Below are 70,779 nucleotides of genomic sequence, written 5' to 3' on the forward strand. Positions count from 1 at the left end.
GTCTAGTCTGGTTCTTATCTGCTCTGCCGGCTCTTTTCCCAGTCCAGCCCCGATAACCCAGGTCGACAAGCAAAATACAGGATATGACCCAGTAACCTTGAATGGCAGCAGGGGAGTAATAGTGTTTTATTAGGGAAGGTCTTTTCTGTAAACCTTTCTAAAAGGCCGAACGTCTTCAGGAGCTTGACGTTTGTGCTTCCCTACAGTATTAGAAACAAAAAAAGGTACTCGAAATAACTAAACCAAAAACAATCAGTAATTTTTGTTGTAAAACAAGACAGATGACAGATTTATTTTTGCACTTTTATTTATTTTTTATTCACAAATTACTGCACTCAGCATGTGTGAACTTCACTTAGCTAAGCTTACAACAGAGCCACACTCTTCCGTACCAGATAGAGCTTTCTGTGCGAGTCCAGACGGGGAACGGGCGCAGATGTTAAACGGTTCGGGGTTTGTCGGCCACTCTTGCAGGGGAAACTCGTCACCCTCCTGTTGTTTTGCTGTTGCTTTGCTCCAGTGTGTATTTGCTGCTTCAAAATCCCACTAGAAAATAAGAACATGTCAAAGTAATCGTACAAAGAATTATAGCAAAGTCATATAAACAGCTAATATTCTGAGACTAATGTGTCTGCTATGCTATAAAAGCATTTGGCGATAATCACATGGCACATATGATATATTAATGCACCCTAATGTTGATTTAAAATACAAACAAAGTATGTATTGATGAATTGGGAGGCAGCTCAGAAGTGTACCATACACTAAGTTAGGGCTGGGCCATATTATACCGTTCACGATAATACCGGTATAATGTTAGGCAACGATAGGAAAATGAAATATCGCGATAGAATGGGAGTAAAACGCGCATGTGCAGTGCCTTTGTTTTCATACGCACATGGCCGGTCGTTGAGTGAAACAGATGAACCAGAATTGGTTTGTAAAAATGGTGCAACTTCAGTGATGTGGAACTGGTTTGGTGTTTGTCCGTCAGATACACAACAAAGCACTTTTTTTTTTTTTGCAGAACATGCAAGCGGCCATCGTTATTGTCGTATTTGTCGGACTAAGATGCTCTTAAATCTGGGAGTAATCTGGGTCCTAAGCTCCGTAATCTTCAGGTCAAACAAACACTGCAGCATCACTTAAAAACTGTCTAAATTCTTTCATCTTTAATAAAACGATCAGCATTGCTGCTTTACCAGGTGTAACTATAAAGTTTAACTTCCAGGCATCCATGAAAACAAAAGTTATTACATTTAACGGAGTTAGAAGTTAGCAGGAAGCTAGCGGAAGTTAGCTCGCTAGTTTCGCTAGTTACCTAAGCATGATATAGCATGTTCTGACTGAGAGATTTCTGAAAAAAAATCAAACGTACAGCTCTGCTGTCACTTCCAGCATAAATGAAGACAGGAAACTAAACAGCAGTGACGTTTGTAGGGTTACTGAAGTTGGGCTAGCTGGTATATAATGATGTGCTACGTGATCGCTAGCGACACAGCTATGTTAGCATAACATAAGCAGTGAAGCTGGAGGACGAACACTAACACTTTTCCACTTATAAAAGTTAATGTGAAGGTTCTTCATGGTTAGAGACAAATGCAATCGCATGGCAGGATGCTGTAAACGGACCAAACTTCAGTCAGGAGAACAACAGATAATCCATCCACAATACGAGGTTAGTTATTAATATACTGCAACAACATGGGAATAGAGCAGCTGCAGAGAATTCAACACTAATGAATCAATGGTACAGAAGTGGAGGAAGCAAGAAGAATGAGTTTAATAAAGTTTGATTTATCTGACTGCTTTGTTTCGCTTAATGTGCCTTATAATCCTGTGCACCTTATGGTCCGAAAAATGTGTACTGCACACTGCAGTTTAATGTTGCAAAGCACCTCTTTTTAACTTCAGTGGATATTATACATGGTTATGCTCAGGATATGTCAGCCCATTTCTACTGGAAATGCCTTTTGGTTAAACTTTCAGCAAGGAATTTGCATTTGCACTGTTACATTTTTATAAAGCTTTAATGTACATAAAAACCAGCTTCTTGTTTAAGTGAAAATAAATGGAAGGTTGTCTTTTTGCACTAGTAATGTTGTGGAGTTGTATTTTGTCTCGCATCAATTATATCGTCGGTTATATCATTATCGCAAATTTTCAAATATATATCGTGATAAATATTTTTGGCCATATCGCCCTGCTCTACACTAAGTGTTCCTTAGTTTTCTAGGGGGGCTCATCAATGGTGGTCGTGTTGGATCATGCCCCATGAGAGCGTCAACTCGACACCTACAACACAGGTCTTGTATTGTTCACACAGTGACATTCCTGGCCAGCGAGAGTCAAACAACAGACTATAAACATCTCCCAAAATAGCAGAGGGTACTGGCCCCCTATAGACAAGGCAACCATTTTGCACCACTTCCTAGGCAGACAGACCCAGCCCACTGTTGGTCTTTAATCAAAGATCCTTTACAGCAGAACAATTGGACCACATGGCAAATCTCAAACAATTCCACCCATCACTGTAGCCCTAAGCCTCAGCTCAGCCAAGAACCAGAACTCAGCAGTAATGTGCGTGAAACACAGCACAATGGAGGTTTCAAGCTGCCGGCTGAGGCGACTGTCCAATTATCAGGATCACATGTAAAGTAGGAAAAGCCACTCATTTAAATACTTCAAAAAATGCTCTGTAATCTTTGTTTTAGTTCCCAGTTTGCTTTAAGGCTGTTAGGAAGTTAGGTAACCAAATAAAAAGTAAAAGATTCACTGATAGACCTGAACTCCTCTGGAGCTCTTTGTAATCAGGATTAAACATTAGACACAAAGTCATCTTGGAAAGAATCATTCTTTGTAAGATCGAGTAAAGAGCATCAGTAAATTCCAAGTGCATCAGACAGAAACGGCCCAGCTAAACTTTAAATTGCCTCCTGTTGTCTTTGTGAAGATTAAGCTGAGTGTTCACAGCCAAACAAAGTTATACTTTGTCACATTCAGCATAAACTTACACTTTTCCAACTCGCCTTTACTTCTCGAACAAACCAACTGTGCTAAAAGGGCATTCATGTCTTTTGTTTTTTCCTGTTTGGTGAACAGTATCAACCTGCGATTGTTTGTGCTTGCACCATTTGCCTTTGTTTCTGATTAAATGACATCCTCCATAGCCTGGCTTTCTAGTAAGGGAGTTTTTATGAGCATAAAGGCCTGACAAAGAAAAAAAAACACTTGGAATTTGAATCCTCTTGCAAACTCAGACTGTGTTTTTCAAAAAAGAGAAAACTATATAAATATGAACTGTTCTCTAAAATAAGACTAGTGAAGATTTGATACTGGCTCAGCTATACACTGCAGAAAACTAAAATACAAAACACTGAGCTTGCACTCAGAAAACCACATGCACATCTCTCCATAGACTTCAACTTGTCTGTCCAATAAGAACATGCTGACTATTGTCTCCTTATAAGAACGTCTGAGGGCTGTCTTCTGACTTACTTCCCCCAAAGTCACATGTGCAAAGCACTAAGCATAGTTGCACTATTACGTCTACTTATGAATTCTTCTTACTGCATTTTCATACGCAGACAGTCAATACCATTCCTTTATAATAAAGGATCTCAATCCTAAAGTGGCACTAAAACATAGGCAGTTTTGTCAGTGCCATTCTTATTCACCATTTCCACAAGCTGACTCCAGACCCCCTGTCTTATGATAATGAGTCATGAAGTCATTACCTCTTTAGGAACTTCACCACTGCTGTTGTGCAAATGACTCAATAGCTTAAACTCATAAAAAGACTCATACTAACAGAATCAGGTCATCACAGCATTTCATGTAAGGTGGCGTTACACAAAGGGTTATGTTCATTCATATTTTTATAACAGCCATGCACACTATCCAGCATACAAACATGCTGTCACCACCTAGTGGCACTTTGGAATAACTACATATTATAGCTATCCTTTACACCAGGGGTGGGCAATTCCAGGCCCCGAGGGTTGGTGTCCTGCAGGTTTTAGATCTCACCTTGGGTCAACACACCTGAATCACATGATTAGTTCATTACCAGGCCTCTGAAGAACTGCAGGAGCTAATTTAGCCATTTAAATCAGCAGTGTTGGTTCAAGGACACATCTAAAACCTGCAGGGACACCAGCCCTCAAGGCCCGGAGTTGCCCACCCCTGCTTTACACGGTGAGAACTGACATTTGATGTATTAAGATTACCAGCTTTTTGAAAATATATCATAGCTTTAGAGAGAGGGGGAGAAATGTTTATTTAGTGATAAATTTGATTCATTTCTTAATTTAAGTGATTGTATCCAAGTAGTCCAAGTCACCTCCAGATCCGAGCTGACCGGCGAGGAGTCACAGGATGTGTCTGTGGAGCAGAAGCCGTCGGCTCTGATCGCCCCAACCCTCCTGCTGGGAGGCTCGCTTCCCACGTCTCCCCTGGGTGACGTCACCTTCTCGAGGGGCATTTTCAAAAATGAAAGCACATCTAGTATTTGAAGAATAACGGTGTGCAGTGAAGAGTTCCTATCAAACAAACTGCTGTTGTAAAAATGTAGTGTCACAACAGATTCTTTGCTTACTTTTCTCGCAGGTTGACTGTTGACATCCATGTATTGGCCCACCTCTCTCATCTTCTGGAGATTTTTTATCTTTGAAGAAAAAGAATACTATTATAGTCACACCAAGGCTTTAGTAAACAAACACTATTAGAAGAACAATGCTAATAGTGTTTGTTGCAGAACGATGCCTGCATAGTGCTACTTCCAAATAACTTAATCCACACAAGAAAGCAGTAAGTAAAAATCCAATATTATCAGTATTACAGTAAAAAGCATGTTTATTATGGAAGTCTGATTGAAAACAAGCTATTAAATTCACTCTGAGAAATCCGAGAAGCAGCCTTGCACACACAATAACAAAAAAGTGGTATGATTAAACAAAACAAGCTTACTTTTGTTTGTGCTGATGAAGGAATTTGCTCTTTTGTCTGTCTCTTCATGGCAGTGTTATTCTTTGCAGGGCGCCGTGAACCACCTAAAAGGCGCTCTGTATCTGCAAAAAGTCTCATAGCCTTCTTGCTGGAGCCTCTCTTGCACCAATGAGTAATTACAATCTGACATGACAGGTTAAAGGTCAACAAACCACACCACAGCATGACTGGCACAGACTCAAGCAAATCACCTAGATCTAGATGTAATGGACAGTAGCCCCGGTTTTAGTGAGAATCCACACTCACCATCAATTTTGTTAGGTACACATGTTCAGCCACTTGTTATTGGAAGTATCTAATCAACCAATCACAGCAGCAACTTCATGCATTTACACATGGTCAAAATGACCTGCTGAAGTTCAGACTGAGCATCAGGATGGGAAAGGAAGGCGATTTAAGTCACTTTGAATGTGGCATGGTTGGTGCCAGATGGGGTGGTCTGAGTATTTCAGAAACTGCTGATCTACCAGGAGTTTCCCAAACATTCTGGTTTACAGAGAATGGTCAGAGAAATAAACAGTGACTCAAATAACAGTCAGTTGTCACAGTCTAGGCAAGCAGAAGAGGATCTCTGAATGCACAGTAGCTTTGGAATGTGGTGGAACAAAAGCTTCACATCATGGATGTAGGGCTGACAACTCTGCAGTAACTGTGTGATGCAATCACATCAATATGGACTCAAACGTCTGAGGAATGTTTCCAGCACCTTGTCGAATCTATGACACAAAGCTCTGAAGGCAAAATGAGGCCCGACCCCATACTAGCAAAGTGAGTTGTGAATCTCTACACAGTTTGAGTGATGCGTGGTCACACTTACTGTGTAAGGATACAAGAAGGTCTAGAGTCACACAGCCTGCTGATGACAGAAGCCATGGCATCGCTCTCATAAGAAATCTAAACTGAGTGTCACAGAGGAGTATGGCTGCAGTGTAGAGGGCACCAGCCAGTGAGCACAACAGTCCAGAGAAAATGGCAGTGTGGGTCACTTTATGTCCATTGCACTAAAAGGAAGAATACAAATAACACTAGGAACTTTATTAGAACAGTAACATGATTTTAAGTGAATGGTTTGTCACTTACTACTCTGCAGAGTTTGGGGATCCTGGAGGTACAGGCTATGACAAAAGACAGCAGCCCCAGTAGGTAACCCACGATTTCAGTGTTGTCCTACAGACAGACGGTTTTACGATGCAGCAGAAGGACATTTAGAGTAGCTGCAAAATGGCAATTCAAAAACAACAAAACAACCCAGGTGACAGCACTCATACACATGTGTCTGTTTGTGTAACCACACCATTGAAGAACTCCAGCTGGAGACTTGAAGGACAACATGCAGCAGCGTCCTCCCTTTGACGGGCTGCAGTGCTGAAGTATGGGAGACCCTGGACTTCAGAAAACCTCCTGCAACTACCATCAAGACACACACTGCTAGGAGATGCTGTCTCCTCCTCCTCTTCATCATCCTCAGCCTTTTTTCTGAGAGAGAACACCAGAGAGGACGGTTACAGTTAGAAAGCATTTCAATAGGTCCCCTGTTCATTTGTATGGTTATCTGTAGCGCCTCTCTGATAATTGTACCTACTGTTTTGCCAAAAGGGTTTGGTCGGCTGGATGACAATATTTAAACACCTGTGCTACCTTGCTGCTGCACTTTGAATAATGCACAATTGCTAAATTGTTTGGGAATGATAAGGTTTGCATTATTAAGATAAGGAATTTTCTTAATCATACCTGCTTTCGAATTCCAACACAGGAACACTGGAAAGCACCACAAAATACAGTTCACAAAATCCACAGCGGCAGCAAAAGCACCCATTAAAATCTGCAGAGAGGGCAGCGATAAGGAGTTACGGTATTTTAATGCATAAATAGAGTGAAAATACTTGGTTACACGTAGAACTGTGTTACCTGTATATGCAGCTGCCTGGACAGGATGGCTCCAGTTGTACTGCACAGGTTACCGATGAAGCAGTAGAAGAAAACCGCGGTTTCTCCCGGATTTTCTCCCCGAATTTTGCACCTCTGATACACGAACCTTCACAGTTACCACAGGTCAATGTTAGATATGTATTAAATGAATGGGGCCGGTGGGTGATTAATGATAATCTACTTACAGGAGACATGATAGCAGCAAAAGCAGCGCAGAAAGAAAGGTGAGACCAACAGGGACGCAAAGTGTGTCTGCGTCACGGGACAAACAGGTGTTAACTGAATCCACGCAAAAATCAACCAAACTAGTCAGGAAATAGTCTGATCGTTCCCCGACTTGACCATCCGCGATGTGCGCACTTTTCTTCATTTTAAGCGCAAATGCTCAGCGACAATCCGCAGAACCGATCAGAAACTGAGCCATGCTCCTAGTGCACATTTGACTTCTTGCTCATCAAAAGCACAGCGGCAGCTCTCCAAACGGCCCGCACGCGGCAGGGAGGGGCTTACCTGTGCCACCTGTCATTATGGAAATACGTTCAAAGGCACAAGTGAAAATGTGGATTTTACGCTCTTTCTGTGTTTAGAGATGCCAAAAAATAAATCATCATCCATTTATTTAAAGAGGCGCGTTCATTTGTAGCTACGATCAGGAGCATTGCGTGTACCTTAGTCCGTTTCAGGAATCTTACGCTTGATCACAGTGACCGCTTGCCAAAAAACGACTACAAATTGTTGTCAATGAGTTGTTGGGCTATGACCTGTCAAGCATATCTCTCATGAATGATAACAAGTGATTTTGAGCCACAAAGCACGTTCCTGTCACAAATGTAGAAGCTGCAGTCAGTTTTTGGCAAATTGACTTTTATATATATCCTTTATTTATCCAAGTCTCAGCAGAAATCTCAACAAATATCACATACAGCTGTTCTTTCAATACATTTAAAGTGGTCAAAAAGGATTGGATCGATTATAATTTAGAACACAGATTAGCTACAATAACAGAGTCATAAAAATACTCGAAAAACAGCTAATGTCTTTGCTTTAGACATAAACCCTTCATAAATCAGGCTGGTTTCAGTCTATCTACCAATATAAGCAAAGACATTAGACATAAAAAAACAGAAGCATCAGAAATCACTGCCACAGGTCAGGGGTGTTTGCGATTATTTATTGTATATTATTAATTTGACACTCATGGGAGTTCCCACTTGTTCCCAGGTTTACAACATTTTGTAGCTTGTAGCTATTCTGTGATGGTAAGAAAATCAACTCCAAATTTATTATCTGGTTGATAAATACTCAGTAAGAATTAGAAATGCTCTCAGATTCTTAGACACCTACAACCCTCATGTACTTCTTTAACCTCCTAGGACCTGGCGTCCACATATGTGGACATCACATTATATATATTATAGGGGTGGCTATAGCTCAGGCAGCTGGCTCCCCCAGTTTGCATGCCAAATATCCTTGGGCAAGATACTAACCCCTACTTGCTCTACGATGCATCCATCGGAGTATGAATGTGTATGAATGATAGTTACAAAGCACTCCCTGTATAGATAATAGTGCTCGTGTGAATGGGTGTATGGGGTTAATGTGGCGTGTTGTAGAGTGCTTTGAGTACTCCAGGAGAAAAGCGCTATATAAGAACCAGTCCATTTTACATTTTGGGTTGTCTAGACCAAAATACCAAATTTTGCTCTACAAGGGCCTGATATCCACTTACGAGGATGTTATACTGCCTCTGTTTCATTGAAATTTAAAGCCAATGTCCTCATGAGTGGATCTCATTTTTCTCAGAAACAAAAATCTGACACAAAAAAATAAAAATCACATCATTCTTTGTTTTTACATTCATCAGGTCCCAATCAGCCCAAAGTGCAAGGAGAAATTAAAAATGCATCCCATGAAGGAGTTCGGGTAGTTTAACTTATTCAGATTACAAAACTTGCTATTTCATAGTCTTCTATTACAAATACAAAATATTGTATTTACACTGAAGCATTAAGTAATATATTGTTATGGAAATATGACAAAAAAGTGTCACACCAACATGAAAGCACGTGTTTATTCTACGTAACCCGGTTAAGTTACAAAGAGCATTGCTTTAAATGTATAAAAGTCAACATACAGTATTTTAACTGATTCATAGAGACTTTATGTGTCCTCCTTCAATACAATTTTGGCTGTTGAATCGATTGGTTGCTCTTTAACTGGTGATCAGCCTGACGGAGTGCACTGCACCATTTTGTTAAAACCAGAGCCGACAGATTATGCACCTCATTAGTTAATGTCATGACGGCCTGACTTTTCCACACTCACAGGATTAAAGGGGGCCTTCATCTTTACAAAGCACTCAGAATTGATTCCCTTGGAATCACACATGAACCGTGCTTCAGGGTTTTTCCTAAAGTACAGTTCACAGATCTAAGTTGCTCAAATTAACTTAGATTTTCTGATCATAATCAGGCATCCAGATGCTTAGTAATCCGCCGTACTTTCTCCTTCTTGTTCCTGTTGCCGTGTTTTTTCCAGGGTTTGCCCACTGCCATCTCTGATTCAGCTTTGCCTGGACCCACAGGTCCACTGCCTGGTTTGTAGCCCATCACAGACTGAATTCCTTTGGAGAGTGCCCGCACGTTCTCCTAAACAGAGGTTCATCATCAACAAAAAGAAAAAATCATTTAACTTCATAATAAACTGCTCCTCTGCTGCAGACACACTTTATATTACCAAAAGTGTTCACTCGTCTGCCTTCACACTCATGTGAACTTGACTGACATCCCATTTTTAATCCATAGAGTTTGATATGATGTCCATCCAACCCTTGCAGCTATAACGGCTTCAAGTCTTGTGGGAAGATTTTCCAAAAAGGTTTAGGTGTGTTTATGGGAATTTTTGACCATTCTTCCAGAAGTGGATTTGTGAGATTACCACTGAGCTGCTGTCATTCCCAGTGGCTTCCACATTGTTATAATACCACTAAGGCTACGTTCACACTACAGGCGAAAGCGCATCAAATCCGATTTTTTTGACCCTATGCAACCCATATCTGATCATGGTGTGACAGTGTGAAAGGCTCAAATCCGATATTTTCAAATCCGATCTGGGTCATTTTCATATGTGGTACTGAATCCGATACATATCCGATGTTTTAGAAAGCGACTGCTGTTTGAACGGTCATGTCGCATTAAATCCGTCTTTTACGTCACTGACACAAGACAGACGCCAAATATCAGCGCCGGAGAAGCGCCGGAGAAGACATCGCGAACGCTTCCTGGCCATCCAGCGTAGATGTCAGTGAAACTGTTGGGAAGACAACGTTGGAGAAACGTGAACATTTTATTTGTACTGTATAATCTGCAGATTCTGACAGAAATCTGCAGCTATCCTTTGAAGCACCGCTCCTCTAAAACAGCAATAAGCATAATTATTCGGTTATTTACATTATTATGTAAATAACAAAATAACTTAAAGCAAAAATTGGGAAACGTGAAGTCTGAAGTCTTTATATTAAGGGCCATCAGTCAAACAATATTGTTTGCTCTGGGTCTAAACAGAGCGCCTTGTGTGTGACGTCTTCTTTTGCACATGCGGCCGCTTTGGTTCACACTAGAGCGCATTTGCTGTCGCATTTTATTTGTAGTGTGAACAAGCAGACAAAAAAATCGGCTTTGATCAAAAAAAATCGGAATTGAGCAATAAGACCTGCAGTGTGAATGTAGCCTAAGAGTTAAGTGTGGAATATTTATTAGTGAGGAAATTTCACAACTAGCATTCGATCCCTGGAATTCACTGAGCTCCTGAGAGCATCCCATTCTTCCACAAATGTTTGTTGATGCAGTCCGCGTGACTAGGCGCTTGATTTTACACACCTGTGGGCCTGGAAGTGATTGAAACACCTGAATTCAACGATTGGGATGGGTGACAGAACACGTCTGGTAATATAGCTTATATTACAACATCTACTGACCAAAAATAAGAGATCAGCAGGAATAATTTACCTGATGGAAAAAGTTCTTGTCAACCACGTTTTCGATTCTCTTAATTTTGTGTTGTCTGTTCATTACTGTGGAGAGGTCACTGCTGTCTGAGTCTCTCTTCTCAAACTTTTTGTGCTGCGGCTGGAAGTCTTCAGGTTTTATATGTGGAGGGGGATGGCAGTGCAGAAGCTTGCCCTGTAAGGAAAAGAGCTATCTTAGGCAAAGGACGTTGTAAACATGATGCATAACGTTACAAGAGAACAGCTACACCTTACAAAAGACTGAAGACCTCCACAGTCTGCTTAAACACATAGCCGAACCACAGATGTGCTACAGCTACACTGTTTAACGCTGCAGGTGACAGAGCTGAGCCAAGATGAAAATAACTTATTTATCTCTCCTAGAATTTTCATCTGTTTTTTCCTCCCACTTTGTTAGGCTAAACATTTCATTAATGACCCACACTCACTCAACCACAGTCCAAAATTAAAACGTAAACACAAGCAACATAACTGTGTGTTTTTTCCAACCCACAACAGTTTGCAGTTGTGAACTTACGCTCACATAATCCTTCAGGACGTAACGGGCCGATCTGGACTGATCGGGCTGGCCGTGCGACGTCATGAAACCTCTCATATCTGAAACAGACAAAAAAGAAAAGGCTATGTTATAAAACAAAGAAATTACATCAAGGGGAAAGACAGCTAGCAGCATCTAAGGGTGCCACAGTGAGGTGACAGTATCACAATTTGAGCTAGGGACCTCTGATCAAGGAGGAACACAATACATAAAATTAAATCTATAAAATAGTTTTTTTTAAAGAATCTAAGATGGTTTACTCTCTCGAGTTGTACATATTTCACCTATTGTTAATCTATTCTATCCAGACTCATGATAAATGTCTATTAGCCTCACATCCATACGCCATCAGCAGCTCTTCCGCAGTGGGCGGTCTGTCAGGGTCTTCATCTTCCCGCGGTCTGATAATATTGATGCCATAGGTGCCTTCTAACACGTGCCGAGGGATCGTCTGACATATGTGACCAATCTGTTAAGAACTACGTGTCGTAAGCATCAGAATCAATTATAAAGCAGAACAGGCAGAGTCTAGCTTTCTGTCATGTAAAGGATATGAGTGAGATCGCAGGTACGTGGTCTCTCATCTGGTCTATGGGCAGAATCCCAGAGCAGATCATCTCAGCTTTGGTAGAAACGAAGGAGGGCATGACCAGTCCTGGGCAGTCACAGAGACACAGGCCTGGCTCCACATATAACGTCTGTCATAAATGTCAAAAACAAAAACACACAAAAAACACCATCATAATCATCCATCCATCCTTTTTCAGGGGCGCGGGGGGGGGGGGGGGGGGGGGGGGGCTGGAGCCTATCCCAGCTGTGTTAGGGCGAGAGGCAGGGTACACCCTGGACAGGTCGCCAGTCTGTCGCAGGTCTAACATCATTATTATAATAATTATCATTATTATTATTAAGCTTCTTGCTGGTGGAATCCCTAACCTGCATTTGAGCAGTAAGTACCTACCTGAAAGTGTTTAGTGTGTCCAGGAGTGGCTGAGACAGAAACCTTCTTGTTCCTCAGAATAGTGTTGATGGTTGAACTCTTTCCCACATTAGGATACCCGACCTGTTGGTTCCACCACATAATGAACATTTAATTGCTTTAAAATAACTCATACTGAGGAAAGTGTGGAGCTTCTTCCCCGACTATGAATCCAATTAAAATGTTTCCTGTTCCTACGATTCTAGTAAAGCATTAAAAAGCACTCCTGGTGAATTCTGCAAAGTGGTTCAAATGCTCATACTAAATATAAATATACAACTCGATCCCAAAATTCAAAGGCGGTGTGGCTACAGCATGCAATTTACGCTAGACTGACAGATAGATGGTCCTTTTACTCACCAGTCCCACTGTCAGCTGCCCTTCTTTAACCCTGGAGCTGTTGTGAACAGCCTTGAACATTTCCAGCAGCTCATCCTTGCGCAGCAGACGGCTGGAGTTGTGGAAAGATGCATCAGATGAACCAGCAGTCTCTCCCTCTGCTTCTTCCTCGCCTTCTGAACAGGTCTTCCAGTCCTCCTCATCTACGCTTACCTCTTCCTGCTCTTCCTCTATGTCACTCTGTTCTCCCCCGTTGTCCTCATCCTCCTTATTCTTTACCTCTTCCTCTCCATCTGCACCTTTCTGACTCACATCTTCTTTAATTTTCCATCCTCCTTCTTCTGGATCACTCTCTTCACACTCTGGATCGGCCACCTCCATGCCCTGTGAGGGGACAAGTTTCTGCACTATTTTTCACTGGGATTAAAGACGGCAGGATGACGCCAAAAGGTGACTTTTTCTTCAGTACAATAAATTATCTGTTCCCTAAAAAAAAATGCAAATGCATCACAGTTCAGAGAAGAGAGAAAAGTTCATCAAGCCTCCGCGCTCTCACCTTTTCCTCTGCATCCAGCCTGTTGCCTTCAGCCAGAGCAGACCAGAAAACTGCCCTCAGCCCCTCTTTCTCAAAGTATTTGGCCCAGACTCGCCTCTGCTCCCTGGTCAGTAGATCAGCTTTGTTCACCAGAAGCATGTTCACCTTATGCTCTGTAACTTCTTTAACATAGGACTCCTGGTGCCACACAACCAGAGAATTATTACAATCACTGGAGTACAGTTTAAACGTACGTAATGATGGATACAAGCAAATGTTGACAGATGAAATATGCAAAATGATTAAACAAAGTGCAATTATTTTCATATATGAAACCAGATTTCTATCATCTGTCCACTATTGAAACAAAGCACTTACAAGGTCCAGACATCTGAACAGCAAAGGATTTCTGGCATCAACAATTTGAACAACGACGTCACTAAAATAAGAAAAAATAAATATTTGTTTTTTTTTTCCCCCTCAGCATCACATAATGAGAACAGATTCCTCAGGAAATGTGATATGCTGTTGATTTGGGTTCTACCTCCTCTCAATCACTCTCCACAGCTGTCTCCAAAATTCAAGGTTTCTCTCAAACGGGGTGAGAATTAACTTCTGCTCCTCTTCCAGCCTTTGAAGAGAACACTTGTAATTAGATTACAGGCAACAATAATCCAGCACAAATGTATCATAAGTCATTAATTAGAAAATTTTGAATGGTTATCCCTGCATTTCACTACTGATTCTTAACACCAAAAGTGACTCAGAGTACAGAAAAGCTGCATACTGTGCAAGTGCTCGTCTCCACTCCAAGAAGCTGTCTTTCTCTGTCTGTTGAAGCTCGTCTGGACTGGTGCTTTCATCCCAGTGGGGTCTTATAACAAGGAAATACACAACAGATCTTATCAATGCAACATATTATTTATACGTTAGACAAATTAACCTGTAAAAACATGTCGACTCAAATCACCGTCTCGGAATTCTGAGGAAATGTTTGTTGTCTTCGTGCAGCTTCATCAGTTCGCTTTTCTCCTCAGCTGTTAATAAGCCCGCTCGAGCTTCTGCCGGCACAAACTTGATATTGAGCTTCTCTAAGAAAACACAGAAATGAATGAAAGTGATTAGATTAACAAACAGAATCAAAAAGGCAGATCTACAGTGGAGATCACATAATATTTAAGACAAAAAATACTTAAAAACACAGGAAGAATTACTTCTGTTAGGTTTATACACGTAAATATTGTGGACTAAAATTCGATGTGGAAGGCTCATTCCCAGTTATCGCAAACACTCGATTGCAGTTGTTGCTACCCAAGGACAACCAGTTGCTAGGTTTATGGGGACAATTACTTTTCCACATAGAACCAGGCAGCTTTGATTTGTCTTTTTCCCTTAGTAAATGATGTAATCATTGAACAATTATCTTTGTCTAATTTATCATTTAATTTGTTGATGTCCTGAAATGTGCAAGTGTGACAATTATTCAAAAAAATAAGAATTCAGAAATGGGACAAATACTTTTTCAGAGCACTGTAGTTTCCCATGTTTAATAAGTAAAAAAAAGAAACATACCTACAATTCACCTGAAAACTAAACATGAGTGAATCAAATTGTTATTTACCTGCAACAAACTCTGTTCCTGCCAGTTCAGCTGTGGCCAGAAAGTCATCCATGGAACTTTGTTCTGTCACTGACTGCAGGTTCAGCCGCCCCCAGTCGTAGCCATCATTCAGTTCACTGGTGTGGAGCTGAAAATATAAAGAAAAAACAATGACAACAAACTTTAATTAGCTTGACCAGCAGTAAGTGCATGTGAAAAAGCGTCGAGATTAAACAAAGCAGCTGTGACTGGAACATCATCGCCAAATAGCGGATCATTTTCACATCCTTGCATCCAAACCACCCTTTGACTTGTTCTAAAAATAGTTGAGATTTTGTTAAAACAATTTCCCAGAAAAGTTTATCCCCATTACAAACGTACCCCAGTCATTCATTTATTTACGTAATAGTCCTTGCGCATTAGTTCGTTTGCTCTAAAACAACAGCATCAGTAAATTTACATCTTGGTAAGCCCGTGTGGGGTAATCGTAACACTAATACTAACAGCTAAGTGGAATTAAAAAAGTTGAGTGGCATTTAAAAACGGGGTCACAACTGCTTAGGGGATGATACTATATCACGAAAGGTCTCATATCTATATCTGTGATTATCTGAATACGTTTAACACAAGCTTAAAAAAAAAAAAAAACCTGTGTCATACCCAAGAGTCGCCCCTTTTGTTTCCCCGGCCTGCCTGGAGCCTCTCCTTGATCAGAGCTCTGCCCAGCACGGCTCCTCCGCCCGCCTTCTTCTTGCCCATAATATCCTCCGATGCTGTCACTTCACAAAACACAGGAGGAATACAAAACTGAAGAATACTGCGGCCAGCCACTCGCTTCAGAGACCCATGTGCACTACCTACAGCCTTGTTGTCGTAAAAACCGGAGATGGAACAAACCAAACGATTAACATATCCGGACAATTAAATTGGTGTTGGACTTTAGAAGTCATGTTATTTTATAAAAAGCTACCCTTTATATTCTTTATACTGTTAATAAAATAAACTCTAAAACAGTAACATACATTATCTTATAATTTATCTTATCTGATAAATACAGGCGGGAGAGTAGCTGTGGTACATTCCGGTTACACGCTCAGCGGTTAAATGTGCCCTGAAGAAACACCGACAGAAACAACATGAGTTCCTCGTGTGTCACACTTGGGAGTGATCGGGATGTTAGAATTAGATCAGAAAAGAGTATATCTGTACTGTGCGATACTTCTAAAGGCAAATTGCTTTCCATACTTTGGTATCGTTCCAATACAACGTAAATGCAGTACTACACATAGTTTTACCCTATAAAGACAGCTTAAATGGGAGAAAGCAGTGTGATTTATGAGATAATTCATCATTCTGAACACATTTTAATGACCACCTTTTAATGTCAACAATAATTAGTTAATGCAAGAAAAAAAACATAACTTTCAGACTATCCTGTATTTTGAAATTGGGTGTTTTGGAGACATGGAATGTAAATGTGCATGTCTCTAAAGGACTTTGCGTCAGCATCTGTTGTTTAGATGTGTTATGGGCTATAAATAAAATGACAGTCAATACAAAAAGGTTCAGTCATTTTTCATAGTGCATGTTTGAGATATATTTTTTCATTAACAAAACCACCAACACAACACAGTTAACACAGTTCAGTGGGCTACATACTGAACTTAGAGGAGAGAAACAAAGTAACAATCATATCTCCCTAGTATTGATTAGATACCAATATCAGTGTTGGTATTGACAGTATCAATATCTGGACTGATCCTCCCACCCCTGGGGTATATGGCCCTCTCAATCTGAGCTGTCCCTCAGATCGGGGTATAGTTAGAAGGGCAAGAGTGAGATGTTTTGGACACCTCCTAAAACGGAGGGAGGATGCCAGGCACCAGCAGCAGCAGCAGCTCATAGGGGAACAAACCATCCCCTTGGTGCCTCTCAGGAAGCTGCTGAACAGACAGTGCTACTACAAACCCCTGGTGGAGCGCAGCCGGAGTGCACCAAAATTGGGCTCTATCACGGAGGACTTGGTGGGGGAGGAAGAGGAGGAGAAAGCAATGCACTTTGAGTGTGAGGACATTCTGGACACGGACAATGATTGTGGTGCCAATGGCAAACAAGAGTTGACTCAAATTATTAATGACTTGGGAGAGATGAGCATAGGAAACGACGATGTTTTCAGGGTTTTTTTTTCTGCGCTGCAGAAAATTGTAAAACTACTGTGAACTTGGTGGATCTGTCCAGATCTTTGACTGGAAACTACTTCTATGAATGAGTGGTTCAAAAATGTGTAAGTGAAAAGCTGCCACATTTCAGGTCCCAAAGTCAAACGAACACTGAGGGATCACTGAGAGCTAAAAACGGTCCAACTTCTTTCATCTTTAATAAAATAATCAGCGTTGCTGCTTTACCAGGTTTAACAATTAAGTTTAACATCCAGGCATCCATGAAAACAGAGTTTATTCTATTTAGCTGAGTTAGAGGTTAGCGGGAAGTTAGCTCGCTAGTTTCCACCTAAACATGATCATCATAATCAGTGTTACTAATTCATACACTGGTTTATCATCTAGACTTTTTGTCTCATCCAGCACCATGATCAGGTCCAGTTTTTATTTCATCTTTGATTTTTCAGCTGCTGTGCCTGAGCAGCCTCCAAGAGACCCTTTGTTGCAGTTAGTCTTTCTCCAGAAGCCATCTGGCTGCTTGATCCAGCTCTGGCTGCTGCACCGGGAAAGAGCAGTGAGGAGGTGGATTGATGAATGAAATTCATAACAAAAATTCATAATGGACTTTTTCCATTTAGAAATGATAAAAATCAGCTTTCTTTTTAATTGCTATTAACTGACAGTCAGATAACCAGCTTTTAAAAACATATTCATAAACACTTTGCAGTCAACAAAATTTGCACAGAGGTTAGATGAAATAAAAGTATCACGTGTGTTCTAGGTGTGTTTATAACTCTGTTATTGTACATATTCTGTGTTATACATCATAATCATTCCAGTCATTTTTTTTACTGTTTTAATCTTTATAAAACTGTTATTTATTTATTTATTTTTGTGATTTCTGCTGCCCTATTGGTCTGGTCTCTCTTGAAAATCTGAGAATGTGATATTCATAATAAAAGGATTTAAGTTTACTGCCAAAAAATGATTGCACTTCATAACAGAAATGTGCTAACTGGCTTGAAATAGATTGAAACTGTTATGAGATTGCTTCAGGGAGCAGACATGACACCGTCTTTTAGGTTTCGCCATCACTTTGTATTATGCGCACAACACCACCCTCCTCTGGCTTCCACATGAACTGCACCTTAAACATCAACTGTTTACAAATGTCATGACACAAACAAACGTTTCAATACCGTAAATCACTTTTTGGACTGCGATCACTTTTTGGCACAACATCGGCTCTGATAACATTTAAAGCGCACTGAAAAACTATTCTTTAATGCTAAAAACCCATTATCAATTGTAATTATTTATTTATTAATTTAAATTTCAGATATCGATCTTCATTTTTGTAAACTGGTGAATTAATGATTTTTTAAAGAATTAAAACGACAAAGTTTGGCAATATATTTTTTTTAAAAAGGATGAATAAAACAGTAAAATAAAATGAGAAATATATATATATTTTAAAAACTATGATAATTAGACGAACTTTATTTTAAATAAATAAAATTGATTTTCGGTGACACTGGGTGTCATGGTGATGATGACGTGTTTGAGTGCAGGTATAAAAGCAGGAGGAAAAAGTGGAATTCGGGTTTCACGTTTGAGCGCAAACAGGAGCTTTTTCCCACTAGTGCTGTGAAAACTCGGATTTTTCAAACTACAGCTAACGTTTGAAAATCTTCAAGAAGGATTTGCAAAATGACTTCTTCAAACTTGAGTCGCGAGATGCACCTGCTCTCCCTTTTCATTGAGGAGGTGTTAGATCAACGCTATGGTGAGTACAGCAGGCTAATATGTCAGAGTGCTAGCAAACAAATACAACTTAGATTTTTGTCTTTTATTGTTTGGAAGTAGGACTTCATGAGTGTTAACATTTAGGATGAGATGTTTCATACTTGAGTAACATCAATTTTAACATGTGCCAGTACGCTATAAAGATGGCGCCATGTTCTTTTTTAATTGCTAACGACTTAAGGCGTTGGAGGACGCTGACGTCAGCGCGCGGCCGTTTTTGCATGTAGAGGGTTTGAGTTGACATGTTTGGGCCGCTGGCGCTGAGTTATACGTGAACGTTTCATAGATTGTGAATGTGTAAAGCTGGAGAAGCTGGAGTTTTAAAAGTTCACAGAGTCGCAGGATGAGTTTGAGATTGAAACAGTGTGTGCCTGCAATAAGGAGGTGGGAGGTTTCTCACCTAAATGTAGCTGCTTTATCCTCAAAATATCGATGCTCAACTAATATGAAGATATTACTCCTTAATGTGAATGCGTATTAAAACCTCAGTGAAAATCCACGCAGCCTTACACACATGAAAACTTTTACCAGGTGAAAAATGTGAAGGCTTTCATAAACAATGAGTTCTGCTGGGCGCTTCTTACTGTTTGTGTGTGGAAGAGCTTATGATGATGTAAAGCCATGTCTGGACAATTTAAATCCAGGCTTTAATTTGTGTGATCACATGATTAACGTAGACGCACGCTTTGCTTTCTCGTAGCTGATCTGGTGAGTCCAGTCACTGCACCTCAGATGGTCGTCACTAACTTGAGGAACCGTGAACTGAGCAGGAGGCATCTGAACTCCATGCCTCACCTGGTCCTCACTCTTTACCATAACCTGGTGACTGGGTCCAAGGACTTTCCTTGCATACCTTTTAAAGGATGGTTCCACCGGGACCTGGTGACGACACCATTTGTCAATGTGAGGCAGAGCCAGAGAGAGAACACCACTCCTTCTCCTCCTACGGACTCACCAGCTGGCATGATGCTGCCGCCTGCGGGCTCCAGCTCTCATCCACGCTTCCTGACTCCAGTTCTTCCAGAGAAAGCAGATCTTGCTGTGCTGAAGGCAGATCGGAGGAACTGTGTCCGCACCCTGACTGTCGACGGCCTCCCCGTCACCAGAGTCATCTCCACTGTTTACCAAACAGAGGACACTGAGATGAAGAACCGCTGGAGAGTAACAGACTACAGCGCGGACGGCAGAGTTCTCACTTCGGTGCTCTGCCGTTTTCTAAATATGTCGGCAAAGCGTGCTAAGAGGAAGGCGGAGGAAGAGAGCAGCATCCGGAGCCCGACTCAAGCAAGGAAGCGCTTGAGATTATAATATACAGTGAAGCATGTCGAACGTCAGCAAGCCTGAACAAAGTGGTAAGTAGTAAATAGTGCTTAAGGTTGTTTCTAAAAGAATGTCCTAAAATATTTGAAAATCGTCGAGGTTTTAACTTTTATTCTTTCTTTTCTGCCTCTTGTTTCTAAAAGTCAGGCAAAAGAGTCACGCTGCAAAGAAACACCACACAGAAGATTTTCCCTCAGTAAAATGGTGAATATATTCATCTTGTTATGACGTTTGCTCACAATAACCAGGAGTGTTTCTGAAGTGATTCACTCTCATTTGGTGTTATTTGATCCAAAGACAACTGAGGGTCTTCAGAGCAGCGTGAACGGGCGTCATCTGAGAGCAAGACAGTCCTGGCGCCTTTGTGGTTCCCTCCAGGTACTCCAGCTTCATCCCACAGTCCAGAGAGATGCAGTTAGGTTGAATGTGAGTGTGAATGGTTGTCTGTTTCTCTGTGTTAGACTGACCTGTCCAGGTTATACCCCCGCCTCTGGCCCCATAACAGCTGGGATGGCTCCAATGGTTAAGCAGAAGAAATGGATGGAAGGATGATCCAAAGAGAAACATTGAAGGCCCTCTCACAAAAAAAGATAAGAACTCATTTTACACATTGTTGAAACATCCTGAAAGTTATTTGTTGTGTTTAGAAACTGGTTGAACTGTCATTAGAGTTTGTTTCGACTTGTTGTTCATTTCTTATTCGGTTCAGCTGTGTTTCTATGTGTCCTTAGTTCCCATAATCAGCCTCCTGTGTGTAAATATTGTGTCAGTCTCCCTTTGTCCCTTGTCAGAGTGTTAGTCTCCGTCCCCTCGTGTTTCCTTGCCTCAGTAGTTCTGTTTCCTACAGTTTTCCCCCAGTATAGGTTTTGGTTAGACTTTTTCAGTTCCCTTTGTCAGTCTTTGTATTTGGTATTTCCTCATCAGTCTCATCACTTTCCTCTCCAGAAAGAAAACAATAAAAAGACCTGAAGAGACGTCTATGCAAACGCTCTCATTGTGAAAGATAAGTATACATCCAACTAATCTGTGACTCTGTCACAGCTCTGATCAGCAATTCTTTCAGGTTTGTCTGTTTTGATGATGTTATTAATTGTTATTATCCTTTATCCAGTTAACTTTCAGAGAGGAGCGGAGGGAGGAGCGAAGCCAGCGTGCTCTGTAAACTGTCATTAAAAAAAAGATAAGTATATATTGATTTTATATTATTATGACAGCTCCTCCTCAGTGAACACTTCCTCTAGTTGCTGAAATCATTTACTAATTTTTTTCTTCCCATTTGTCTTTTGTTTTTCAGAGAAAACAGAGGAGCCAAGGTGACATTAAGACCTAAGACAGGACGGATTGAACCCTTTCTCGTAAAAAGATAAGTATTCACTCTGCTTTTAATCAGAATATTGATAAATATCTAAAATTCTGCTCACCTGGTTGATAAAGTTACTAAAATGATTCCCTCTTTTCTGTCATTTGTCCTTTAGAGAGAAGATGAGGAGAGTGAACGTCAGCAAGAATGAACAAAGTGGTAAGTAGTAAATAGTGTTTAAGGTTGTTTCTAAAACATCCCAAACATTAAAAAAATTGTTGAGGTTTTAACTTTTATTCTTTCTTTTCTGCCTCTTGTTTCTAAAAGTCAGGAAAAAGAGCCAAGATGAGAAGAAACTCCACACAGAAGATTTTCCCTCAGTAAAATGGTAAATACATTCATCATGTTATGACGTTTGCTCACAATAACCAGGAGTGTTTCTGAAGTGATTCACTCTCATTTGGTGTTATTTGGTGTTTGTCTTTGAAAGGAGAGGAGCAGTAACGACACTGGGAGACAAACAACAGGATGATCCAAAGAGAAACATCAAAGGCCCTCTCACCAGCTTTCATTTATTAAATTTGTCTTTACTGAACGATTTCTGGTGTGTACTTGTGTTGATACTCAGACAACAGCTCGTCTTTCTGTTTGTGCTGGAAGATTCAGGCAAACACATATTACATATATATGATTGTTATATGACACAGTCTCACATTTAGTGCTATATGATAATGATAAGGTCCAGTTTAATGGTATTGCTAGTGTCTAATGAAATGAACACGTGATTTTCAGATCCAGCAAAGTGAATATTTTTCACTGTGGATAAATTACATGGAAACGTTTAATGAGTCATCAGCTATTTCACTACAAAGATGATGTGATTAAAGGTTCTCATACATGCAGGTCAGAAGTTTTGCTCCATCCTGGATGTTAAATGCTGATCAATGTTTACACATATCTGCACATTTCTAACAGCTCATTTCACAGGTCATCAGTCTCCTGACTGCATATGCAGAGTTTTATCATCACGTGTTCATGGCAGACAAACATAATTATGAATTCTTGTTTTAGTTCCATTCAGTCACTCAACATCAGGTGTCTGCTTGTCCTGAGCTGTGAGAACTACAGTGAGTTGCTTTCCTCTTTAGCTTAGTATTAATAAACCAGGTCGTAGGTGGGCACCTGCATCAAGGAGTCAAGAAGCATATTTTATTGTTTAATGGTGAAAACAATGGATTGTTGGTCATTTGTTTAATGGAAAGACTGAAAGTGCGGCCTGGTGTTGACTTACACTTATTCAAAGTGATGAAGTACCAACAGATACTAAAAGTCACAGCCTGAAACACGTCAACTGCTTTATTATTTCTAGTTATAAATAAACTATCAGTTTATGGCCCCTGTGGCTCGATCAGGCCCTTCCGGGATGTGGAGATATTTATTATTTACTATAACTTGTGCTTATGTTGGTTTTTGCTGTGGTTTCGCTACTGTGTTTTTCTCTTTTTGCTTGTTTTTATTTTTCCAGCAGGTGATCAAACAGATTTTTAGTGTCTTCTCTCTCTGTGTCTCTCTTCTCCTATCTTTTTGCTTTCCATCTCCTTCTGTTGAGCATCTTCCCAACTTCTCTTCATCTTTCTCTTTCCCATCCCCAGTCCTGTCCGTTCTGATTGTAATAATTTCAAGGTAAAGAAAAGAAAGAAATAATAAAGAGCTAATACACTTTGACAATCAAGTGGACCAGTGTGGCAAAAGCTGAAATGATCCATTTGGGAAAATAAATCTGTTGGACTGGTAAACTAATATACTATAGTAATACGGTATGAAAAATGGCAAACATGAGAATTCTGCGTGTTTTCCTTCTTATCTGCAGATTAACAGTCCACAGGTTTGGTGCTCAGACTCTGATTTGTTCCCTGGAGATGGAGGAGAGAGAGCACAGAGGACAGCAAGGTGGAGGAGTAAAGGAGAAGGTGGTGCAGCTCAGTGTCCAATCAGGAGTGAGCATCTCTATATATGTATATAGAATATATATATTTCAAGTTTTTGTTTTGAGTTTTTGTTGTTTTTTGTTATTTAAAGCAAACACTAAAACTGTCACCCAGACCTCTGAAGATAAAGATAACTAATCATAAATAAAGGGAATGTTATGATGATGAGGACACTATCAGAGGTAGTTCAGGGAACTGTTATACTTCAGATACCAGAAAAATCGTTTTTCTTTTCTTGTTTTTTTGGCTTAACTTCATGGTAGTCAAAATGAAGAAGAGTGCTAAGTAAGTAAAAGCTGCATGGCAAAACACACACCTTCACTGCAGATGCATGCACAGAAACCAGTATTTTTTGTATCTTAAATATTAAGTAGTGTGTGTACAGTAGTCAATATAATGGGATGTGTCCTAAAGCAGCGAAAGAAGAGTTCTTACAGCATTTTGCAATATTTAGGATTTTATTGAACACTTTTACCTTTCAACATTTGTAACATTAGTGAGTAATGAAGCATTGCACAATAATCCTGTGTTTTTGATTATTTATTGTACACTACAAGTAAACAACAATAAGTTAAACATCTGTCACATCTGTCAGAAGCTTGGATACATTTACTCCTACAAGGATTTTACTCTTATGAAATGTAAAAAGAACACTGAAATTATATTTTACAGAACACTGAAATTATATTTTACAGTTTTTCACACAAACAGTTTTGCTTTGCTTACAGAAACTATAACTTTAATCTCAGCCAAACCGATTTACTCAGGAACAAATAAAATACTAAAAAAAAGCCAAACGATAACATTTTTAAGTTATCTAAGTGACCTATATATGTTTAACCTGAGTAGCGAAAGACTGCGGTGGGTTTGAAAACGATTTGCCAGGAGTCCGGTGTTCTCACAGCTCTAGTGAGCCTTGCCCCCGGCTCGCTATCGAGCTAGTGGGTAACAGACATCTCTGAAAACGTCGGAGCGCTTTTGAAAATATGTGGTGTCTTGATAAACTGAGCAGATATTTGAGGTTTACACAGTTACAGTCTCGCCTGAAAATATGTGAAACGTTTATTTTGTGACCCATAAAGAATAATAAGAGTAATATTAAAACTAACTAGCTGCCGCCATTGTTGGAAACTGAGCTGGGCTGCGCTATGAATTCTGGGACACAGCTACTTCTTCTTCTTCGGGGTTTAACGGCAGCTGGCATCCTTGTACATGCAGTGCTGCCATCTTCTGTTTCAGTCCGTTATTACACTCTTAAATCCTGCTACTTATTCCTTATGGAACGCCAGGACTGCCATAATGAATTAATTAAATACACCATTAAATAATTAATTAAATGTGTCAATAATTAATTAAAATTGGAATTAATTAATTAAATAAATAGTTATGACACATGTAATTAATTAATTATTGACACATTTAATTAATTATTTATGTATTTCACATTTTAATTAATTATTGACACATTTAATTAATTAATTATTGACACATTTAATTAATTATTTATGTATTTCACATTTTAATTAATTATTGACACATTTAATTAATTATTGACACATTTAATTAATTATTTAATGATATATTTATTTATTTCATTTTGGCAGTCCTGGCGCCTGGCTCTCGTCATGAAATAATTTTATCTGTCAGCCTCACCCATCAAACTCAGGGGGCGGGGTTAACGCTGCCATGCAGCTTCTCTAACATTTGATTGGTTGCTGTGCAAAGTAAGTCAAAACAGGTCGATCCTAGATAATCGATTGCTTGTGTAGACTTGGGGTAGCCAGGTATCCCAGAATGCAGATCAAATCACAGGCAGCAATGGTGGTGGTGTAGTTTTTCTGTCACCAGCTACACTTTTAACAGTGTTTTAGCCGCGAATGTCGCGCCGTATGTCTGGTCAGGTTGTCAACATAGAACATGTTTGCAAAAGTGCTCAGATGTTTTCAGAGATTTCACTAGCTCTGCTAACAGTTAGCATGCAGAGTGCACCGAGGGGGTTACGTTAACCGGTTTGTTTACATATTCCACTCTCCGTGTTCCACATGTTGCATTCGCAGATTCTCATTTTCACCGAACGATCGTCTCTTTCCGCCTGGTCTTGTGTCTCTGTGCTTCTGTAACATAAAGAACGAGCTGACATTTTTCTCACGAAACCAGCGATCAGCTCAACAGACCCTCAGTTTACCTGCATGCTGCATCCTCCTCATCTGTCAGCTGTTTAACACCTGCTGCTAATTCAAGAAACACGCCTACGTTTCCTGGTGATAGTCACAGTTTAACTGGGCAGCCGGTGCTCGATATAAAGCAATGTCAGCGCATTTTTCTGCACAAGATAAGTAAATATAGTGTTTTCCCCGAGCGCAGAGCTGCTGGAGCTTGTTTCCTTACAGAGCACTTTCTAGGCGAACAGCTTCATCAGCGGCTGATGTCCAATCACCGGCACACAGCTTTGAAACCTCAGCTGAGTTTTAACTCTCAGTGGTTAAAACCTGGACTTCATTCACTCAGGTTCTGTCTGTCGGGTCACGTTTACTTCGCTGTTTTATTTACAACTGAGCAAATCGGTTTGGCTGAGGTTAAAGTTACGTTTCATAACTGCATAGTTTCACAGACGTTTAATGGTTCACTGGCACATGTGTTAGACTGAACTATCATCTAAATATCATCTGTTTTTTAATAGTTATTCAACTGTATTCTAAGCACCAGCTGTCTGTTAGAATGTGATTTTTTTCTCTCTCTCTGTTGGCAGAGGTATAAAAATGCGCAGAAAAATCTGACGTGCATGGCAAACTTCACCGACGATATTTAGGGAGGAATAAACACACATCAAACATAAATGAACCATTTGCCTGTCTCCATAATTGAGAGTATTTTCTCTTCTTATTGTTACGCCCCCTAGTCTAGGCGTGTAGGGACGCACATAAGGTTGGAGGAGAGAGAGAGACAAATCCCCGCCCTGGTTCCCAAGCCAAACATCCAAACCAGTTGTGAGTAAAAAGGTGATTTTATTTAAGGAAAAGAAGCATAGCTCCAGGGTGAGCCCAGGCCAAAATAATAAACAAAACCAACTAAGTCCCACCAGAGAAAAACTAACTAAACCCTAGGAAAGAAACAGAACAAACAAATGACAGAGCTATCCCTCGCTCCCTACCCGGAAAACAGGAGAAAACGGTTCCAAAAGAAAAGGCGGCTCACCCCTTCCGCTTCAGCCCAAGAGTGCCTACGCTCTCAGCTAATGCACTAGGAGCAGCTTTCACAATTCACGCTCACACAAATACACAATAAAAATACAGGCTGGGAAAGTCAGGGTCAGGGCCGCGTCGGCTGTCAAGCTACTCGCTCGCTCGCTCCACTCTCTCTCCCTCTCCCTGTAGATCTGTCAGAGCGGCTTTTTGAAGGTAGTCACCCGCTCCATGGTCCAATCAGCCGCTCACTACTCTTCATTAGGGGAGGGACCTGGAAAGAGTCTTAAGCACAGTACAGAAACACAGAAAGAAAACAGCCCACACAGGGTCCTCATGGCCACAGCCGTAACATTATGTCAACACTCTCTCTCTCTCTTTTTTTCTTTCTTTTTTTTTTTTTTTTTTTTTGCTTTTTCGGTCATGTGATGTTTACCTATCAAAGGCTTGTTACAAACACATGAAACAACATGAAACACATGGTGCAGACTTCTGGATGTTAGAAGAAAACTAATACTGCTCATGAATGAGACTAAAGGCAGGAAGGTGTCCTTTAAAACTAAACATGTTAATAGGACCTCCCTATTTATATCATAGCTTATGATATAGCACGTGTATTTCAGTAATAGCCTGCTGATTTCAGTGTAGTGGTGAACAGTCGCACAGCTCACGTAGGCGTTATCTGTGATACTCCTTAACTATAATTTATCCAAGTTAACTTCAGTTAACCATTCAGACAGTTCTTTTGCAGTGAAAAACATAAACACCCATATGCTGCCGGGAGGTTTCCTCAGTGCCAGCTGTTTACATTATAGCTGCTTATGCAGTAACCATGGTAACCACGGACTCTGAGCGGCTGGATTGACGGAGGTCAGACAACAATTTTACATGTATGATCTTAAAACAGGACACAGCCACTATACGTGCTGGCCTCATATCAAATGTGAAGGCAGACTGAGTCTATGTTTGACGTTTTTTATATCTAATCTTCCTTTTCAAACATTTAAACAGCAGCGAGTCTGCAGCTGAGGGAATACAAACTCAAATTGTCGGAACAGGTTTGCTCGTTTCTTGGATTCATTTGGTGATTTATTAAATGTATAACTGTTATTCTAATCTGCTGCTGAGTCTCTTACACTTTTCTTTATGCTGTATATTTTCACGTCTCTGGAATAGTTGGCAGTTAGATAGTCAGCTGGGAAACTTTGTGTTAACTCATGGAGCTGAGGATATCGTGGATATGCTGACCTCGCTGCGTGGTGTACAGAGCGAGGTCAGCATGATTAATATTCACAATAAAAATATTAGCCGAACATCATGAAGTCTGTATGTGTTTCATAGTGTCGAACAACCTTTGTACAGTTAAAGCCAGCAGTTACTACATGACGGAAACACCAACGTTATCTCTTTTATGTGTTTATACACAGGTCACGCTGATTACTGAACAAAAACCCAAAGATCAGATGTTAAACAGATTTATTTGCACTTTCTCCTCCTTAAACATGTTTTTAATGTTAGTTATAATTCAGAATTGGCGACTGAAACACGTAGGACACATAAGAACATCAGGAAATAAAACACCGATAAATATAACCTCAGTGAAAGAAGTCAGCGGGGGTTACTACAGCTGTGTACCGGGGCCTGCGCTTTGTCGGTGGGATTGCTTGCGAGGCGAGCGGGTCTATCCCACGCTTTGCCGTGAGACTGGGCTGGGCAGACATCTCCGAAATCATCGAAGCACTTTTGCAAAGAGGCTGTATCTTGACAAACCGACCAGACACATGAAGATTAAACCACTACATTCTCGGCTAAAAAAATATTAAAACGCTATTTGGTGACACACAAACAGGGTTTTTCAAAGTTCAGTTCTGTTAGCTTCCACATGCAGGTTGTTGTGTGCTAGAAACAATGGCCACCAGGCCAAAGCAATGGTTTTGACTCGATCAGCGTTAACCCCGCCCCCTGAGTTTGATGGGTGAGGCTGACAGATAAAATTATTTCATGATGAGAGCCAGGCGCCAGGACTGCCAAAATTAAATAAATAAATATATCATTAAATAATTAATTAAATGTGTCAATAATTAATTAAAATGTGAAATACATAAATAATTAATTAAATGTGTCAATAATTAATTAATTAAATGTGTCAATAATTAATTAAAATGTGAAATACATAAATAATTAATTAAATGTGTCAATAATTAATTAATTACATGTGTCATAACTATTTATTTAATTAATTAATTCCAATTTTAATTAATTATTGCCTCATTTAATTAATTATTTAATGGTGTATTTAATTAATTCATTATGGCAGTCCTGGCGTTCCATACCTTTGAGGCAGAAATGTTGTGTTTACAGGTGTTCCACAGACTTTTTTTGCACTTTTCTAATTGCACTAAATGTGCACTGTTACAAGAATGTTTTTCTTTCTATTGTTTTCTATTAATTTATATAATTTTAGGTTAAGCAGGACAGAGTTCCTTGTGTTAATTTTGTCATTTTGCACAAAAAGTGAAGCGTACCAGTCTTTCGTTTAGGAAAGAGACCTATTTTATTGTGTTAATGTTGTCATTTTGCGTTAAAAATAAATGGATAAATGATCATTTGTTTCCCATGTGTTCATATCACAAAGAATATGCATCTACTTAAATCAACTTCAAGTCAAATGGTTAAAAAAAAAAAAATTCACACTCAAAAAAAAGAGCTAAAAAAATTCACCACACAGGGAAGGGTGAAGACAATTGGGTCGCCCGGCCCTGGCCACTAGGTGTCCCTTATTTTTTTTTCAGGGAGTTGGCAACCCTACTGAAAGGTAACAACCTAAAGCTGGCTGAGGGTCTGTCCCCTGACGACCGCGCCCGAAGAAACAGACTCTGGCCGTCTGTGGAAGCTGCGCGCAACGAAAACAAGCTGGCGTTCTTCGTACACTCAAAAAAATCTGTTGTTGGATGAACACAATTTAATCATGGCACCCTTTTTGCACACAATTTAACCAAGTACAATAAACCCTTTTCGATCATGTCAAACCAACACATTTAGCATTTGGTGGTTTAATGTAATCAGATTACGTTGGATCAACATACTATACTTACATTGATTTGAAGTGATTTATTTAAGTATGTAGAGTGAAATTTGTTTTAATTCATTCTACACAATTTAAAAAGTTTAGGAAAACAGAATTAAATCTTGTTGTTTCAACAACTACTTTGTTAATCAAGGCAATGATTTCACTCATTTCAACCAAATTATTTCAATTAGATTTGTTTACATTTGTTACACATTTAGAAACCCACTACTTTACAAAAAAAGTCACAATCAGATTATGATAACATTATCTTTATTAACTGGATTTAGTGGACAATATAAAAGCTTACCATTTTTGTACACCTGCAAGCATATACTTCAAAAGGTAAAATGTTAGAATACTTATTTACATAGGTAATATGTTGGAACCAAAGCTTCCACAACTAAAAACAGATGCAAAATTTGCTCAATATATCGACTGCATTTTAAAAAATTAAACTAAAAGATAAAAATACATCTCCCACTTGGCAAGTTAAAACATGTGACAAAATCGAATTGTGTGAATTTGGAAAAATAAAATAAAATAATTAGAAATATTTTGGGGGCAATACAACAACAACAAAAAATTCCATAGGTGATGAAAATCTATATTTGTTTGGTGTATCTCATTGAAATAATTATTAGTTTGACCAATTTTTATATTTCTGTATTTATTTTTTTAATTTTGGTTGCAGTCCTCCACAGCTAGCAATATAGTTTTGCTGTGTTTTAAAACATGCTAGCAAGCAAAATGGAAACAATAATACAGTGAACTTAACAGGTGGCAGTGGTCTTAAACTTTACAGGACCTTGATACATAAACACAACATAGTACTTCTGTCAGTACTTCTGATCCATTTTGAGCCATCTATATAAGGACAAACAAAAATCATCTGCAGTGCTGTATAAAAGGTGAATTGCCCAACAGAGAGAATCCAAAAACTTAAAAAAAAAATGTTTTAAATGAAAGAAAAAAAATATAAACAACTCAAATATTAACATTATATATTGGAAATCACCATTGCACCAATGAACCATTCAAGACCTATCAGTCATTTTCAAGTGCTCTCACCCCATAAGCTTGTTTTTCAGAAACTGTACCTTTGAAGACAGCTTTTGTCCATCAAGATTTAAAAGTATCTTCTGGAGGACTTCAAAGGTGCATTTAAGTTCTGGTGGGTAGCTCAGGTTCAAACGGTATATGAGTCCAAACAACAGAGCACATGCTTGTGCAATGTTACCCAAATCAGTGTTAGCCTCCACACCCTCAATCACGACACCAACGTCCTCTGGGTCATCTTCAGGTTCAGCACCCTCCTTCTGGATGACGTACACCCCCATCACAGTTTGCTCCATGCAGCTTTTTGCCTCGCTGTCCGTATCGTACATGAAAAAGTATAAGACAACAAAGTAAAATTTAAGAGATTGTTTAAACAACTGTTTCTATGCTGTTCATAAAATCCAAGTAGTCAAAGTAATAAACAGAAAATTACACCACTAAAGTAGTTGTTAGTAATTACTCCAATACATAAATTATAAAATACACCTCTCATGTCAAAAGAGGTGGCATAATTGACCTCTCACCGGCCCCTCCCCCGAAAGGGCCATTGTCCAATTACACATTATAGCAACCGTTACTGTGTCTGACAAACATTAACCTCAAGCAAGATGGAGAAGCGGTGTGCCCACCGATACGCCGAGAGATTGTGTCTGGAGGAGTTGTGTTCTTTCCATTCACAAAGTCAAAAACAACGTGAATGGATTAAACAGTGTGTATGGCCCCATTCCCAGGTAAATGTACCGAACATTATGAAGCATGTCTGCTCGCACATTCGGGTACCCATTGGTGCGCAGAGGAAACCATTTGTTTGTCGGACGTAGCAAGAGTAACTTAGGGGGACAGGACTCGAGAAAAGGCTAACTCAGCTGCTAAAATAAAACAGGTATAGAAGTGTTAGTACTAAACAGCTCAAAGTTCATAGACATTTCTATTTACAAATACTGATGACCATAACAATGAAAAAACAACAGGACTTGTTTTAATCCAAGTACAGATTCAAAAGCAATATAGTCTTGATGCATGTTAAATGCATTGTATGTTTGTGTATCAAGTTTAAGTAGGCATAAATTTCTTTCCTTCCAATACCAAATTCCAGAAATTCTTTATTGCAACGCTTAATACTGTTTGGTATTCAAGACATCCTTTCCCCAATACCAGGTGTCTTGTTGCTAATCTCAAAATTTTAATTTTAATGATTTGCATTTGAGGCAACGTCACAATTTGTATGAGAATGTTACAGACAACATGCTGTCACAATGGCTCACCAAGTACTCCTTTATTAACTTCTCATAGTCTTCGTTTAGGTGGATGCACAAAGACTTCAAGATGCATGCTCGTCTGGTATGGATGTTGTCATGCTGGAGAGGAGGAGGAGATAATATGAGCCAAAACCAGTCTGTTTTTCTTAAAGCTAGGGTAATCAGTTAACTTGCATAATTATTCTTTAGGTTAGAACCTGGCATGTACCACTTGTTAAGCAAACAAACAAAATTGACAACTTCATCTCCAAATAAAAGTTATTTTTGCTGCCTATGACAAAGTCTACTCAATCCTAATACAAACCTTGGAGATGGCAAGCATGAGACCTCTTATTTTCTTTCCACGTGTCCCTCCTTTGGTCAGAAAGATTTCCATTAAGCGTGGCGCGTATTGGTCAAGCTCGGCAAAGAAAGTAGATAGCAGAGGCTTTGTGGTGATTCGCAGAAACTCCTTCTCAATCTGCAATAGAGAACAAATACATTGATTAAAAACGCAACTGTATATTTCACTCACTTCACATCTAAGCTGACTAAAGCTGCTTTTAGAAGACCATGCAGACATCAGTGCTGTCTGTGTAGGACATGAATCAGTCTGTGTCAGATACTGAATTTGAAATTTCCACTAAAGTCACAAGTAAGAGGCAAGTGGAACCAAGATCTAGGCCATTTGCTTTTTGAAGTTTGCAAAGACTGCTAAATTGCACCAGTGGTAGTTCACTCTTTGCAACACAGTATGCTGTTCTAAACAGATTTTTCAGGTTTATTTTTAGTATATTATTTGCAATTGGTGTTTGTTCTGGGAAAGATATTGCAGACTGAGCAATAATCCATTTCTAATGGGGGCCTTTCTTAAAATGACTGGTCCCAGTAACAAAGGCGCTTGTCGACTCAGAAATCGAGGGAAAACCAACAACACACCCGGCAGAACATTATGTTATTTACACGGGTGCACATAAGTGGTCCGCATGTGCGCATTCGCTGTCAAAATAAAAGATGCGCAACAGATAAGAAGTTGCAACGCACGTTTGCATCCATATAAAAGGCACTGTTTTTGTCCGCTAGAGTGGGATTTTCACGGCACATTCTGCACCACATCTGTGTGTTCATCATTTGTTTGAAGCCAGCTCACCTCCTGCAATCACTTTTGCGAGAATACGCGCTTCTTTTGTGGTTCAGACTCCTTCTGACATTTCTTTGGAGGTGGAGGAAAACCAAAGTAATTGCTTAAAGGAGCTTCTTCGACATATTTAAGAGTTCTAAACAAATATGTCCTCCTCCAGAAAATCTTATGTATGCAAACACGCGTTGCAACTTCTTATCTTGTGCGCGTTTTTTATTTTGACAGCAAATACGCACTTGCGGACCACTTATGTGCAGCCCCGGTTATATAGCTCGTCATGTTGCAGCCACAGAAATTCTTTTGTCCATGAAACCATAAAGCTGCACTTTCTTTTTGCCTTATAGTCTGATTTGTCATAACTTTTCCGTTTTGTGGTAAGCTTTTCTTTGGCTGTCACTTCTTCACCCTGACCTGTCTTATTTGGCTCAGCAGAACTACAATTAATATCCTGCTGCTTTTACACACGCACTCACATAACACTCAGCGATTGTCTGCGCGATCAACCTCTCACATGTTTAAGCTGCGGGAGATTTCACTTGTCATGTTTGCATAGTAAGCTAACGATTGATAAGACGATGTCAGAGGAATTGGTGCACAAATTATCATCACTCACAGATCAGTGCTGTCGCTCTCTATACACAGGTCGCGCTATTGCAAAGTGAAAGCAAAAAACAAGCGCAAATTCAAACGCGATTTCAATATGTCACATATTGACAGTGGCTCACCGATGCCAATGACATAATTACCCAGCTACATTTCCGAAAGAATGCAGAAGCATTGACATATATTTTTCCTTCTTATGACAGCCCGACGGGCAGGGCAGAGATAGATTTTGGTAGCCCGACTGGAAAAATCGCTAGCCCTGGGACGTCGGGCTAGCCATTTTGCGAGCCCTGTACAGTGTTTCAATAATTGTACCTACTACTCTCCCTGATGGAACAACGCTTGCACTGCCACATACAAGTCACTGAAAGAAAAAAAGAAAAGCAGTTTTAAGGATAGTTTTATTGGCACCTTTTTTTCATTTTGATTAAATCATAAAACTATCATAAAAAATATATGATGGTAAAAGGCTTACCATGTATTAAAGAGGAGGCACAAACAATCAGAAAAAGGGGTCAGCTTTCTTTGTGGTGTTACTATGGTAAAGAAAACAGAAAAAATTATTTTATAAAAATTCCACAGTGGATTTTTTTTTACTTTGTTGCAAATGTATAAAAAAAATACAAATACATATAAATACCTCTTGCAATATAAAATTCACAGATAAATATCCAATCTGTTGCTAAATGTAATAGCAGTGTTTCACACTATGCAATAAAGATGCTGGTAGTTGCGGTAAAGGTCCCACAGGCAATTTTCATAACTATCCCCCATTGCCTTTTCCTCTGACCTCGTGTTTATGCTCTTTTTCCCATGCACTAGCATCAAGTCAATTCGAAGGATGCAGCCCCTGAATTTGGACACAGCTAATATTTAGCAAATCGCGCATGCTAGTTTAACTTGCATTACTGTGAGAGGCCGAATGCTTAAAATAAAAGGAGAGAGAAAGAAAGAAAGAAAGAAAAAATGCAAATGATAATAAAAAAAGTGAACAAAGACCATGTCTTGCAATAACCGTCATTTAAAACCAAAGTGAATGCTAACAGAGCTAGGTAGAAGTTCAATGAGACAACCATACTAGCTTTAGCTAACTTCATTTACTTTGAAAGTGAATTACAAACGTGTTAAATATTGAATTAAACATATCAATAACCGCTAAAAACACTATAAGACTAACTGCAAAAACGGGTAAAAAAAAAAAAAAAGAAAAACAATGAAGTGGAAATGCTAATAATAGTATAAATATACCCAGAGCGGATTATAAATCAGGTATTAGACGGTACCGATTGGCACCGTCTAATACCAGGTTTTCACTGTATTTGCTCCACTCCCGCTGTCTAATGACAACTTACACATTTGGAATTAAAAACATTGTTAAACAATTAATGGACAAAACAACTTCGTTTGACTAAGATATTTTGAGTTATTTATTACTTACCTGTATTGTGGAAGATTCCGCAGAGGGAAATGGCAGTCCACTGAACACATATAACTTCTCCGCGTTCCCGCCTCTTCACTTTTGGGAAGTTTGAGCATGCGCACTAGGCATCGGTTTTAGAGTTGTTGATTTAAAATAATTACATTTAATTGAACTGAAGAATGCAAATCTAGTTCATTAAACTTTTTGTTATTTTATGTTAAACCAACAACTGATAATGATTTAAAAACCTAAACTCAATATGTTCATGTTAAATAGACAAATGTCTATTGAATTAATCAAACAACTGCCTTAGTTGACTTTTTTGAGTGTAGGAGGTCGTGCGTTCGTGGAGGGAAAAGAGATTTTTCCAGCCCTATAATTTGATCCAAGGTATTTTGAGGTGAAAACTGAAGTATCTTAAGATTAACTTGGTTTCACTGCCGTTCTTTTTTTGTTTGTTTGTTTTTGTTGTTGGACTCATAAAACGATCAGAGTTAAACTGATGCAGTTTATTTGTTATAAGTTTATTGGTCTTCAGTTTGGCTGCAATATTTTTTACTGAAAATGTTATGAGCAAGCTGGATAAGCTTCTTTTTATTTTTTACTTTTATTCTTTTTTGAATAATTAGTTATTTAAATGGAGCAAGAAAATTTCTATTAAGCTCCCTTTCAATGCTCATATGTGAAGCGTTTATTTATTTTATTTATTTATTTTTACCACATTGGTTTTATTGTTTTAGGCTATTGTATTCCTATTATTCAATCAATCAATCTTTATTTATAAAGCACTTTTCATACAGAAAAAATGTAGCACAAAGTGCTTTACATAGTTAAAAGCAGCCCACCCCACCCTCCAACTCACTCCCCACACTCTCAATACACATATATCCCCCCACCCCCACCCACATACACATACACACACGCGCACACTTAAAGAGTAAAAATTGGGCTGGGCTCGCATGAGCCAAGTGAGGAAACATTATAACAGAGAGCCGTCTGCACCGGGAGCCGGTCACAGACCGCAGCCTCCGGGCTGGGCACACAGCCGGAGGGAGGCAAAGGAGCCCCCCAACCAGGCTGAGAGGACCCCAGAGACCCAGCAGTCACGGTCAATAACAGCCCCGGTGCAGAGAGCCCCCTCCGAGGAAACACTGGAGATATGCCACAATAGGCTATATACAGGGTAAAATGATAAAATAAATAAGAACGGGTTACAATATAAATATAAATAGAGTAAGAAGATTAAAAAATGGATAAGAATAAAATCAATAAATATTAGGTAAAACCTGAATTAATAATAAAATAACAGGATAGAATAAATAAGCATAAAATAAATAAACGTTAGGTGAAAGCTAAATTAAAAAGGTGGGTCTTGAGCCTGTTCTTAAAAACATGTACGTTCTCTGCGGCCCTGAGCTCCTCCGGCAGGCTGTTCCACAGACGAGGACCATACCACTGAAAAGCTGCCTCTCCGTGAGTATGTGTCCTGACTTTAGGGACAATCAAAAGGCCAGTGCCAGAGGACCTCAGGGTCCGCGAGGGTTCGTATGGTAAAAGCAGATCTGAGAGATAAGAAGGCCCAAGACCATTAAGACATTTAAAAACCAATAAAAGAACTTTAAAATCGATCCTGAAACACACGGGGAGCCAGTGCAGCGATTCTAAAACCGGTGTAATGTGAGCCCGCCCTCTGGTCTTCGTCAGCACACGAGCTGCCGAGTATTATTCAAGTTCACAATTTCCTTACTCAGTATGGAACGCCAGCACTGCCATAATGAATTAATTAAATACACCATTAAATAATTAATTAAATGTGGCAATAATTAATTAATTAAATGTGGCAATAATTAATTAAAATGTGAAATACATAAATAACTAGAAAGTGCATTTTCTGAAGAAACTGCAGTGTGAATGCTTGAATCTGAATGTATGCACTGAAATGAATTAATTGCTGAATTCTAAGTTAAAAATGTTGAATGAGATGAAAAATACAGAAATTTGTACCCGGAAAAAAAAAGTGCTGAACTGCTAAAAGCTGAAAACCACACAGAAGAAGTTGGAAAATAGCTGAAAATGTTTTAAATGTAAATGAGAAAAATCTAAGAAATGAGAAAAGTAATTTAGAGTCAGAAAACATCTGAATGAATATTAAAAGGTCATATTCTTTGAATCACTGAATGACTCAAATGTGATCCCTCCACTTTGATCCACACAGTTTAAAAAGTTTAAATGCCTGAGCTTTGAAAGATACGGTTTTGGAAAGAGAACAATAATGGCGACAATTTGAGGGTAAAATGATGGCTGTAACACTGTGGACACAGCAGCAGTTGAAAGAGAAGTGCTTAAGATGAATCTTGGTACAGTGGCAGGCAGAGCTCGTTAAGCAGGCAGGTGTGAGCCTGGTTGCTATAGTGACCGCACCCAATGGCTCCATACACACGTACACAGACATGCGCCTCACTTTTGCTGCTTAAAATGAACAGAAAAGTCAGGCCGAAACAAATCGTTCCCAAATGAAAAGTAAAAGTTGTATTGACAAAATTCTTTCACCGTGAGCGACAGCAATGTCTAGTCTACTGAATTCTCAGTTTTCATGCCTGTGGAGTTTATTATATGGACGTGGTGACAGTGGAAAGACACCATGCTCTTCTGATTTTCAAACGAACCTTCTGAGCCATTTTAACATTAGAGTCTATGGAAGAGTTGGAGGGAGGAGGCTGTGCATTGGTGACATTTACGAAAGAACCATAACACCTAGGACAATAGTAAACACATTGGATGAAAGAGGACAGCGATGGCTACGTTTTGAGGGTAAAATCATACCTGTAGAGCAAACGCTGCGGACACAGCAGCAGTTTTAAAAAAGATTTTAAGATTAATTTTTTTGCTCCTCTCACTCTAGCAGTTGAGCTGTCTCACTCTAGCCCCAACATTCCGTCCCATACACACCCATTATAAACTTTGAAACGGGTGAAAAAACATCATGAAACTTAAACTGGAACTGAAGAAAAAGTATAATAGATATTGAAAAGATAAATACAAGTTGAATAGTTGAATGTCTTGTCTTCGTTTTAAAGTTTGAATGGTGGCTCTATGTCAATGTATGTGGAAGTAGATACAGTTTAAAGAGGAGGAAGTTGAATGAGAATTTGAAGGGTCTCCCCATTGAAATACATTATAAATTTTTGTTGAAAAAAGTTGAATAAAATTAAAAATATAAATGTTAAAAATGAGAAAAATAGAAGCAATGTTGTCCAAAAGAATAGGAATCTAACGGTGTTTGAATGGTTTTTCTAAGTTGAACGGTTTTGAAGGAGTAGGCTTTCAAAAAACGTACGGAAAAATAATAAAATATAATAATAACTAGAAAGTGCATTTTCTGAAGAAACTGCAGTGTGAATGCTTGAATCTGAATGTATGCACTGAAATGAATTAATTGCTGAATTTTGAGTTAAAAATATTGAATGAGATTAAAAAAAACAAAAAAAACAACCTGAATTTAACCTGAAAACAAAGGTGCTGAACTGCTAAAAGCTGAAGGTTACACAGAAGAAGGAGTTGGAAAAAAACTGAAAATGTTTTAAATGTAAATTAGAAAACCCTAAGAAATGAGAAAAGAACATTTAGAGTCAGAAAACATCTGAATGAATATTAAAAGGTCATATTCTTTGAATCACTGAATGACTCAAATGTGATCCCTCCACTTTGATCCACACAGTTTAAAAAGTTTAAATGCCTGAGCTTTGAAAGATACGGTGTTGGAAAGAGAACAATAATGGCGACAATTTGAGGGTAAAATGATGGCTGTAACACTGTGGACACAGCAGCAGTTGAAAGAGAAGTGCTTAAGATGAATCTTGGTACAGTGGCAGGCAGAGCTCGTTAAGCAGGCAGGTGTGAGCCTGGTTGCTATAGTGACCGCACCCAATGGCTCCATACACACGTACACAGACATGCGCCTCACTTTTGCTGCTTAAAATGAACAGAAAAGTCAGGCCGAAACAAATCGTTCCCAAATGAAAAGTAAAAGTCGTATTGACAAAATTCTTTCACCGTGAGCGACAGCAGCTTCTAGTCTACTGAATTCTCAGTTTTCATGCCTGTGGAGTTTATTATATGGACGTGGTGACAGTGGAAAGACACCATGCTCTTCTGATTTTCAAACGAACCTTCTGAGCCATTTTAACATTAGAGTCTATGGAAGAGTTGGAGGGAGGAGGCTGTGCATTGGTGACATTTATGAAAGAACCATAACACCTAGTACAATAGTAAACACATTGGATGAAAGAGGACAGCCATGGCTACGTTTTGAGGGTAAAATCATACCTGTAGAGCAAACGCTGCGGACACAGCAGCAGTTTTAAAAAATATTTTAAGATTAATTTTTTTTGCTCCTCTCACTCTAGCAGTTGAGCTGCCTCACTCTAGCCCCAACATTCCGTCCCATACACACCCATTATAAACTCTGAAACGGGTGAAAAAACATCATGAAACTTAAACTGGAACTGAAGAAAAAGTATAATAGATATTGAAAAGATAAATACAAGTTGAATAGTTGAATGTCTTGTCTTCGTTTTAAAGTTTGAATGGTGGCTCTATGTGAACGTATGTTGAAGTAGTAAGAGTTTAAAAATGAGTAAGTTGAATGAGAATTTGAAGGGTCTCCCCATTGAAATACATGGGAAATTTTTGTTGAATAAAGTTGAATAAAATTAAAAATATAAATGTTAAAAATGAGAAAAATAGAAGCAATGTTGTCCAAAATAATAGGAATCTAACGATGTTTGAATGGTTTTTCTAAGTTGAACGGTTTTGAAGGAGTAGGCTTTCAAAAAACGTACGGAAAAATAAAATATAATAATAAAGATTAGAAGAACAATACTGTGAATGCTTTTCAAGCATTCACACTAATAAAGATTAGAAGAACAATACTGTGAATGCTTTTCAAGCATTCACACTAATTAATTAAATATGTCAATAATTAATTAAAATGTGAAATACATAAATAATTAATTAAATGTGTCAATAATTAATTAATTACATGTGTCATAACTATGTATTTAATTAATTAATTCCAATTTTAATTAATTATTGCCACATTTAATTAATTATTTAATGGTGTATTTAATTAATTCATTATGGCAGTCCTGGCGTTCCATAACTCAGGGGTTGCAGTTCTCATCTTATATAGGACTCTCTTAAGTGACCAGGTTCCCAATTCAACTGTTCTTCATTTACTTGGTCTAAGCTTTTTCTTATTTGTCACTTTTAATTTTTGTTACTATCATTATTTCTCTGTCTGTTATTTCTTTAAATGCAAGAGGTTTAAGAAACAATGTTAAACGTAAGGCTATTTTTTTGTTTTGCAAGCAGTTCAATTCAGATTTCTGTTTTATACAAGAGTCTCACTCAACAGAACAAGAAAAAACATTTTGGAGATCGCAATGGGGAGATGATCTGTGGATGTCCCATGGTACAGAGCATGCTGCTGGTGTCTGCATACTTAAAGGAAGATTTAATGGTCAAATCTTGAATTCTGACATAGATAAAGATGGTCATTACATTTTTCTAATAGTTGAGGCTGCACACTCTATCTATATTTTAGTCAGTGTGTATGGTTTTAACTGTCAGAGGGAGAATAAGCTATATTTTGATAGGTTGGAGGAGCGCCTACTGCGCTGGTTATCTAAATATCCCAATTCTTTTATTGTTTTTGGTGGAGACTTTAATACAGTGTTTAACAGCTATTTGGACAGATGGCCTTCTAGAAGTTCAGACTCTAACTCATTCATAAGACTGTTTGCACAAAGATTCAACTTAGTCGATTCTTGGAGGGATTCTCATTCGTCTCAGATAGCTTATACATGGTGTAATAAGACTCAAACCAGACACTCACGTATCGATTTTTGGCTTATCTCAAAAGATTTAGAAAAAGTTAAAACGGATATTTATCCTACACCACTCTCAGACCACAAAATGGTTAGCTTATCGATCCCGTTGTCATCCTCCCTAATCACTAAAACCTCTTACTGGAAGTTAAATAGTACCATTCTTGAGCATAAAGAAGTGATTTGTGAAGTTCAGAGATTCATTAAACTTTATTGGAGTAAAGCTCTCACAAATAATACATTTTGTAGTAACTGGGAACTTTTGAAATATGAAATTGGAAAATTCTTTAGAAAATATAGCAGTGATTTAGCAAAAAAAAGAAGATCTGATGAGACGCAAGTGATACAAAAGATCACATGCCTTACTTCCAAACCAATAGACACCCTCAGTGAATCTGATAAGATAGAACTGGTTGACCTGCAGCACAGGTTAGATGAGCATAGCAAATAGCACATAGCAAAATATTGTTCAAACTTTTATTGCAAACTTTATTCTTAGTTATTGCCCTGAAGCTTGTCTGACTTTTTTTAAAATTCTTTAGACAAAATTACTCAGCTGAATGAGGAGGATAGTCAGCTTTGCGACAGATCAATTTCTTTGATTGAGGTTGCAGATGCTATAAAACATCTAAAGATTAACAAATCACCTGGAACTGACGGCCTTACTGCCGAGTTTTACAAACAGTTCGCTGACAGTTTAGCCCCGTTTCTTTTAGAAGTTTTTAAGGAAAGTATGGATAGAGGTGCACTCCCTCCCACTTTATGTCAAGGTTTGATCACCCTCATTCCAAAACCAGGAAAGGATCCTTTGCTCTTAGACAATTGGCGACCAATCTCTTTACTGAATAATGATTATAAGATATTGGCACAAATTCTGGCTAATAGAATGAAACCTGTATTAGATAAAGTTATTGATGAGAGTCAGTCTGGTTTCATGCAGAATCGTCATATCTCAAACAACATAAGATTAATTTTAGACATAATAGATTACCCAGAACTTGTACAGGATGATAGTCTTATTCTTTTTTTAGATTTCTACAAGGCGTTCGACTCCTTAGAGCATGAGTTTATTTTTACTGCTTTAAATAAATTTGGGTTTGGTCAGTCCTTCTGTAATGCCGTTCGGACACTGTATTCCAATAGTAACAGCTCCATAAAGCTTGCCACTGGTATTTCCCCAAGATTCTCTCTAAAGCGTGGAGTGAGGCAGGGTTGCCCCCTATCCGTATATTTATTCCTTCTTTCTGTGCAACTCCTTAATTCACACATTAAACTCAGTTCTTTAAAAGGCCTGGTCATTGCTAACAGAGAAATACTCATAAGTCAGCTGGCAGACGATACGGCTCTCTTCCTCAGAGACGCCTCGCAAGTTTCAGTGGCCATTAACAATATACAGCCATTCTCTAAAGCCTCCGGACTTTCACTCAACCTGCATAAATGTGAACTTTTACCAGTTAAAAGTTGTTTAGCAACTTCAATTCATGGAATACCTGTAAGAAACTCTGTAAGATACCTTGGAATTCAAATAATAAAAAATGAGCAATCCAGATGCTCCACAAACTTCATTCCTATTATAGATAAATCCCAAAAAATCTTTAATCATTGGCTACAGCGAGACCTGTCATTGAAGGGTAGAGTTCTGCTATCGAAGGCTGAAGGTATCTCCCGTCTAACCTATGCTGCCCAGTCACTACATGTTGATAATACAACCTGTAAGTCAATTAACAAATTATTATACAATTTTTTATGGAAAAATAAAACTCACTACTTGCGTAAATCAGTAGCTTTAAATTCATATGATAAAGGAGGTATAAATTTTATTGATTTCGGTGCTCTTAACAACACCTTTAAAATAAACTGGATTAAAAAGTATTTAAGAAATCCCACTTCTATCTGGAACTTTATCTCACATCATGTGTTCTCTCATTTAGGCGGCCTTAACTTCCTACTGCTCTGCAATTACAGTATTCCAAAAATACCACTGAAACTTTCTCACTTTCATCAACAAATTCTTTTGGCATGGGCGCTGATTTACAAACACAATTTCTCTCCACAAAACTGTTTTATTTGGAATAACTGCAATATTATTTATAAAAATAAAACTCTTTTTTTTAAATAACTGGTTTAATAATGGAATAATCTTGGTTAGTCAGTTATATAGAGAAGATGGACTCTTATATAATTACTCTGAGTTCCTCAGGAGATACAATGTACCGATAACGCCTAAAGAATTCTCAATAGTGTTCGATGCCATCCCATCTGGTCTGTCCATGTTACACAGATGCTCCCACAGTGCTCCACTACAGGTCACTCCCCCGGATGTGTTACATTCTTCTCTTGGCAATGTTTGCTCTTCCTCTCATAAGTCTATAAATACCAAAATAAGATCTCTCTTTCAGGATGCAATGGTCTCTGTTCCATCAGCCATATTTTATTGGGCCAATTTTGTAACAGATATTCCATCCATCCATCCATCTTCATCCGCTTATCCGAGGTCGGGTCGCGGGGGTAGCAGCCTAAGCAAAGAGGTCCAGACCTCCCTCTCCCCAGCCACCTCCTCCAGCTTGTCCGGGGGAATACCAAGGCGTTCCCAGGCCAGCCGAGAGATATAATCTCTCCAGCGTGTCCTGGGTCTGCCCCGGGGCCTCCTCCCGGTGGGACATGCCTGGAACACCTCGCCCAGGAGGCGCCCAGGGGGCATCCTTGCCAGATGCCCGAACCACCTCAGCTGGCTCCTTTCGATGTGGAGCAGCAGCTGCTCTACTCTAAGCCCCTCCCGGATGGCCGAACTTCTCACCCTATCTCTAAGGGAGAGGCCAGCCACCCTTCGGAGGAAGCTCATTTCCGCCGCTTGTATCCGCGATCTCGTTCTTTCGGTCACTACCCACAGCTCGTGGCCATAGGTGAGGGTAGATATTGAATGGAAAAAAGTTTGGACTTTACCACAAAGGTTTTTCTTAACAAACAAAATTAAAGAGATTTCCTTTAAGTTGATTCATAAGTTTTACCCTACCAAACAATATTTGTCCAAATTTATGGCTGAAATAAATGTACATTGTACCTTCTGTCAAGAGCAACCTGAAACAGTTTCTCATCTGTTTTGGTCATGTAAATTTACGTGTAAATTCTGGAAGGATTTCCACAAGTTTATTACTGACTCTGTTCTCCCTAATCTTCAACTATACTATAAGGATGTTATCTTTGGCTATTATAATTTTAAAGACAAGGACAATGATGCTTTCTTCTTTATAAATTTGGTTTTATTTTTGGCAAAATTTCATATACACAAAAGCAAAGTCCTCGGCAGAAAGCCTGAACTTCTTGTATTAAAAATGGAACTTGCACAATATATAAGGACAATCTCCTCATCAAAAAACACTAAGGCTCTCAAGACTGTTAACATCTATAACCGATTGAAACTGCTAACTTGATTTTGGCTCTTGCAAACTTTTGTTTATTTATGTTCCCCTTAATTTATTTTATTTTTTGTACTCACTTTTGTCTCACTGTCCTTGTCACTCTTTCTGTTCCTCATTGTACTACCACAATGTCATCTTTTATGTGATCCCTGTTTTACTTGACTGTATGTTTAAAATGTGATAAATAAAGTTTAAAAAAAAAATCGTGAGTCTTCGACTAATCGTGGCAGCTCTAATTACAGATATCATCTTTCACTTGTGTATTTTAATGTGTTTCAGAACAATATTTCTGTTGTGCAGACTTACGGTTGGTAAACAGCAAATATCCAAGTCATTCAAAATAACATCTGTCATGTAGCTCCTGACTCCCTAAGAGTCAAAAGCTTTACAGTATTTTTTGAAGACATACAAACGTTTATTTTCAAACTAATAACTGAGTTACAGGGTCAAAAATAAAAAATTAACAGTCAGTACTTTTGTTGTTCTTTTTGACAAATTCCTGTTAAATGTATTGGACCCTCTGTTTTTAGGTTTTATTTTTTTCATCTTGACTTCCTTGGAAATGCTAGCAAGAAGTCAGTTCAACAGATGTAACTTATAGTGAGATTGGAGGCGGTGCAGTATTAATATCAGAATCCCTTAGTTTTGATTATTAATCCTCTGGCTGACCCCATATTGCATATTTTCATCTTAAAATGATGCACAGTCTTTATGTGAAATGCACTGTCTTCTTGATATTTATCAACCCATCAGTTTGTATTTCTGTGTGTTAATAAAGTTCCAACTTTTGTATTGTAACATTTTTGTCTTTTTCTTTCTTTAGTTTTTCAGACAACTCAAACTTTTAAACACTTGTAATGAGCTGTGTGTGTGTGTGTGTGTGTGTGTGTGTGTGTGTGTGTGTGTGTGTGTGTGTGTGTGTGTGTGTGTGTGTGTGTGTGTAAGAAGTACCACTTTTAACAACTTCATTAATATTGTTTTGTATCATAGTAATAAAGGTTAGTTTTAATGTCTGTATCCCCTCCTTATTTAATCTGAGATGTTCTTTTCTAAAAACCTCAGGATTGTGCAAGTACTTGTTGAGTTTAGAAGGTAAGTGGAACACTAAACAGAAAAGAAAAGAGACAGAGATGTGTGTTTTCTGTTAATACCATAATTGCAGTCATCTTAAACAAACACATGACATTTCTTTGGCACGATTGCTTTTTCACTGATTTGAAACTTTAATGTGTGGTACAACAATTCTTCTAGTTAAATAGAAAAAAAATACATTGTGTCAAGTTCCCTGGTTAAATGGGCTGTCTGTGTAAAAAGCATAAATGGCTGTTTGTCTTGGTGTATTGGTCTTTTGCCGGCATGGCAAACTAGATCAATCTGCTGGGACATCTGATTTGAGGACAATCACTTGCTTTTCCAAAGGACACTGACAACCAGACATTAGATGCCACAGCCCTGGCCCACGGTATCCCCCCCCCCTCCCCCCCATGCATGCGGTGGGCCTTCTGTAGAAAGAGAGCAGCTTAATGAAGGTGACAAGGTGAAAACAGGAGGATTGATGTGCCGGTGCTGTGAGGGCATGTATAACACCACCTACCCAAGTGATGAATATAAGGAGGCTTTGAAGAATCTACAATAATTGTGTATTGTTTGTACATGTGTAATGTTTTCAGGGTTTTTTAAATAAAAATCAGCTTTCTTTTTAATTGCTATTAACTGACAGTCAGATAACCAGCTTTTAAAAACATATTCATAAACACTTTGCAGTCAACAAAATTTGCACAGAGGTTATAGATGAAATAAAAGTATCACGTGTGTTCTAGGTGTGTTTATAACTCTGTTATTGTACATATTCTGTGTTATACATCATAATCATTCCAGTCATTTTTTAACTGTTTTAATCTTTATAAAACTGTTATTTATTTATTTATTTTTGTGATTTCTGCTGTCCTATTGGTCTGGTCTCTCTTGAAAATCTGAGAATGTGATATTCATAATAAAAGGATTTAAGTTTACTGCCAAAAAATGATTGCACTTCATAACAGAAATGTGCTAACTGGCTTGAAATAGATTGAAACTGTTATGAGATTGCTTCAGGGAGCAGACATGACACCGTCTTTTAGGTTTCGCCATCACTTTGTATTATGCGCACAACACCACCCTCCTCTGGCTTCCACATGAACTGCACCTTAAACATCAACTGTTTACAAATGTCATGACACAAACAAACGTTTCAATACCGTAAATCACTTTTTGGACTGCGATCACTTTTTGGCACAACATCGGCTCTGATAACATTTAAAGCGCACTGAAAAACTATTCTTTAATGCTAAAAACCCATTATCAATTGTAATTATTTATTTATTCATTTAAATTTCAGATATCGATCTTCATTTTTGTAAACTGGTGAATTAATGATTTTTTAAAGAATTAAAACGACAAAGTTTGGCAATATATTTTTTAAAAAGGATGAATAAAGCAGTAAAATAAAATGAGAAATATATATATTTTTTAAAATCTATGATAATTAGACGAAGTTTATTTTAAATAAATAAAATTGATTTTCGGTGACCCTGGGTGTCATGGTGATGATGACGTGTTTGAGTGCAGGTATAAAAGCAGGAGGCAAAAGTGGAATTCGGGTTTCACGTTTGAGCGCAAACAGGAGCTTTTTCCCACTAGTGCTGTGAAAACTCGGATTTTTCAAACTACAGCTAACGTTTGAAAATCTTCAAGAAGGATTTGCAAAATGACTTCTTCAAACTTGAGTCGCGAGATGCACCTGCTCTCCCTTTTCATTGAGGAGGTGTTAGATCAACGCTATGGTGAGTACAGCAGGCTAATATGTCAGAGTGCTAGCAAACAAATACAACTTCGATTTTTGTCTTTTATTGTTTGGAAGTAGGACTTCATGAGTGTTAACATTTAGGGTGAGATGTTTCATACTTGAGTAATATCAATTTTAACATGTGCCAGTACGCTATAAAGATGGCGCCATGTTTTTTTTTAAATTGCTAACGACTTAAGGCGTTGGAGGACGCTGACGTCAGCGCGCGGCCGTTTTTGCATGTAGAGGGTTTGAGTTGACATGTTTGGGCCGCTGGCGCTGAGTTATACGTGAACGTTTCATAGATTGTGAATGTGTAAAGCTGGAGAAGCTGGAGTTTTAAAAGTTCACAGAGTCGCAGGATGAGTTTGAGATTGAAACAGTGTGTGCCTGCAATAAGGAGGTGGGAGGTTTCTCACCTAAATGTAGCTGCTTTATCCTCAAAATATCGATGCTCAACTAATATGAAGATATTACTCCTTAATGTGAATGCGTATTAAAACCTCAGTGAAAATCCACGCAGCCTTACACACATGAAAACTTTTACCAGGTGAAAAATGTGAAGGCTTTCATAAACAATGAGTTCTGCTGGGAGCTTCTTACTGTTTGTGTGTGGAAGAGCTTATGATGATGTAAAGCCATGTCTGGACAATTTAAATTCAGGCTTTAATTTGTGTGATCACATGATTAACGTAGACGCACGCTTTGCTTTCTCGTAGCTGATCTGGTGAGTCCAGTCACTGCACCTCAGATGGTCGTCACTAACTTGAGGAACCGTGAACTGAGCAGGAGGCATCTGAACTCCATGCCTCACCTGGTCCTCACTCTTTACCATAACCTGGTGACTGGGTCCAAGGACTTTCCTTGCATACCTTTTAAAGGATGGTTCCACCGGGACCTGGTGACGACACCATTTGTCAATGTGAGGCAGAGCCAGAGAGAGAACACCACTCCTTCTCCTCCTACGGACTCACCAGCTGGCATGATGCTGCCGCCTGCGGGCTCCAGCTCTCATCCACGCTTCCTGACTCCAGTTCTTCCAGAGAAAGCAGATCTTGCTGTGCTGAAGGCAGATCGGAGGAACTGTGTCCGCACCCTGACTGTCGACGGCCTCCCCGTCACCAGAGTCATCTCCACTGTTTACCAAACAGAGGACACTGAGATGAAGAACCGCTGGAGAGTAACAGACTACAGCGCGGACGGCAGAGTTCTCACTTCGGTGCTCTGCCGTTTTCTAAATATGTCGGCAAAGCGTGCTAAGAGGAAGGCGGAGGAAGAGAGCAGCATCCGGAGCCCGACTCAAGCAAGGAAGCGCTTGAGATTATAATATACAGTGAAGCATGTCGAACGTCAGCAAGCCTGAACAAAGTGGTAAGTAGTAAATAGTGCTTAAGGTTGTTTCTAAAAGAATGTCCTAAAATATTTGAAAATCGTCGAGGTTTTAACTTTTATTCTTTCTTTTCTGCCTCTTGTTTCTAAAAGTCAGGCAAAAGAGTCACGCTGCAAAGAAACACCACACAGAAGATTTTCCCTCAGTAAAATGGTGAATATATTCATCTTGTTATGACGTTTGCTCACAATAACCAGGAGTGTTTCTGAAGTGATTCACTCTCATTTGGTGTTATTTGATCCAAAGACAACTGAGGGTCTTCAGAGCAGCGTGAACGGGCGTCATCTGAGAGCAAGACAGTCCTGGCGCCTTTGTGGTTCCCTCCAGGTACTCCAGCTTCATCCCACAGTCCAGAGAGATGCAGTTAGGTTGAATGTGAGTGTGAATGGTTGTCTGTTTCTCTGTGTTAGACTGACCTGTCCAGGTTATACCCCCGCCTCTGGCCCCATAACAGCTGGGATGGCTCCAATGGTTAAGCAGAAGAAATGGATGGAAGGATGATCCAAAGAGAAACATTGAAGGCCCTCTCACAAAAAAAGATAAGAACTCATTTTACACATTGTTGAAACATCCTGAAAGTTATTTGTTGTGTTTAGAAACTGGTTGAACTGTCATTAGAGTTTGTTTCGACTTGTTGTTCATTTCTTATTCGGTTCAGCTGTGTTTCTATGTGTCCTTAGTTCCCATAATCAGCCTCCTGTGTGTAAATATTGTGTCAGTCTCCCTTTGTCCCTTGTCAGAGTGTTAGTCTCCGTCCCCTCGTGTTTCCTTGCCTCAGTAGTTCTGTTTCCTACAGTTTTCCCCCAGTATAGGTTTTGGTTAGACTTTTTCAGTTCCCTTTGTCAGTCTTTGTATTTGGTATTTCCTCATCAGTCTCATCACTTTCCTCTCCAGAGAGAAAACAATAAAAAGACCTGAAGAGACGTCTATGCAAACGCTCTCATTGTGAAAGATAAGTATACATCCAACTAATCTGTGACTCTGTCACAGCTCTGATCAGCAATTCTTTCAGGTTTGTCTGTTTTGATGATGTTATTAATTGTTATTATCCTTTATCCAGTTAACTTTCAGAGAGGAGCGGAGGGAGGAGCGAAGCCAGCGTGCTCTGTAAACTGTCATTAAAAAAAAGATAAGTATATATTGATTTTATATTATTATGACAGCTCCTCCTCAGTGAACACTTCCTCTAGTTGCTGAAATCATTTACTAATTTTTTTCTTCCCATTTGTCTTTTGTTTTTCAGAGAAAACAGAGGAGCCAAGGTGACATTAAGACCTAAGACAGGACGGATTGAACCCTTTCTCGTAAAAAGATAAGTATTCACTCTGCTTTTAATCAGAATATTGATAAATATCTAAAATTCTGCTCACCTGGTTGATAAAGTTACTAAATTGATTCCCTCTTTTCTGTCATTTGTCCTTTAGAGAGAAGATGAGGAGAGTGAACGTCAGCAAGAATGAACAAAGTGGTAAGTAGTAAATAGTGTTTAAGGTTGTTTCTAAAACATCCCAAACATTAAAAAACTTGTTGAGGTTTTAACTTTTATTCTTTCTTTTCTGCCTCTTGTTTCTAAAAGTCAGGAAAAAGAGCCAAGATGAGAAGAAACTCCACACAGAAGATTTTCCCTCAGTAAAATGGTAAATACATTCATCATGTTATGACGTTTGCTCACAATAACCAGGAGTGTTTCTGAAGTGATTCACTCTCATTTGGTGTTATTTGGTGTTTGTCTTTGAAAGGAGAGGAGCAGTAACGACACTGGGAGACAAACAACAGGATGATCCAAAGAGAAACATCAAAGGCCCTCTCACCAGCTTTCATTTATTAAATTTGTCTTTACTGAACGATTTCTGGTGTGTACTTGTGTTGATACTCAGACAACAGCTCGTCTTTCTGTTTGTGCTGGAAGATTCAGGCAAACACATATTACATATATAGATTGTTATATGACACAGTTTCACATTTAGTGCTATATGATAATGATAAGGTCCAGTTTAATGGTATTGCTAGTGTCTAATGAAATGAACACGTGATTTTCAGATCCAGCAAAGTGAATATTTTTCACTGTGGATAAATTACATGGAAACGTTTAATGAGTCATCAGCTATTTCACTACAAAGATGATGTGATTAAAGGTTCTCATACATGCAGGTCAGAAGTTTTGCTCCATCCTGGATGTTAAATGCTGATCAATGTTTACACATATCTGCACATTTCTAACAGCTCATTTCACAGGTCATCAGTCTCCTGACTGCATATGCAGAGTTTTATCATCACGTGTTCATGGCAGACAAACATAATTATGAATTCTTGTTTTAGTTCCATTCAGTCACTCAACATCAGGTGTCTGCTTGTCCTGAGCTGTGAGAACTACAGTGAGTTGCTTTCCTCTTTAGCTTAGTATTAATAAACCAGGTCGTAGGTGGGCACCTGCATCAAGGAGTCAAGAAGCATATTTTATTGTTTAATGGTGAAAACAATGGATTGTTGGTCATTTGTTTAATGGAAAGACTGAAAGTGCGGCCTGGTGTTGACTTACACTTATTCAAAGTGATGAAGTACCAACAGATACTAAAAGTCACAGCCTGAAACACGTCAACTGCTTTATTATTTCTAGTTATAAATAAACTGTCAGTTTATGGCCCCTGTGGCTCGATCAGGCCCTTCCGGGATGTGGAGATATTTATCATTTACTATAACTTGTGCTTATGTTGGTTTTTGCTGTGGTTTCGCTACTGTGTTTTTCTCTTTTTGCTTGTTTTTATTTTTCCAGCAGGTGATCAAACAGATTTTTAGTGTCTTCTCTCTCTGTGTCTCTCTTCTCCTATCTTTTTGCTTTCCATCTCCTTCTGTTGAGCATCTTCCCAACTTCTCTTCATCTTTCTCTTTCCCATCCCCAGTCCTGTCCGTTCTGATTGTAATAATTTCAAGGTAAAGAAAAGAAAGAAATAATAAAGAGCTAATACACTTTGACAATCAAGTGGACCAGTGTGGCAAAAGCTGTAATGATCCATTTGGGAAAATAAATCTGTTGGACTGGTAAACTAATATACTATAGTAATACGGTATGAAAAATGGCAAACATGAGAATTCTGTGTGTTTTCCTTCTTATCTCCAGACTAACAGTCCACAGGTTTGGTGCTCAGACTCTGATTTGTTCCCTGGAGATGGAGGAGAGAGAGCACAGAGGACAGCAAGGTGGAGGAGTGAAGGAGAAGGTGGTGCAGCTCAGTGTCCAATCAGGAGTGAGCATCTCTATATATGTATATAGAATATATATATTTCAAGTTTTTGTTTTGAGTTTTTGTTGTTTTTTGTTATTTAAAGCAAACACTAAAACTGTCACCCAGACCTCTGAAGATAAAGATAACTAATCATAAATAAAGGGAATATTATCATGATGAGGACACTATCAGAGGTAGTTCAGGGAACTGTTATACTTCAGATACCAGAAAAATCGTTTTTCTTTTCTTGTTTTTTTGGCTTAACTTCATGGTAGTCAAAATGAAGAAGAGTGCTAAGTAAGTAAAAGCTGCATGGCAAAACACACACCTTCACTGCAGATGCATGCACAGAAACCAGTATTTTTTGTATCTTAAATATTAAGTAGTGTGTGTACAGTAGTCAATATAATGGGATGTGACCTAAAGCAGCGAAAGAAGAGTTCTTACAGCATTTTGCAATATTTAGGATTTTATTGAACACTTTTACCTTTCAACATTTGTAACATTAGTGAGTAATGAAGCATTGCACAATAATCCTGTGTTTTTGATTATTTATTGTACACTACAAGTAAACAACAATAAGTTAAACATCTGTCACATCTGTCAGAAGCTTGGATAGCGAAAGTAGCGAAAGACTGCGGTGGGTTTGAAAACGATTTGCCAGGAGTCCGGTGTTCTCACAGCTCTAGTGAGCCTAGCCCTCGGCTCGCTATCGAGCTAGTGGGTAACAGACGTCTCTGAAAACGTCGGAGCGCTTTTGAAAATATGTGGTGTCTTGATAAACTGAGCAGATATTTGAGGTTTACACAGTTACAGTCTCGCCTGAAAATATGTGAAACGTTTATTTTGTGACCTATAAAGAATAATAAGAGTAATATTAAAACTAACTAGCTGCCGCCATTGTTGGAAACTGAGCTGGGCTGCGCTATGAATTCTGGGACACAGCTACTTCTTCTTCTTCGGGGTTTAACGGCAGCTGGCATCCTTGTACATGCAGTGCTGCCATCTTCTGTTTCAGTCCGTTATTACACTCTTAAATCCTACTACTTATTCCTGCGTCTTTTGGGATCTTACAAAGCTTCAAACAACGCGTCGACTTTTGATAGTCAACGCAATCGTGACTCTTCGAGGGGGGGGGGGAGCCCAAGATGGCGCTCTGAGCAGTCACGTATCGCTGAGCTCTGCGAACCTGGCCTTTTTTAAAATATATATTACACACAGTGAACAGAGACTTTATTTACGCCTACGCAATAGTCATCTTTTACGTCTCATTTTGGTGTCTATTTGTGAACCAAAATGAGCAAACCCGAGAAGAGAAAGACCGAATCTAAGAAGTTGCATGCTAACAGTGGCTCCGTTAGCAAGCTTGCTAATGTTAGCCAAGCTGCTCAGTCTTCTCTCGCTACTGAGATGCCCGCCGACACTAAAAATACTCTCATCGACTCCATGCACGACTATTTGGAGGCAGTTTCCGAACCGCTTCAGTATTCACGGATGGAAGAAGAGTTTCCCCCTCTCCCTATCACTCCATGTGCCTCTCCCGCTGGTAAGCTAAGAAAAGTTGCGGATACGGAGACATCTACGGTTCTCTCCCAGCTCTCATCACTTACCATGTTGATTAACTCGAGTTCAGACACTTGAAAAAATGGTGAGTGACAACTCCATAGCCATCTCCGAGATGAAAAAAGCTGTCCAAGAGAACACTGAACATATCACAGCTGTTAAGGAGTCATTTGATGCTGTCTGTGCTGAGTTAAATGATATGAAGAGCAGAGTTGTCAGTGTTGAGGCACAGCTCGAAAAATATAAAGCAATCGCTGAAGCACAGGAAAAGCGCATCTCTCACCTGGAGAGCTATTCACGGCGTTGGAATCTGAAGCTCTACGGTCTGACCGAGAGGGACAAGCAGGACGTGCGGCAGGAGGTAATCAAAGTCTGTAGATCAGTCATACCGGAGATGCAAGATAAATCCCCCGACGTCGTTGACACCGTCCACCGCATCGGTCCCAAGAGGTCCAACAACAACCAACCCAGGGGAATCATCATTCAGTTTACATCCAGGATCTACCGCGATGCTGTCTGGCGCGCTGCTAAGAAGTCCACCTACCTGAAACGTAACAACCTAAAGCTGGCTGAGGATCTGTCCCCTGACGACCGCGCCCGAAGAAACAGACTCTGGCCGTCTGTGGAAGCTGCGCGCAAAGAAAACAAGCTGGCGTTCTTCGTAGGAGGTCGTGCGTTCGTGGAGGGAAAAGAGATTTTTCCAGCCCTATAATTTGATCCAAGGTATTTTGAGGTGAAAACTGAAGTATCTTAAGATTAACTTGGTTTCACTGCCGTTCTTTTTTTGTTTGTTTGTTTTTGTTGTTGGACTCATAAAACGATCAGAGTTAAACTGATGCAGTTTATTAGTGTGAATGCTTGAAAAGCATTCACAGTATTGTTCTTCTAATCTTTATTATTAGTGTGAATGCTTGAAAAGCATTCACAGTATTGTTATTCGAATCTTTATTAGTGTGAATGCTTGAAAAGCATTCACAGTATTGTTCTTCTAATCTTTATTATTATATTTTATTTTTCCGTACGTTTTTTGAAAGCCTACTCCTTCAAAACCGTTCAACTTAGAAAAACCATTCAAACATCGTTAGATTCCTATTATTTTGGACAACATTGCTTCTATTTTTCTCATTTTTAACATTTATATTTTTAATTTTATTCAACTTTATTCAACAAAAATTTCCCATGTATTTCAATGGGGAGACCCTTCAAATTCTCATTCAACTTACTCATTTTTAAACTCTTACTACTTCAACATACGTTCACATAGAGCCACCATTCAAACTTTAAAACGAAGACAAGAGATTCAACTATTCAACTTGTATTTATCTTTTCAATATCTATTATACTTTTTCTTCAGTTCCAGTTTAAGTTTCATGATGTTTTTTCACCCGTTTCAGAGTTTATAATGGGTGTGTATGGGACGGAATGTTGGGGCTAGAGTGAGGCAGCTCAACTGCTAGAGTGAGAGGAGCAAAAAAATTTATCTTAAAATCTTTTTTAAAACTGCTGCTGTGTCCTCAGCGTTTGCTCTACAGGTATGATTTTACCCTCAAAACGTACCCATGGCTGTCCTCTTTCATCCAATGTGTTTACTATTGTCCTAGGTGTTACGGTTCTTTCATAAATGTCACCAATGCACAGCCTCCTCCTTCCAACTCTTCCATAGACTCTAATGTTAAAATGGCTCAGAAGGTTCGTTTGAAAATCAGAAGAGCATGGTGTCTTTCCACTGTCACCACGTCCATATAATAAACTCCACAGGCATGAAAACTGAGAATTCAGTAGACTAGACATTGCTGTCACTCACGGTGAAAGAATTTTGTCAATACGACTTTTACTTTTCATTTGGGAACGATTTGTTTCGGCCTGACTTTTCTGTTCATTTTAAGCAGCAAAAGTGAGGCGCATGTCTGTGTACGTGTGTATGGAGCCATTGGGTGCGGTCACTATAGCAACCAGGCTCACACCTGCCTGCTTAACGAGCTCTGCCTGCCACTGTACCAAGATTCATCTTAAACACTTCTCTTTCAACTGCTGCTGTGTCCACAGTGTTACAGCCATCATTTTACCCTCAAATTGTCGCCATCGTTGTTCTTTTTCCAACATCTTGTCTTTCAAAGCTCAGAGATGTAAACTTTTTAAGCTGTGTGGGTCCAAGTGGAGGGATCACATTTTAGTCATTCAGTGATTCAAAGAATATGACCTTTTAATATTCATTCAGATGTTTTCTGACTCTAAATGTTCTTTTCTCATTTCTTAGGGTTTTCTAATTTACATTTAAAACATTTTCAGTTTTTTTCCAACTCCTTCTTCTGTGTAACCTTCAGCTTTTAGCAGTTCAGCACTTTTGTTTTCAGGTTAAATTCGGGCTTTTTTTTTTATCTCATTCAAAATTTTTAACTTAAATTCAGTAATTATTTCATTTCAATGCATACATTCAGATTCAAGCATTCACACTGCAGTTTCTTCAGAAAATGCACTTTCTAGTTAGTGTGAATGCTTGAAAAGCATTCACAGTATTGTTCTTCTAATCTTTATTCTATTTTATTTATTATTATTCTGTATTCCGTACGTTTTTTGTAATCTATCTCCTTCAAAACCGTTCAACTTAGAAAAACCATTCAAACACCGTTAGATTCCTATTCTTTTGGACAACACTGCTTCTATTTTTCTCATTTTTAACATTTATATTTTTTATTTTATTCAACTTTATTCAACAAAAATTTATAATGTATTTCAATGGGGAGACCCTTCAAATTCTCATTCAAATTCCTCCTCTTTAAACTGTATCTACTTCCACATACATTGACATAGAGCCACCATTCCAACTTTAAAACGAAGACAAGACATTCAACTATTCAACTTGTATTTATCTTTTCAATATCTATTATACTTTTTCTTCAGTTCCAGTTTAAGTTTCATGATGTTTTTTCACCCGTTTCAGAGTTTATAATGGGTGTGTATGGGACGGAATGTTGGGGCTAGAGTGAGAGAGCTCAACTGCTAGAGTGAGAGGAGCAAAAAAATTAATCTTAAAATCTTTTTTAAAACTGCTGCTGTGTCCACAGCGTTTGCTCTACAGCCGCCATTTTACCCTCAAAACGTAGCCATCGCTGTCCTCTTTCATCCAATGTGTTTACTATTGTCCTAGGTGTTATGGTTCTTTCATAAATGTCACCAATGCACAGCCTCCTCCCTCCAACTCTTCCATAGACTCTAATGTTAAAATGGCTCAGAAGGTTCGTTTGAAAATCAGAAGAGCATGGTGTCTTTCCACTGTCACCACGTCCATATAATAAGCTCCACAGGCATGAAAACTGAGAATTAGGTAGACTAGACATTGCTGTCGCTCACGGTGAAAGAATTTTGTCAATACGACTTTTACTTTTCATTTGGGAGCGATTTGTTTCGGCCTGACTTTTCTGTTCATTTTAAGCAGCAAAAGTGAGGCGCATGTCTGTGTACGTGTGTATGGAGCCCTTGGGTGCAGTCACTATAGCAACCAGGCTCACACCTGCCTGCTTAACGAGCTCTGCCTGCCACTGTACCAAGATTCATCTTAAGCACTTCTCTTTCAACTGCTGCTGTGTCCACAGTGTTACAGCCATCATTTTACCCTCAAATTGTCGCCATTATTGTTCTCTTTCCAACACCGTATATTTCAAAGCTCAGGCATTTAAACTTTTTAAACTGTGTGGATCAAAGTGGAGGGATCACATTTGAGTCATTCAGTGATTCAAAGAATATGACCTTTTAATATTCATTCAGATGTTTTCTGACTCTAAATGTTCTTTTCTCATTTCTTAGGGTTTTCTAATTTACATTTAAAACATTTTCAGCTTTTTTCCAACTCCTTCTTCTGTGTAACCTTCAGCTTTTAGCAGTTCAGCACCTTTGTTTTCAGGTTAAATTCGGGTTGTTTTTTTTTATCTCATTCAAGATTTTTAACTTAAATTCAGTAATTAATTCATTTCAGTGCATACATTCAGATTCAAGCATTCACACTGCAGTTTCTTCAGAAAATGCACTTTCTAGTTATTAGTGTGAATGCTTGAAAAGCATTCACAGTATTGTTCTTCTAATCTTTATTAGTGTGAATGCTTGAAAAGCATTCACAGTATTGTTCTTCTAATCTTTATTATTAGTGTGAATGCTTGAAAAGCATTCACAGTATTGTTCTTCTAATCTTTATTAGTGTGAATGCTTGAAAAGCATTCACAGTATTGTTATTCGAATCTTTATTATTATTATTATTATTATTATTATTATATTTTATTTTTCCGTACGTTTTTTCAAAGCCTACTCCTTCAAAACCGTTCAACTTAGAAAAACCATTCAAACACCGTTAGATTCCTATTCTTTTGGACAACACTGCTTCTATTTTTCATATTTTTAACATTTATATTTTTAATTTTATTCAACTTTATTCAACAAAAATTTATAATGTATTTCAATGGGGAGACCCTTCAAATCCTCATTCAACTTACTCATTTTTAAACTCTTACTACTTCCACATACATTGACATAGAGCCACCATTCAAACTTTAAAACGAAGACAAGACATTCAACTATTCAACTTGTATTTATCTTTTCAATATCTATTATACTTTTTCTTCAGTTCCAGTTTAAGTTTCATGATGTTTTTTCACCCGTTTCAGAGTTTATAATGGGTGTGTATGGGACGGAATGTTGGGGCTAGAGTGAGGCAGCTCAACTGCTAGAGTGAGAGGAGCAAAAAATTTTATCTTAAAATCTTTTTTAAAACTGCTGCTGTGTCCGCAGCGTTTGCTCTACAGGTATGATTTTACCCTCAAAACGTAGCCATCGCTGTCCTCTTTCATCCAATGTGTTTACTATTGTCCTAGGTGTTATGGTTCTTTCGTAAATGTCACCAATGCACAGCCTCCTCCCTCCAACTCTTCCATAGACTCTAATGTTAAAACGGCTCAGAAGGTTGGTTTGAAAATCAGAAGAGCATGGTGTTTTTACACTGTCACCACGTCCATATAATAAACTCCACAGGCATGAAAACTGAGAATTAGGTAGACTAGACATGGCTGTCGCTCACGGTGAAAGAATTTTGTCAGTACGACATGTACTTTTCATTTGGGAACGATTTGTTTCGGCCTGACTTTTCTGTTCATTTTAAGCAGCAAAAGTGAGGTGCATGTCTGTGTCGTGTGTATGGAGCCATTGGGTGCGGTCACTATAGCAACCAGGCTCACACCTGCCTGCTTAACGAGCTCTGCCTGCCACTCTGCCAAAATTCATCTTAAACACTTCTCTTTCAACTGCTGCTGTGTCCACAGTGTTAAAGCCATCATTTTACCCTCAAAACGTCGCCATCGTTGTTCTTTTTCCAACATCTTGTCTTTCAAAGCTCAGACATTTAAACTTTTTAAACTGTGTGGATCCAAGTGGAGGGATCACATTTTAGTCATTCAGTGATTCAAAGAATATGACCTTTTAATATTCTTTCAGATGTTTTCTGACTCTAAATGTTCTTTTCTCATTTCTTAGGTTTTTCTAATTTACAATTAAAACATTTTCAGCTTTTTTCCAACTTCTTCTTCTGTGTAACCTTCAGCTTTTAGCAGTTCAGCACTTTTGTTTTCAGGTTAAATTCGGGTTTTTTTTTTAATCTCATTCAAAATTTTTAACTTAAATTCAGTAATTATTTCATTTCAATGCATACATTCAGATTCAAGCATTCACACTGCAGTTTCTTCAGAAAATGCACTTTCTAGTTATTATTATATTTTATTCTGTATTCCGTACGTTTTTTGTAATCCTACTCCTTCAAAACCGTTCAACTTAGAAAAACCATTCAAACACCGTTAGATTCCTATTCTTTTGGACAACACTGCTTCTATTTTTCATATTTTTAACATTTATATTTTTAATTTTATTCAACTTTATTCAACAAAAATTTATAATGTATTTCAATGGGGAGACCCTTCAAATCCTCATTCAACTTACTCATTTTTAAACTCTTACTACTTCCACATACATTGACATAGAGCCACCATTCAAACTTTAAAACGAAGACAAGACATTCAACTATTCAACTTGTATTTATCTTTTCAATATCTATTATACTTTTTCTTCAGTTCCAGTTTAAGTTTCATGATGTTTTTTCAGCCGTTTCAGAGTTTATAATGGGTGTGTATGGGACGGAATGTTGGGGCTAGAGTGAGGCAGCTCAACTGCTAGAGTGAGAGGAGCAAAAAAATTAATCTTAAAATCTTTTTTAAAACTGCTGCTGTGTCCGCAGCGTTTGCTCTACAGGTATGATTTTACCCTCAAAACGTAGCCATCGCTGTCCTCTTTCATCCAATGTGTTTACTATTGTCCTAGGTGTTATGGTTCTTTCGTAAATGTCACCAATGCACAGCCTCCTCCCTCCAACTCTTCCATAGACTCTAATGTTAAAATGGCTCAGAAGGTTCGTTTGAAAATCAGAAGAGCATGGTGTCTTTCCACTGTCACCACGTCCATATAATAAACTCCACAGGCATGAAAACTGAGAATTAGGTAGACTAGACATTGCTGTCACTCACGGTGAAAGAATTTTGTCAATACGACTTTTACTTTTCATTTGGGAACGATTTGTTTCGGCCTGACTTTTCTGTTCATTTTAAGCAGCAAAAGTGAGGCGCATGTCTGTGTACGTGTGTATGGAGCCATTGGGTGCGGTCACTATAGCAACCAGGCTCACACCTGCCTGCTTAACGAGCTCTGCCTGCCACTGTACCAAGATTCATCTTAAGCACTTCTCTTTCAACTGCTGCTGTGTCCACAGTGTTACAGCCATCATTTTACCCTCAAATTGTCACCATTATTGTTCTCTTTCCAACACCGTATCTTTCAAAGCTCAGGCATTTAAACTTTTTAAACTGTGTGGATCAAAGTGGAGGGATCACATTTGAGTCATTCAGTGATTCAAAGAATATGACCTTTTAATATTCATTCAGATGTTTTCTGACTCTAAATGTTCTTTTCTCATTTCTTAGGGTTTTCTAATTTACATTTAAAACATTTTCAGTTTTTTTCCAACTCCTTCTTCTGTGTAACCTTCAGCTTTTAGCAGTTCAGCACCTTTGTTTTCAGGTTAAATTCGTTTTTTTTTTGTTTTTTTTAAATCTCATTCAATATTTTTAACTCAAAATTCAGCAATTAATTCATTTCAGTGCATACATTCAGATTCAAGCATTCACACTGCAGTTTCTTCAGAAAATGCACTTTCTAGTTATTATATTTTATTCTGTATTCCGTACGTTTTTTGTAATCCTACTCCTTCAAAACCGTTCAACTTAGAAAAACCATTCAAACACCGTTAGATTCCTATTCTTTTGGACAACACTGCTTCTATTTTTCATATTTTTAACATTTATATTTTTAATTTTATTCAACTTTATTCAACAAAAATTTATAATGTATTTCAATGGGGAGACCCTTCAAATCCTCATTCAACTTACTCATTTTTAAACTCTTACTACTTCCACATACATTGACATAGAGCCACCATTCAAACTTTAAAACGAAGACAAGACATTCAACTATTCAACTTGTATTTATCTTTTCAATATCTATTATACTTTTTCTTCAGTTCCAGTTTAAGTTTCATGATGTTTTTTCAGCCGTTTCAGAGTTTATAATGGGTGTGTATGGGACGGAATGTTGGGGCTAGAGTGAGGCAGCTCAACTGCTAGAGTGAGAGGAGCAAAAAAATTAATCTTAAAATCTTTTTTAAAACTGCTGCTGTGTCCGCAGCGTTTGCTCTACAGGTATGATTTTACCCTCAAAACGTAGCCATCGCTGTCCTCTTTCATCCAATGTGTTTACTATTGTCCTAGGTGTTATGGTTCTTTCGTAAATGTCACCAATGCACAGCCTCCTCCCTCCAACTCTTCCATAGACTCTAATGTTAAAATGGCTCAGAAGGTTCGTTTGAAAATCAGAAGAGCATGGTGTCTTTCCACTGTCACCACGTCCATATAATAAACTCCACAGGCATGAAAACTGAGAATTAGGTAGACTAGACATTGCTGTCACTCACGGTGAAAGAATTTTGTCAATACGACTTTTACTTTTCATTTGGGAACGATTTGTTTCGGCCTGACTTTTCTGTTCATTTTAAGCAGCAAAAGTGAGGCGCATGTCTGTGTACGTGTGTATGGAGCCATTGGGTGCGGTCACTATAGCAACCAGGCTCACACCTGCCTGCTTAACGAGCTCTGCCTGCCACTGTACCAAGATTCATCTTAAGCACTTCTCTTTCAACTGCTGCTGTGTCCACAGTGTTACAGCCATCATTTTACCCTCAAATTGTCACCATTATTGTTCTCTTTCCAACACCGTATCTTTCAAAGCTCAGGCATTTAAACTTTTTAAACTGTGTGGATCAAAGTGGAGGGATCACATTTGAGTCATTCAGTGATTCAAAGAATATGACCTTTTAATATTCATTCAGATGTTTTCTGACTCTAAATGTTCTTTTCTCATTTCTTAGGGTTTTCTAATTTACATTTAAAACATTTTCAGTTTTTTTCCAACTCCTTCTTCTGTGTAACCTTCAGCTTTTAGCAGTTCAGCACCTTTGTTTTCAGGTTAAATTCGTTTTTTTTTTGTTTTTTTTAAATCTCATTCAATATTTTTAACTCAAAATTCAGCAATTAATTCATTTCAGTGCATACATTCAGATTCAAGCATTCACACTGCAGTTTCTTCAGAAAATGCACTTTCTAGTTATTATATTTTATTATTTTTCCGTACGTTTTTTGAAAGCCTACTCCTTCAAAACCGTTCAACTTAGAAAAACCATTCAAACATCGTTAGATTCCTATTCTTTTGGACAACACTGCTTCTATTTTTCATATTTTTAACATTTATATTTTTAATTTTATTCAACTTTATTCAACAAAAATTTATAATGTATTTCAATGGGGAGACCCTTCAAATCCTCATTCAACTTACTCATTTTTAAACTCTTACTACTTCCACATACATTGACATAGAGCCACCATTCAAACTTTAAAACGAAGACAAGACATTCAACTATTCAACTTGTATTTATCTTTTCAATATCTATTATACTTTTTCTTCAGTTCCAGTTTAAGTTTCATGATGTTTTTTCAGCCGTTTCAGAGTTTATAATGGGTGTGTATGGGACGGAATGTTGGGGCTAGAGTGAGACAGCTCAACTGCTAGAGTGAGAGGAGCAAAAAAATTAATCTTAAAATATTTTTTAAAACTGCTGCTGTGTCCGCAGCGTTTGCTCTACAGGTATGATTTTACCCTCAAAACGTAGCCATCGCTGTCCTCTTTCATCCAATGTGTTTACTATTGTACTAGGTGTTATGGTTCTTTCATAAATGTCACCAATGCACAGCCTCCTCCCTCCAACTCTTCCATAGACTCTAATGTTAAAATGGCTCAGAAGGTTCGTTTGAAAATCAGAAGAGCATGGTGTCTTTCCACTGTCACCACGTCCATATAATAAACTCCACAGACATGAAAACTGAGAATTTGGTAGACTAGACATTGCTGTCGCTCACAGTGAAAGAATTTTGTCAATACGACTTTTACTTTTCATTTGGGAACGATTTGTTTCGGCCTGACTTTTCTGTTCATTTTAAGCAGCAAAAGTGAGGTGCATGTCTGTGTCCGTGTGTATGGAGCCATTGGGTGCAGTCACTATAGCAACCAGGCTCACACCTGCCTGCTTAACGAGCTCTCTCTCACTCTGCCAAGATTCATCTTAAACACTTCTCTTTCAACTGCTGCTGTGTCCACAGTGTTAAAGCCATCATTTTACCCTCAAAACGTCGCCATCGTTGTTCTTTTTCCAACATCTTGTCTTTCAAAGCTCAGAGATGTAAACTTTTTAAACCCTGTGGGTCCAAGTAGAGGGATCACATTTTAGTCATTCAGTGATTCAAAGAATATGACCTTTTAATATTCTTTCAGATGTTTTCTGACTCTAAATGTTCTTTTCTCATTTCTTAGGTTTTTCTAATTTACAATTAAAACATTTTCAGCTTTTTTTCCAACTTCTTCTTCTGTGTAACCTTCAGCTTTTAGCAGTTCAGCACTTTTGTTTTCAGGTTAAATTCGGGTTTTTTTTTTTATCTCATTCAAGATTTTTAACTTAAATTCAGTAATTAATTCATTTCAGTGCATACATTCAGATTCAAGCATTCACACTGCAGTTTCTTCAGAAAATGCACTTTCTAGTTATTATTCTATTTTATTATTATCTATTCCGTACGTTTTTTGAAAGCCTACTCCTTCAAAACCGTTCAACTTAGAAAAACCATTCAAACACCGTTAGATTCCTATTCTTTTGGACAACATTGCTTCTATTTTTCTCATTTTTAACATTTATATTTTTAATTTTATTCAACTTTTTTCAACAAAAATTTATAATGTATTTCAATGGGGAGACCCTTCAAATTCTCATTCAACTTCCTCCTCTTTAAACTGTATCTACTTCCACATACATTGACATAGAGCCACCATTCAAACTTTAAAACGAAGACAAGACATTCAACTATTCAACTTGTATTTATCTTTTCAATATCTATTATACTTTTTCTTCAGTTCCAGTTTAAGTTTCATGATGTTTTTTCACCCGTTTCAGAGTTTATAATGGGTGTGTATGGGACGGAATGTTGGGGCTAGAGTGAGGCAGCTCAACTGCTAGAGTGAGAGGAGCAAAAAAATTAATCTTAAAATCTTTTTTAAAACTGCTGCTGAGTCTGCAGCGTTTGCTCTACAGGTATGATTTTACCCTCAAAACGTAGCCATCGCTGTCCTCTTTCATCCAATGTGTTTACTATTGTCCTAGGTGTTATGGTTCTTTCATAAATGTCACCAATGCACAGCCTCCTCCCTCCAACTCTTCCATAGACTCTAATGTTAAAATGGCTCAGAAGGTTCGTTTGAAAATCAGAAGAGCATGGTGTCTTTCCACTGTCACCACGTCCATATAATAAGCTCCACAGGCATGAAAACTGAGAATTAGGTAGACTAGACATGGCTGTCGCTCACGGTGAAAGAATTTTGTCAATACGACTTTTACTTTTCATTTGGGAACGATTTGTTTCGGCCTGACTTTTCTGTTCATTTTAAGCAGCAAAAGTGAGGCGCATGTCTGTGTACGTGTGTATGGAGCCATTGGGTGCGGTCACTATAGCAACCAGGCTCACACCTGCCTGCTTAACGAGCTCTGCCTGCCACTGTACCAAGATTCATCTTAAGCACTTCTCTTTCAACTGCTGCTGTGTCCACAGTGTTACAGCCATCATTTTACCCTCAAATTGTCGCCATTATTGTTCTCTTTCCAACACCGTATCTTTCAAAGCTCAGGCATTTAAACTTTTTAAACTGTGTGGATCAAAGTGGAGGGATCACATTTGAGTCATTCAGTGATTCAAAGAATATGACCTTTTAATATTCATTCAGATGTTTTCTGACTCTAAATGTTCTTTTCTCATTTCTTAGGGTTTTCTAATTTACATTTAAAACATTTTCAGTTTTTTTCCAACTCCTCCTTCTGTGTAACCTTCAGCTTTTAGCAGTTCAGCACTTTTGTTTTCAGGTTAAATTCGGGGGTTTTTTTTTTATCTCATTCAAAATTTTTAACTTAAATTCAGTAATTATTTCATTTCAATGCATACATTCAGATTCAAGCATTCACACTGCAGTTTCTTCAGAAAATGCACTTTCTAGTTAGTGTGAATGCTTGAAAAGCATTCACAGTATTGTTCTTCTAATCTTTATTCTATTTTATTATATTTTATTATTATGGATTCCGTACGTTTTTTGTAATCTATCTCCTTCAAAACCGTTCAACTTAGAAAAACCATTCAAACACCATTAGATTCCTATTCTTTTGGACAACACTGCTTCTATTTTTCTCATTTTTAACATTTATATTTTTAATTTTATTCAACTTTTTTCAACAAAAATTTCCCATGTATTTCAATGGGGAGACCCTTCAAATTCTCATTCAACTTCCTCCTCTTTAAACTGTATCTACTTCCACATACATTGACATAGAGCCACCATTCAAACTTTAAAACGAAGACAAGACATTCAACTATTCAACTTGTATTTATCTTTTCAATATCTATTATACTTTTTCTTCAGTTCCAGTTTAAGTTTCATGATGTTTTTTCACCCGTTTCAGAGTTTATAATGGGTGTGTATGGGACGGAATGTTGGGGCTAGAGTGAGGCAGCTCAACTGCTAGAGTGAGAGGAGCAAAAAAATTAATCTTAAAATCTTTTTTAAAACTGCTGCTGTGTCCGCAGCGTTTGCTCTACAGGTATGATTTTACCCTCAAAACGTAGCCATGGCTGTCCTCTTTCATCCAATGTGTTTACTATTGTACTAGGTGTTATGGTTCTTTCATAAATGTCACCAATGCACAGCCTCCTCCCTCCAACTCTTCCATAGACTCTAATGTTAAAATGGCTCAGAAGGTTCGTTTGAAAATCAGAAGAGCATGGTGTCTTTCCACTGTCACCACGTCCATATAATAAGCTCCACAGGCATGAAAACTGAGAATTAGGTAGACTAGACATTGCTGTCGCTCACGGTGAAAGAATTTTGTCAATACGACTTTTACTTTTCATTTGGGAGCGATTTGTTTCGGCCTGACTTTTCTGTTCATTTTAAGCAGCAAAAGTGAGGCGCATGTCTGTGTACGTGTGTATGGAGCCATTGGGTGCGGTCACTATAGCAACCAGGCTCACACCTGCCTGCTTAACGAGCTCTGCCTGCCACTGTACCAAGATTCATCTTTAGCACTTCTCTTTCAACTGCTGCTGTGTCCACAGTGTTACAGCCATCATTTTACCCTCAAATTGTCGCCATTATTGTTCTCTTTCCAACAACGTATCTTTCAAAGCTCAGGCATTTAAACTTTTTAAACTGTGTGGATCAAAGTGGAGGGATCACATTTGAGTCATTCAGTGATTCAAAGAATATGACCTTTTAATATTCATTCAGATGTTTTCTGACTGTAAATGTTCTTTTCTCATTTCTTAGGCTTTTCTAATTTACATTTAAAACATTTTCAGTTTTTTTCCAACTCCTCCTTCTGTGTAGCCTTCAGCTTTTAGCAGTTCAGCACCTTTGTTTTCAGGTTAAACTCGTTTTTTTTTTGTTTTGTTTTTATCTCATTCAATATTTTTAACTCAAAATTCAGCAATTAATTCATTTCAGTGCATACATTCAGATTCAAGCATTCACACTGCAGTTTCTTCAGAAAATGCACTTTCTAGTTCTATTTTATTATTATCTATTCCGTACGTTTTTTGAAAGCCTACTCCTTCAAAACCGTTCAACTTAGAAAAACCATTCAAACACCATTAGATTCCTATTCTTTTGGACACTGTTGCTTGTATTTTTCTCATTTTTAACATTTATATTTTTAATTTTATTCAACTTTATTCAACAAAAATTTCCCATGTATTTCAATGGGGAGACCCTTCAAATTCTCATTCAACTTACTCATTTTTAAACTCTTACTACTTCAACATACGTTCACATAGAGCCACCATTCAAACTTTAAAACGAAGACAAGACATTCAACTATTCAACTTGTATTTATCTTTTCAATATCTATTATACTTTTTCTTCAGTTCCAGTTTAAGTTTCATGATGTTTTTTCACCCGTTTCAGAGTTTATAATGGGTGTGTATGGGACGGAATGTTGGGGCTAGAGTGAGGCAGCTCAACTGCTAGAGTGAGAGGAGCAAAAAAAATAATCTTAAAATCTTTTTTAAAACTGCTGCTGTGTCCGCAGCGTTTGCTCTACAGGTATGATTTTACCCTCAAAACGTAGCCATGGCTGTCCTCTTTCATCCAATGTGTTTACTATTGTACTAGGTGTTATGGTTCTTTCATAAATGTCACCAATGCACAGCCTCCTCCCTCCAACTCTTCCATAGACTCTAATGTTAAAATGGCTCAGAAGGTTCGTTTGAAAATCAGAAGAGCATGGTGTCTTTAGACTGTCACCACGTCCATATAATAAACTCCACAGGCATGAAAACGGAGAATTCAGTAGACTAGACATTGCTGTCGCTCACGGTGAAAGAATTTTGTCAATACGACTTTTACTTTTCATTTGGGAGCGATTTGTTTCGGCCTGACTTTTCTGTTCATTTTAAGCAGCAAAAGTGAGGTGCATGTCTGTGTGCGTGTGTATGGAGCCATTGGGTGCGGTCACTATAGCAACCAGGCTCACACCTGCCTGCTTAACGAGCTCTCTCTGCCACTCTGCCAAGATTCATCTTAAACACTTCTCTTTCAACTGCTGCTGTGTCCACAGTGTTAAAGCCATCATTTTACCCTCAAAACGTCGCCATCGTTGTTCTTTTTCCAACATCTTGTCTTTCAAAGCTCAGAGATGTAAACTTTTTAAACTGTGTGGGTCCAAGTGGAGGGATCACATTTTAGTCATTCAGTGATTCAAAGAATATGACCTTTTAATATTCTTTCAGATGTTTTCTGACTCTAAATGTTCTCTTCTCATTTCTTAGGTTTTTCTAATTTACAATTAAAACATTTTCAGCTTTTTTCCAACTTCTTCTTCTGTGTAACCTTCAGCTTTTAGCAGTTCAGCACTTTTGTTTTCAGGTTAAATTCGGGTTTTTTTTTTTATCTCATTCAAGATTTTTAACTTAAATTCAGTAATTAATTCATTTCAGTGCATACATTCAGATTCAAGCATTCACACTGCAGTTTCTTCAGAAAATGCACTTTCTAGTTTGTTATAAGTTTATTGGTCTTCAGTTTGGCTGCAATATTTTTACTGAAAATGTTATGAGCAAGCTGGATAAGCTTCTTTTTATTTTTTACTTTTATTCTTTTTTTGAATAATTAGTTATTTAAATGGAGCAAGAAAATTTCTATTAAGCTCCCTTTCAATGCTCATATGTGAAGCGTTTATTTATTTTATTTATTTATTTATTTATTTATTTTTACCACATTGGTTTTATTGTTTTAGGCTATTGTATTCCTATTATTATTCAAGTTCACAATTTCCTTACTCAGGGGTTGCAGTTCTCATCTTATATAGGACTCTCTTAAGTGACCAGGTTCGACTGTTCTTCATTTACTTGGTCTAAGCTTTTTCTTATTTGTCACTTTTAATTTTTGTTACTATCATTATGTCTCTGTCTGTTATTTCTTTAAATGCAAGAGGTTTAAGAAACAATGTTAAACGTAAGGCTATTTTTTTGTTTTGCAAGCAGTTCAATTCAGATTTCTGTTTTATACAAGAGTCTCACTCAACAGAACAAGAAAAAACATTTTGGAGATCGTAATGGGGAGATGATCTGTGGATGTCCCATGGTACAGAGCATGCTGCTGGTGTCTGCATACTTAAAGGAAGATTTAATGGTAAAATCTTGAATTCTGACATAGATAAAGATGGTCATTACATTTTTCTAATAGTTGAGGCTGCACACTCTATCTATATTTTAGTCAGTGTGTATGGTTTTAACTGTCAGAGGGAGAATAAACTATATTTTGATAGGTTGGAGGAGCGCCTACTGCGCTGGTTATCGAAATATCCCAATTCTTTTATTATTTTTGGTGGAGACTTTAATACAGTGTTTAACAGCTATTTGGACAGATGGCCTTCTAGAAGTTTAGACTCTAACTCATTCATAAGACTGTTTGCACAAAGATTCAACTTAGTCGATTCTTGGAGGGATTCTCATTCGTCTCAGATAGCTTATACATGGTGTAATAAGACTCAAACCAGACACTCACGTATCGATTTTTGGCTTATCTCAAAAGATTTAGAAAAAGTTAAAACGGATATTTATCCTACACCACTCTCAGACCACAAAATGGTTAGCTTATCGATCCCGTTGTCATCCTCCCTAATCACTAAAACCTCTTACTGGAAGTTAAATAGTACCATTCTTGAGCATAAAGAAGTGATTTGTGAAGTTCAGAGATTCATTAAACTTTATTGGAGTAAAGCTCTCACAAATAATACATTTTGTAGTAACTGGGAACTTTTGAAATATGAAATTGGAAAATTCTTTAGAAAATATAGCAGTGATTTAGCAAAAAAAAGAAGATCTGATGAGACGCAAGTGATACAAAAGATCACATGCCTTACTTCTTGATTTGATTTTGGCTCTTGCAAACTTTTGTGTGTGTGTGTGTGTGTGTGTGTGTGTGTGTGTGTGTGTGTGTGTGTGTGTGTGTGTGTAAGAAGTACCACTTTTAACAACTTCATTAATATTGTTTTGTATCATAGTAATAAAGGTTAGTTTTAATGTCTGTATCCCCTCCTTATTTAATCTGAGATGTTCTTTTCTAAAAACCTCAGGATTGTGCAAGTACTTGGTGAGTTTAGAAGGTAAGTGAAACACTAAACAGAAAAGAAAAGAGACAGAGATGTGTGTTTTCTGTTAATACCATAATTGCAGTCATCTTAAACAAACACATGACATTTCTTTGGCACGATTGCTTTTTCACTGATTTGAAACTTTAATGTGTGGTACAACAATTCTTCTAGTTAAATAGAAAAAAAATGGGCTGTCTGTGTAAAAAGCATAAATGGCTGTTTGTCTTGGTGTATTGGTCTTTTGCCAGCATGGCAAACTAGATCAATCTGCTGGGACATCTGATTTGAGGACAATCACTTGCTTTTCCAAAGGACACTGACAACCAGACATTAGATGCCACAGCCCTGGCCCACGGTATCCCCCCCCCCCTCCCCCCCATGCATGCGGTGGGCCTTCTGTAGAAAGAGAGCAGCTTAATGAAGGTGACAAGGTGAAAACAGGAGGATTGATGTGCCGGTGCTGTGAGGGCATGTATAACACCACCTACCCAAGTGATGAATATAAGGAGGCTTTGAAGAATCTACAATAATTGTGTATTGTTTGTACATGTGTGATGTTTTCAGGGTTTTTTAAATAAAAATCAGCTTTCTTTTTAATTGCTATTAACTGACAGTCAGATAACCAGCTTTTAAAAACATATTCATAAACACTTTGCAGTCAACAAAATTTGCACAGAGGTTATAGATGAAATAAAAGTATCACGTGTGTTCTAGGTGTGTTTATAACTCTGTTATTGTACATATTCTGTGTTATACATCATAATCATTCCAGTCATTTTTTTTTACTGTTTTAATCTTTATAAAACTGTTATTTATTTATTTATTTTTGTGATTTCTGCTGCCCTATTGGTCTGGT

At 38.3% G+C, this 70,779-nt stretch overlaps 5 protein-coding genes across 6 annotated transcripts; 2 read left to right on the top strand and 3 right to left on the bottom strand.

Annotated features, from left to right (window-relative positions):
* Positions 1-295: 295 nt before the first annotated feature.
* On the bottom strand, positions 296-7,421 carry tmem44 (transmembrane protein 44). 2 transcript variants are annotated; one of them, XM_085246971.1, is made up of 10 exons: positions 7,122-7,421; positions 6,916-7,042; positions 6,739-6,829; positions 6,302-6,483; positions 6,088-6,174; positions 5,838-6,008; positions 4,969-5,130; positions 4,598-4,666; positions 4,343-4,468; positions 296-546 (listed from the first exon to the last, which is right to left on the bottom strand). In XM_085246971.1, exons 1-10 carry the CDS (start codon positions 7,304-7,306, stop codon positions 352-354), a joined length of 1,395 nt encoding a protein of 464 aa, XP_085103097.1. In that variant the 5' UTR covers positions 7,307-7,421; the 3' UTR covers positions 296-351. The 2 variants fall into 2 exon arrangements, with proteins under 2 accessions (XP_085103097.1, XP_085103096.1); XM_085246970.1 differs by having other exon boundaries at positions 4,343-4,471.
* A 362-nt stretch (positions 7,422-7,783) lies between these two features.
* Positions 7,784-16,018, bottom strand: lsg1 (large 60S subunit nuclear export GTPase 1). The gene is made up of 14 exons (XM_085247544.1): positions 15,615-16,018; positions 14,976-15,102; positions 14,325-14,445; positions 14,142-14,228; positions 13,899-13,985; positions 13,733-13,793; positions 13,376-13,552; positions 12,841-13,203; positions 12,463-12,564; positions 12,052-12,199; positions 11,838-11,957; positions 11,481-11,560; positions 10,944-11,117; positions 7,784-9,584 (listed from the first exon to the last, which is right to left on the bottom strand). Exons 1-14 carry the CDS (start codon positions 15,711-15,713, stop codon positions 9,405-9,407), a joined length of 1,926 nt encoding a protein of 641 aa, XP_085103670.1. The 5' UTR covers positions 15,714-16,018; the 3' UTR covers positions 7,784-9,404.
* A 2,718-nt stretch (positions 16,019-18,736) lies between these two features.
* Positions 18,737-22,139, top strand: LOC146558869 (uncharacterized). Its single transcript, XM_085247926.1, has 8 exons — positions 18,737-18,899; positions 19,620-20,271; positions 20,383-20,443; positions 20,537-20,617; positions 20,701-21,606; positions 21,719-21,758; positions 21,867-21,927; positions 22,030-22,139. The coding sequence occupies exons 1-2, from the start codon at positions 18,824-18,826 to the stop codon at positions 20,225-20,227; spliced, it is 684 nt and encodes a 227-aa protein (XP_085104052.1). The 5' UTR covers positions 18,737-18,823; the 3' UTR covers positions 20,228-20,271; positions 20,383-20,443; positions 20,537-20,617; positions 20,701-21,606; positions 21,719-21,758; positions 21,867-21,927; positions 22,030-22,139.
* A 7,893-nt stretch (positions 22,140-30,032) lies between these two features.
* LOC146558870 (uncharacterized) lies at positions 30,033-33,102 on the bottom strand. The gene is made up of 3 exons (XM_085247545.1): positions 32,399-33,102; positions 32,104-32,193; positions 30,033-31,161 (listed from the first exon to the last, which is right to left on the bottom strand). The coding sequence occupies exons 1-3, from the start codon at positions 32,654-32,656 to the stop codon at positions 30,844-30,846; spliced, it is 666 nt and encodes a 221-aa protein (XP_085103671.1). The 5' UTR covers positions 32,657-33,102; the 3' UTR covers positions 30,033-30,843.
* Positions 33,103-47,202: 14,100 nt separating this feature from the next.
* Positions 47,203-50,607, top strand: LOC146558871 (uncharacterized). The gene is made up of 8 exons (XM_085247872.1): positions 47,203-47,366; positions 48,088-48,739; positions 48,851-48,911; positions 49,005-49,085; positions 49,169-50,074; positions 50,187-50,226; positions 50,335-50,395; positions 50,498-50,607. Exons 1-2 carry the CDS (start codon positions 47,291-47,293, stop codon positions 48,693-48,695), a joined length of 684 nt encoding a protein of 227 aa, XP_085103998.1. The 5' UTR covers positions 47,203-47,290; the 3' UTR covers positions 48,696-48,739; positions 48,851-48,911; positions 49,005-49,085; positions 49,169-50,074; positions 50,187-50,226; positions 50,335-50,395; positions 50,498-50,607.
* Positions 50,608-70,779: the final 20,172 nt, after the last annotated feature.

This window comes from Mchenga conophoros, linkage group LG15 (genome assembly GCF_057382185.1).
Source record: "Mchenga conophoros isolate Kocher_MC1m ecotype Shallow Benthic linkage group LG15, M_conophoros_male_GT1.1, whole genome shotgun sequence".
Lineage (NCBI taxonomy): Eukaryota > Metazoa > Chordata > Actinopteri > Cichliformes > Cichlidae > Mchenga > Mchenga conophoros.

Excerpts from the sequence above, each read along its gene's own strand:
- tmem44 (XM_085246970.1), bottom strand. The coding sequence starts at position 7,306 with ATGAAGAAAAGTGCGCACATCGCGGATGGTCAAGTCGGGGAACGATCA. Across the intron at positions 6,175-6,301 it reads CCAGCTGGAGTTCTTCAATG|GACAACACTGAAATCGTGGG; the intron begins GTGTGGTTACAC and ends GTCTGTCTGTAG. Across the intron at positions 5,131-5,837 it reads GTGTGACTCTAGACCTTCTT|ATTGTAATTACTCATTGGTG; the intron begins GTATCCTTACAC and ends CTGTCATGTCAG.
- lsg1 (XM_085247544.1), bottom strand. The coding sequence starts at position 15,713 with ATGGGCAAGAAGAAGGCGGGCGGAGGAGCCGTGCTGGGCAGAGCTCTG. Across the intron at positions 14,446-14,975 it reads AGGAACAGAGTTTGTTGCAG|AGAAGCTCAATATCAAGTTT; the intron begins GTAAATAACAAT and ends GTGTTTTCTTAG. Across the intron at positions 9,585-10,943 it reads ACAAGAACTTTTTCCATCAG|GAGAACGTGCGGGCACTCTC; the intron begins GTAAATTATTCC and ends ACCTCTGTTTAG.
- LOC146558869 (XM_085247926.1), top strand. The coding sequence starts at position 18,824 with ATGACTTCTTCAAACTTGAGTCGCGAGATGCACCTGCTCTCCCTTTTC. Across the intron at positions 18,900-19,619 it reads GGTGTTAGATCAACGCTATG|CTGATCTGGTGAGTCCAGTC; the intron begins GTGAGTACAGCA and ends GCTTTCTCGTAG.
- LOC146558870 (XM_085247545.1), bottom strand. The coding sequence starts at position 32,656 with ATGTCTGCATGGTCTTCTAAAAGCAGCTTTAGTCAGCTTAGATGTGAA. Across the intron at positions 32,194-32,398 it reads TCATGCTTGCCATCTCCAAG|CATGACAACATCCATACCAG; the intron begins GTTTGTATTAGG and ends CCTCCTCTCCAG. Across the intron at positions 31,162-32,103 it reads AGAAGTTAATAAAGGAGTAC|TACGATACGGACAGCGAGGC; the intron begins TTGGTGAGCCAT and ends TACTTTTTCATG.
- LOC146558871 (XM_085247872.1), top strand. The coding sequence starts at position 47,291 with ATGACTTCTTCAAACTTGAGTCGCGAGATGCACCTGCTCTCCCTTTTC. Across the intron at positions 47,367-48,087 it reads GGTGTTAGATCAACGCTATG|CTGATCTGGTGAGTCCAGTC; the intron begins GTGAGTACAGCA and ends GCTTTCTCGTAG.